Here is a 71606-nt window from a genome sequence, read left to right as displayed (position 1 = left end):
TTCTTTTCTGCCAGTGACGGGTCCACACCCTGGATGCATAAATCCTTTATTTTATTTTTATTATTATTACAGCTCAGGGTCTAGCATGGGCCATAAACGGATTTAAGAGGCTGCTAGAGTATAGAATTTAATATAGTTAGCATCATTAAATAGTGGCACAGCAAATCCACTTGGGGAAGTCTGGACCCCACTATCCCTCTCCTCATCTCCTCTCACCTCCCTCCTGAGTCTTCAAATTCTCCTGGCAAACATTGCCTGGAGGGCAGTCCCTCTCTCACAAAGGCAAAGGGTAGGGAAATTAAACAGAGAGGCAAGAAGGCCAAGGAGGGTGGGCTGAGCCACATTTCCCTGGGTGCCTGCAGCCCTGGCGGAGAGGGCACTGGGCACATGATCAGTTACGCACACAGAATGGGATAGAGCTTCCTAGATAAGCATGGGTTTTATCAACCTATAAAAAATGCCACTTTCACTTCTCTGCTGGCTCCTTCTCCAGGCTCCTGGAAAGAGATGGAAAGGTAGGCAAAAGAGAGACCCACGGGACAGGAGAGGGATAATCGGAGATGGGGCCACTTGGGGCAGAAGAAGTGGAAGTTTCTCAGGGAAGCAAGGCTCAGAAAGCCAAAAATCATCAACTGATGTGCAGGAAGGGGGGCTGGTATTTTCCTCTGCATACTTACCGCCATTCAGAATTATCTTCTTATTTTTATTGCCCAGAGGGAGGAGAGCTCACTGGTCCTGTGCACTTTATTGATACCTTATGCCAATGGTTCCTGACTTATAATGGTTCGATTTACAATTTTTCAGCTTCAGAAAGGGTTTATCTGGGTATTAAGTGCGTTTTTGACTTAACAATGTTTTCATCTATGATGAACTTACCGGAATGTGACCCAAGCATAAGTTGGGGAGCATCTGTATATGTTTTGCATATGTCTCCCTGGGTTCAAGTCCATCTGTTATGACACCATTATGTATTTTAACACATGTTTAACTAGTGTCTGTTACGTGAAAGGCATAATCCTGGATGCTTGGGATGTGGTGTTGAATGAGACAGCCATGACCTCTGTTTTTAGCAGCTTAGACTCTGAGGTGGAAACATAATAACTAAACACATAACAGAAAATGACAGCTAATTCAGTGTGCTTATTAGACACCAAGTGTCTTCTAAAGGTTTTACCTCTAGAAATTCACTTACGCTTCACAAAAACCCTAACAGAGGGGAGTACCACTGTTAGCCCCATTTTACAGATAAGAAATTAATACGTGAGCAAAACAATGTTTTAAAAAAATATTATTATTTTTTAAGTTCCGGGGTACTTGTGCAGGCTTGTTACATAAGGTGCATGTGAGCCACCGTGGTTTGCTGCACCTATCAACCCATCACCTAGCTAGGTATTAAGCCCAGCATGCATTAGCTCTTTTCTCTAATGCTATTCCCCACCACCGCCGCCCCCTCCAGACAGGCCCCAGTGTGTATTATTCCCCTTTCTGTGTCCATGTGTTGTTCTCATTGTTCAGCTCCCACTTGTGAGAACCCCTGTTTTTAGCAGGGTTTTTTTTTGTTCCTGCATTAGTTTGCTAAGGATAATGGTAAAATAACTTCTGATAGTGGTCAGTGCTATGAAAGAAATAAATCAGAGTAATGGGATGGACAGAGGGAATTTCAATGGTCAGTGGTCAGGACTGACCTCATGGAGGGTTTGGCCACAGAGGAGGCAGCTGTGAGGGGAGCTGGATGTAAAGGGAATGGCACGTGCCAAGGCCCTGGGGTAGGAGCAAAGGCTGATGCCAATGAGGATCTGAGAAGAAGCTGGGTAGAATAGAGAGGCAGAAAGAGGGGGAGGATGAGGTAGGAGGGCAGGCAGGGGCCAGCTCCTACAAGGCTTTCATGATATGGGAAAGAGTTGGGATTTTATTCTAAGACTTTTTGTTTGTTTTAAGACAGGGTCTCATCTGCCACCCGGGCTTGAGTGGTGCAGTGGTGCAATTCCAGCTCCTTGCAGCTTTGAGCTCCTGGCCTCAAGTAATCTTCCCACCTCAATCTCCCAAAGCATTGAGATTTCAGGCATGAGCCATGGTGCCTGACCTTTGGAGGGTGGTAAGCAGGATCAGGACATGAGCTGGGGCTTCATTTTTGCTCAATGGCAGGTAGCTCAGGCATTCTTGGGGGCTAGATGGGACCACTAGGTGGAAGGATGGGGATGGCAGTGGTGGTGCTGTGGGGAGAGGGGGTTAATGGGGTCCAGGAATCTGTTAGAGTCACTGTAGTGTGGTTTGCAGCAGAAGACAAGAGTCCCACTCTCAGCTTGCTTCGAACTCCTGAAGAACTTTAGCAATTCCCTTCACTCTCTGCACCTCTCAACCTCAGTTTCCCCATATATAAAATTACAGAGTTGGACTAGTTATTGCTAAGGGACTATTTAGGTCTCACCCTCAGGGATGGGGCTGTGTCGAAGCCATGAGACCTGAAGTGGGGTGGGGGCTGAGGATTGAGGATGAAGCTACAGATGGGCTTTTCCTTTGTCTGCTCCAAACCCACATGTCTTCTTTCCTCCTGAATTGGTGGTTTCTAGTCAGAGTGGGACCTGTGGAATCAAGGGGTTCTCTCCAGGCTAACCTCACCGTGCCGGTGGGAAACAATCTCTAATCATGACCACACAATTCCTTCTGCCAGGCTGGGCAGGGGCAGCCTGCCTCCAAGTGTACCCATGTGTGTGGCCACATTAAAGGATACATGAGGGTCTGAGGTTGATGTGTGTGGGACCCTGGGATGACGCAGTAACTGTGAATCCTGAATGAATGGATCTGAATGTGACTGTCAGGGTGTGCGTGCATCCATGTGTAGGCATGAACTAATGTCTGTGACTCAGGGGGAAGACTTGTAATTGTGAATGTGACTGGTTTGGAACTGAGTATGTGGAAGCGTGTGACTGCACATGCATAGCTGTGTACACAGCGATGAGCGCAGGTGAGCTGTTGCGTGTATGAGCAATTTCATGTGTGTGTATGCCTGGCCTTGGTTGTGATATGTGTGCCTGACACTGAAGGGTGAGATATATTGGAGGTGGGGGGAAGTGTGTGGTTGTGTGTGAGGGTGGACAACTGGGAGTGTAAGTGTGACTGTGAGTGTGTAACTGAACTGATGTGCATTTATGCACAGCTGTGAGCCTGTGGATGGTTGTAGGTGAGCAGGATTGTGTGTCTGAATTGGTGTGAGTCTGTGGGTATGTGCCTTTGCATGAGGATGTGTGTGAGAGTATGTGTATGTGACCAAAGAGTTGTATGTTTGTGGGTTTGCCTATTGTGTGAGGCCGAGTGTGAGAGTATATATGTGTGTTTATGCATGTGAAAGATGCAGTGTGTTTCTGTGACGTGTTGTTGAACATGCCCATGAGAGCGGCAATGGGTTTGTGATCAGACTATGTGTGTATGTGGGTGTGTACACGTGTGACTGTGTATGGCTTTGAATACTGGAATGTGCATGTGACTGTCTATGTATGTATGAATTCATATATTAATATATACATGTATTTGTATATATATGTATAGTATATACATTTATATGAATGTGTGATGAATATGGTGGCAGCTATGTGTGACAAAATTGCTGAACCTAGACACGTGGTGGGTGGCTGCCTGACATGCTTGTGTGTGTGTGTGTGTGTGTGTGTGTGTGTGTGTGTGTGTGAGATAGAAATGCTGCACCTGTATATGAAGTGGGTGGCTGTGCATGGCTGTGTGTACTCTAAGTGACTCCCAAGTGGCTGGGTCTGGGGCATCTCACTGCTTGACCTCTTGGGGACAGAGGGTTGAGGCGGTGGTGTCAGCAAGGGGCTGGGCCACCTGAACAGGTGAACCAGCTTCCTCCCAGCCCCCCAGTGTTATAGGTGGCTGAGGCCAGATCATTGCTGCTGCTTTCAGCATATGGCTGGCAGCTGGCAGACGGATGGGCTCAGCAGTCCATGTCTTTACCTAGCCCAGGAAAGATTTGCTGCAAGCAGCTGTCTCTAATCGTGCCAGCCCTGGAGCTGTCACCCTGGTATCTATAGAGCAGCCGAAGCAAACCCTCCCTAAAGTCCACCAGATCTTCAAACCCTGGGGGACAAGGTCAAAGACTGCCTTGGGCAAGGGACTTGTGGCAGCCGGACTGGTTCATCTGATCTCCTGTAACCAACTTCCAACAAGTACACATGATTAGGATTTAGAGTCAACTCCCCTGTCCCTCTGGATTGGGGTGGGGGGGCTGGGAGGTGTGTGCAGGGGGAGCATGTGCACAACTGGGATACGGGTGCTCTGAGGGTCAGTAGGTGGGTTGTGCTTGTATATCACCTACTCACACCCTTCACCTATAGAGGAAGTAACTGTGCCTCCAATACTGCAAAGGGGTGCGCTTCTGCCTGCGTTCATGCCCCAGCATCGATCTTGCACCTGATATTTCCAACCTGCTAAGGGTGTAGGAGCTTCCCCTGAGTGCTTGGGGACAGGGGTGAAGTTTCACTGACAACACCGTCCTCTCCAATTCCCAGGCACCTTTTTCCCAGTTCCCAGGAAGTGGCTGTGGAATTTGCTTCCAAATATAGACTCTGGGTGGCCCAGGCTGCTGCAGACAGATCCTTTGGCCTCCCAGGCTGAATGGCAGAACAGTGACTTTCTTCTAGGAGGCCCAGGCCCACAGGCCTCTGCTTGGAGCTGCCGGTAAAAATAATAATCATAAAAATAGCCAATAAAAAGCAGGGGGGCACTGAGCATTAGGTTATGAGCCCAGAAAACCATCTGACCTGAAGTGATATTTGAATGGTGGTTTTCCCACCCTCCACACACACACACACACACACACACACACACACACACACACACACCCTTCCACAATGACACATGGACTCACAAAAGCTCACACCACACACATGCACAGGACCCCATGTACCACGGGCTCACAGGTGTTTTCACATAAGGAGGTCCACAGAAAAAGTGCATAGGTAACTATTTTTGAAATGCCCCCTCTCAAGGAAGCACATATAAGGGCACAGGCACACACAACTAACACAACAGCAGAGAGACACACAGAGCTGCCCCTCAAATGACACCATCCTTTAGAAAGACTCTAGGACAATGCCATATTCAGCCACATAGAAAACAGACACACAGCCCACCTCTGCAGCTGGGCAGCCTACAACCTCTAGTTCTGTTAGCAGATGGAGATTGGGCGCAGGGCAGGAATGCCATGGGACTGGCCCTTGTCTATAAGATTCAGTCTCCTGGGTCCTGGGCACTCACCAATACTCACCCTTGGGGCCCAGGAACCAGGACGTCGGGCTCCTGTGGGAGCTGTTGCTATAGAGCAGGGCAGGCTGAGAAATCTGGGAGGAACCGCAAACCCTGAGCCTGGTGTCTGCTAGCACGACGGTGGCCCGGATTTGGGGGTAGCCGAGGATCCTGGAGATGCGGCAGGATCACCTGAGGGTGCCTCAGAGGGGATGCATTCTGCGTGGAGGTGGAAAGACTCGGGCACTAGAAGAATGACTCCCGGAGCAGGGACGACACCGGTGGAGGAGGGTGAGGGAATCGAAGGGAGGGAAGTGACAGAGTGGGGATCCCTTGCACCTCCCTTTGAGGCGCTACTCAAGGTCTTTGAATCTCAGAGCCCCTCACCTTCTAAAGAAGTGATTTTCTTCCTAACTTGCACTGGTGGCAGCCAGCGCTGCGCCCAGAGCAAATAGGCGGTGGGAAGAGCCTGAAACAGCGGGAAGCGAAGGGAGCGCCTGGGGAAGCTGCAGGAGCGGCGCCAGCGGCAAGTCCCTTCGGGTCCCGAGTCTGGAGCCCCTATGAGGTCTGGGACTTTCCTGTCACCACTGGGGCCTTGAGGCGGCGGGACTCCACTGACCCCTGGGAGCGCAGCAGAGCAAAGATAGGTGAAGGGCAGCTCCTGGCGCACGCTGTCCCGGCCCGAGAACGCAGTGCCTGGGAGGGGAAGGCCTGGAACCGGGAGGCCGGGCGGCCCTGTCGGAGTCGGACTGCGAACTCCACGCTGCACCGGGGCGCCCTCCCCAGGCTGAGGCCGCAGCCGCTGGGGCAAGCCGGGGCGCAGCCTCCACGTGCACTCGGGAACTGCTGGGAATCCTTTAAACGCTCCATCTGAAGGCGCGGAAGAGTAGGGAAAGGGAAGGAGCTAAGTGCAATTCCCGAAGAGGCTGTATGACTTCGGGCAAGTCCTCACCCTCTCAGAGCCTAATTATTTGTTTTAAAAAAAAAAAAAAATAGAGCAGGGCACATCTTCTCTCCTTGGCTCCATCCCACCCATCTTCCTCTCTCAAAGCCAGGGGACAGTGTGTACTGGCTTTGAGGCTATGTCGAATGTGGGCCAGGATTTGGAAACAGAATAGTGAGATTTGGAAAGGAGAATATCAGCATCTTTCTGTCCTCCCTCCCATCCTGCTTAATGCCAGTGAATCTGGGCTGTTTGCCCCCAGGCTCTTTTCTGGGGCCTCTGCTTCTTCGTGGGAGTGGGGAGAAAAGACTGGGACATCAGAAATGATCTGAGCCTTCACTCCCCAACACAAGGAGCAGTTGCCCCCGGTCTCCAACTAAACGTGCTTTTTGATGCTGAAAAAGTGCCCTTTGCACTCCCCCAATCCAGTCCGGTTCTCCTTCCTGCCTTGATAGAGAATCTCTGTCTCATAAAAGCCTGGACTCCGGCGTCAGATGACCCACCAGAGTGAACCCACCAGAGTGGGGCGGTGGGTTCAAAAGCAGATTTGAACCCACCAGAGCGGGGTGGTGGCCAGAGCTCCAGAAACTCTTCTGTAAGGTTGAGGAGAATCAAGCTGATTTCTCAGAGCAATTCAGAGCTAAATGTGTGATCAAAAACCAGGTTACGATGGCTCTTTCCTGGCCTGCCATAAAGGTTAGCTATTATTGCACCTCAAATTCGAACAGATTTATAAGCCTAAAATACCCACATTGCTCTCTTGGTGACTATGTAGACACAAGTAGGGCTCTACTGAAAATATTAATGCAAAATGCTGAGGAGGGAAGGAAACAGGAGGCCTTGGGTTAGGAACAGGAACCTCTGTAGGCTGCCTGGGCTCTCAGAAGGGAAAGCAATGGGTGGAGGCACTACAGAGCCAGCCAGCGGCTTTGAGGGACATTAGCTGTCCCATTGGAAATAGGGGAGAGAAGCTGAATTTTTGTCTTTCCTGAGAAGTTGGGAGGAAGATGGGGTTGGCAGCAGAATGGAACAAAACTGAGAGGGGACCCAGAGAGGTGCTCACATCCCATTGCCAAAGACCTCTGTTGGCACCCGGGGTCTGGACCCTTTCTCTCTGTCACCCTTTCTCTCCTTACCACCTGCATTGCTGCCAGACCCTACAGGCTCAGTGCCTCCAAAGGAAACCAGCCCGGTATTGTCCACTGTCCACCCCCAAATAAGAAGATCCACTCTCCCCTCCCCTCGATACAGATTCAAGAAGAAAGCAGTGCAACCAGAAATATTATTTTAATGTTATTTCAATTACATCTGCAATTGTAATTTTTTTTCTAAAAGAAAAGGAGAATGAATTATTCTTTTCACTCCATTAGCCCTTGCAGACATTAATGCCACAATTTTGAATGCTCAGACTTTTCTCCTTCTGATTAGGATAAATGACCCCGGGTAGAAAAAAAAGCGCTGCCTGGACTGCTGCAGGGAGCCTCCTATGCAGATAGGGGTGGTTAACAGATGTGAAGAGATTAGTCCACACCTAAAGTCCCAGGTTTCTGGCTGAGATGTTTGGGCTGCGGGGTTTCGATTCAGATACACCATAGGCTCTACATGCTTGGCTCTGGGGTCAGAATTCTGAATTCAAAGACAGGGCTTTTGCTCAAGACCTGAACCCACCTGGTACTAAACCTCCATTTTCTCCCCTGTTTAAAAAGGGGGGCAGGTTTAAAATCCATGCTCTCTTGAAGCCACTAAGGAGGCTCCAGAAAGTCAAGAACGACAGGCAGAAATGCTTTTCAGGCCTCAGACTGCGAATCGAATTGCGCAAATATCCTCAGGGCACCCCCTTCTCGAGGGCATTCAGTGGGACTCCCAGGTTGCCATGGTGACCAGGAAATTCAGGGTCCTTGCAGAAACAATCGTCAGGAATTTTCCCACCGGGAACTTAGGCCAGTCACTCGCCACGGAGAGCCTCTGTCAGATGTGTCACCCCAGTCTGTTTTGGGTGTGATTTGGGTGAGGGAGCAGGGTGTCTGGGGTCCCTGCTTCCAGACCCTACTGTTAAGATGTCACCAAAGGCCAGAAACTCAGGACCAGGGAGCCACAGGAGACTGGCTGGAGAGGAAGAAAAATTAGAGGTCTCGACCAAGCAATTGTTTCGGTGACAGATCCTTCCAGATTGGGGTTTAGCCGCCCTCATCACCCCCACCCCCACCCACCTCCCTTCACCTCCTCAAGGTCATTACTAGAGTTTTCACTCACAGTTCCAGGCAGGGTGGCCGCCTCCACTCCCTCCCATGTATGCCAGAGCTCTGCAACTGGGACCCGTAGTGTCCTCTCTCAAGAAAGTGTCTCCCCGAAGGAAAGCCAGGGAGGATATAGAGATCAGCTGTGCTGATTAAACTGGCTATTTCAGAGTCAACACAACAGCATTTCAGCTTCTCTTGACCCAGCTAGGCCCAGGTCCGAAAGCCTGATCAGACCTTAGAAATTTTGTAAATCAATGACCTGGAAGATTTTGGCCATTGCTTGAAAGTTGCCTGAATTATTGGGTTGATTTGGAAGACATCAAGATGAGTTTTCATAAAGAGTTTAATTATCATCACCATTGCTGTCTCCTTTGTTTTCTTTGTCGCTACAAATTCTGAATCTCTGCAGCATAGACTTGGAGACAGACCCACACCGCTTCTCCTTAAATAAAGCGCTTTACGAAACATCAGATCGAATTCTCTCCAGTGGGGACGCCTTGCTCTGTGAGGCCTGGCTGGCTGGAAAGAGGCCCTCAGGCAGCCAGAACTGGAGTTGAAGTTGCATCTCTGGTTTTGACTCTGGCCCTTTGAGCAAGCTTAACACGTGTGGATTTAATTTCCCTTTCTTTCTTGCTTCCTTTTCTTTCCCCCCACCCCCACCTTGTGAGGGAACAAGAAAAATAGTCTGCTCTGTCGACAGCGCGACACCGTTCCGTTTGCCAAAGAAAATTTGTCTTTCCAGAGTCCCAGAGAGCAGTGGGATCCCAGGTTTCCAATGAACCCTTCAATTGAGGGAAGAGGTATCCAGACAGGCCCCCCACCTTCACCCCAGACCTAGAGATATTAGTCCGAGTCTCTCTTACAAGGTTACAGACTTGGAATGTTGTAGGTTTCTTTCCCCTACCCCAAACATTTTGGGAGGCCTATCTGTGGGTTTGACCTATGGAGATGGTTGGAGTTCTCAGGTTCAGTGTGACCCAGGGGGGTTTCAAGTTCTCCTGGCTTCGAACCTCGCCTTTCTAGGCTGGGCACTTCCCAAATTGGAGGAGATGACAATAGTGGCATCCTTGTGTCTGAGCACCTCTCGCTTCCACCTTTCTGCTCTTTGAAGTGCGTAAATTTCTAGCATTGGGATCCTTCTCAGCTGGGCCTTGAAATGATGCCCCCTCTTTCAGTTCTCATTTCATTACCCTGAACAGGAAAACAAAAACAAAAAAACCCCACCACCACCACCACCAAAAAACCTCACCCTCCAAACTTGGAAAGTAAAGAGGACGAGTATCATCTAAGTACGTGAAGCAACACTACCATGAATGAGCAGAGCAGCAACAATCATTTTTGGTGGGAATATTGGAGGAGAATATTGGATACTCAATAATAATAATGGCAGCCAGTGTTCTTCCCACATACTTCCGGTCAAAAGGAGGGAAACTAGAAACCGAATAAAACATTGAGAAGAGACATACTGTGGTCCTGGAAAAAATATAACAGAGCCAGATCTAACTGGGTGAGAGGGGAAGTGACCCCTTTGAGAAACCAGGGAATGTCCCACTCTCAGACCGACGCTTTATTTTGCAAATTGAGTTGGTCAAAGTTTCGTTTGTCATCATTTCTATTGTTTTAATTCGTATTCATTTTCCCAGCCCCATCCGGGCTTCTATTTTTCATCACCCCCACTATCCCAAGTCGCCACCGGGTCTGTTGGGGACTTATCGGGAAAGAAATAGAAGAGGATGCATTTTAAAGCGAGTTCTCTTTTGAGAGGAAAACAATGGGTAGTTCTGGATGTGTCTTAAAAACGGAAGGAGAAAGTGAAGAAAAAAAATTAACAGCCATCGTCCCCTTTGGTTTGGGGTTTGGCTTTTTAAACAGGAACCTCTGCTATCCTGTTGCGGTATTAAAATCTGGGTAGGAATTTTGCAAAATGAGAAAAATACACTCCGGGAGAAAACCCAGCTGGGAGCGCGTTCCGGAAAGCGACATTTCTTCGAAGGGAGGAAGAGAGGATGCGCGCTGTAGCCGGCTCCGGAGCTTTTTGACCAGACGATTAGGGAAAAGAACCAGGATTCTCAAATCTAGTTGCGGTCGCTCGTCTCTCCTTTATTCTGCTCGTGGTGCGGGCTCCGGAGCGTCTGGAAAAGCCAGTCTGTGAAGCTGGATTTGTAGAATCCTTTGAATGCCGGTCCAGGTGGCCGCAGGGCCCGCGGTCCGGGATGTCAGAGAAAGCAACCACACGGAAAAGAACTCGCTACGCTCGGAGTTTCGCCTTTCCCTTCCAGCCCCGGCGGGGCCTAGGCCTCGGTTTCCGGCCCACCTCGGTTCAGAGGTCAAGTAGGAACTCATCTCATCCCACGAGGGTTTGGGAGAAGGATTTCGGGTTGCGTTCTTGGCATCTGGGAGCAAACGCTGCAGCGAACGAGCCTCGGCTTTGGGGAAAGATCGTTATTAACAGCTTGGGAAACGAAAGCGAAGCTCAGGGCAGCCACTCCAGCCTGGCGGAGAGGAAGGACGCGGGTGGTGCTCTCTGGAAGCAACGGGGTCTGCGGTCCAGCTGGCCTGGAAGCTCGTGGCCGGCGCTGGAAGCTGCCCGCTCTCCCCGCGGGCCTGACCTTGGCTCCCGCACCAGCTCTGCCGGCCGGCTGCCTCCCTGCGCATTCTGCTGCAGTTCCAGTCCGGAGCGGACCGGGCCTGGAGCCAGGCCATGCTTCGGAAAGCCCTGGGGGCTGGGGACGCACAAAATCCAGGGTCGAACTCCGAAGCTAGGGGCAAGTCCAGATTCAGACGTCCAGCTCCCTCGGGACCCCTTAGCGGGGAACTTACCCTTCTGGAAGTCCCGACGCTCTCCGGTTCCGTGCTAGGCAGGCCTAGCTCTTCTCTCCGCGCCGCCAGGGGCGTCTACGCGGTACGTTTGCAACTGAAGCTAGTGGGTTTCCAGCGGTGCGCAGAAGCTTGCGCGTATCCACCACTGGGCTGCTTAGAAATTACGCCCATTGATCAGATTAAAAATAATAGTCGTCGTTATTACAAAACAAAATAGAGTACTTCGGCGAGCCCTGTGCTATAATTATTCTCTGCTGAAATCACCCCTCTCCACTCCCACCCCTACTCCACCACCCACTCGCACCCCGCCTGCCGGGCCACTCTGGGACGAATTGCATTCTTGGACCTTTCTCTCAGCAAGGCATGTTACGGAGAACTCTGTCTCATTTCCCCTCCACGATAACCCAGTAATTATTTCTACGCAAATCGGCAAGAGGGCACTAAGTTATCGCGTCCCAAAGCTAACCAGCTAGAGCGGCGCCTCAATATTCGTTTGCCAAGAGCTCCTCCGCGGGGAATTTTTTTTTTTTTTTTTTTTTTTTTTTTAAATAATAAGGATCTTCAGTCCCCGGAACAACTCGATTTCCTTCTAATAGAGGTCTGAGGTGTACTCCCACCTCGCTTCGTGAAGAGTGCCCTCCTCTCCCCCTTGCTAAGAAAGTCGATCTTGGCTCTCTTTACGTCTTATGTTCACCACCCTCATTTCTCCGGAGAAAGCTGGGTTAGTTTATGTCTTTATTTATTCCCGAAGCGGAGAGGTCCGGGACTTGTGGCTGCGCAGACCCGGCACTGATAGGCAAAGACGGTGAGAAATTAACCTCCCGCCGCTGCCCCCCAGCCAAGTGTGACAGTGCGCTGCCCGGTTGCGTGACTGGTGACGTCTCCAAGTCCTATAGGTGCAGCGGCTGGTGAGATAGTCGCTATCGCCTGGTTGCCTCTTTATTTTATTGGGGTATGCCTAGTAATAAACAGTAATATTTAATTTGTCCGAGACCACAAACCAACTTCAAGCTGGGAGGTAGGTGCTCTACTTGACAGACGTTGGAAGAAGATCTGACCTAAAGAGGTCTCGTTGGGGGGTCCTTTTCAAAGTCTTCACCTGAACGTTCCTCTCCGGCGAGGCGCACTCCTGGCTTTTGCGCTAGAAAGAAGAGGTGGGATATTTGGAGGTGAGTTTTGCCCTGGAAGACTAAGGGGGGAAAAAGGTTTCTCTTTGCACTTGGCCTGTCCCCGCTCTTTGGTTTTCACTTCGTCTTGGTCTTGCTGAATCTTCCCTCACTGTGCGGCTACTTTTCATGACCAAAATAAGAATGTCTTCGTGTGTCACCTGGCAAGAATGGATTCTCTCTAGGAGTTTAAAAATCCCGATTTTGCTTAGTCGCCCAGACCATCTGTGCTCAATGAACTAAGCAAATCTGGCTGGGCTATTACCTGGGAGAGTCCAGATTTTTCCTCTCTGGAGGGGCCTGAAGATTATTTATGGGAATTAATTTTATCCCCAAATCTCTGAGAACTTAAAGGGATTGGGGGAGGTCTTTCTGGATTTCCCTTCCCCTCTACCAGAGATGTAGCGGTTCAGGTTCAGCCTCATCCCGATGCTATGTTTGGTTTTTTTGTCTTCGACCTAGGGTCGCCTTGTTAGCAAGCCCAAAGGCCTCCCAGCTGACCTGCACGGTGAGGGTGTTTTCACAAATAAATAAATCGCCTTGGCAAAGATCTGTTTGCAAACCAACCTGGAAGGTGGAGTGAGCACTGTAGCAGAGGAGAGTTGGTGTTCTCCCTGGTTGCCCCACATTTAGAGTTGGACATTCTGCTTTGGCATTTTGCAGCGATAGCCTGGCCTGGGAGTTTAGCAGAGCAGCCACAGAGAGTTACAGGGCTGCTGATCTCAGGGAATTCTCCTCCCTCCATCCCTTTCTCCAGACCTTGGCTTGCACGGCCAAGTCTCTTATCAGAACCCTAGAAAAATCAGGATGATGGGGATACAGCAAGGATGGGAAACAGAACAGGACTCCTGACATTTTCTACAAGTACCAATATTTGGTGTCCCAATCTGAGTCTGCTCAGACTGAGACCTACTGACTGTGTTTATGCTTTTATTGACCTCTTCAACTCACTCTCAAAAAAGTACATTTCAGAGAGGGGAAGGGGCAAGGAGAGGAGACCAGTGGAGATGAAAACCCCCGCCAGTCCCCAATCACTGTTTGATTATTTTAATAAAACTGGGCACTGCCTTGTGTACACCTGGAGCAGGGGAGGTCTGGTGGACCCACTGGTTAGGAAGTGGGAGCCCACAGCGATTCCTTGGCATCTTTGATCTCAGCCCCCATTCCAATGCACCTTCACCCTGCCTTCACCCCAGAGTCGCTGAGAGTAGGGGTGGTGAGTAGGGGGTGGAGGGGAGATGTCAGGAAGGCGAGCGCCGGCCAGGCGGGGTCAGGCAGCGCTCCTTCTCGAGGTCAGCATTGGAGAGAATGTATGCAAGGCTGCGGAGGCCCGCAGGGTGTGTGTGTGTGTGTGTGTGTGTGTGTGTGTGTGTGTGTGTGTACTCGCGCAAGCACGTCCAGACTCGGTTCTCTGCACCGCCAGCGTCACGGAGATTACTTCCCGGTTAGAAGCCGACCGCATTTGAAATGATTTGTGCAGGAGTTTTTGCAGCCACCGCTTGCTCAGAGAAGCAGAGATGGATGGAGGTTGAGAAAGGGGTAGAGAGGAGGGAGTTATTGCAGGTCTGGGTTTGAGAGTCGTATTGTGATTTGAGTGTTCGGGAAATCGAGTGGAAAAATTTGGGGGGGAAGGGAGGACGGAAGGGTGGGAGGGAGAGAGAAGGGGGAGGGAGGCAGAGTGCAGTGGGAGCTAGTTGGATACAGGATTTCAGTATTTGTGAGCATCGAGGCAACCCAACGTCACTGTGCTCAGCTGAGTTGGCTTGTATTTCAGAGAGAGAGAGAGAGAGAGAGAGAGAGAGAGAGAGAGAGAGAGAGAGAGAGAGAGAGAGAGAGAGAGAGAGAGAGAGAGAGAGAGAGAGAGAGAGAGAGAGAGAGAGAGAGAGAGAGAGAGAGACTCTTACCTCGAATTCGGGAACTTTAATCTTGAAAGCTGTGCTCAGAAAGGACTTCGACCATTCGCCGGGCTCCCAACTTACCCTCCCTGGGGGTGTAAGGGAGGAGAGGGGTACTGAGATTACCTGGTTACGGGTGCTCTTAGAGGCTATTTTGTGTTCTTTGGCGCCTGCCAACTTGGACGTATTTAGGGAGAGCAGGCGCACAGCGGAGGAGGTGTGTGTTGGAGGTGGGCAGTCGCCGCGGAGGCTCTAGCGTGGGTGCGCCCTAGTAGGCAGTAGCAGCCGCTATTCTGGGCAAGCAGTAAACCCCGCATGAAGCCCGGAACCACCATGCCTGCGCCCCCGCCTTGCCGCGGGCTTCCCTGCTAGGAGCAGCAGAGGATGTGGTGAATGCACCGGCTTCACCGAGCGAGGTAACCCACCCAGCAGATGGCCCGGGAGGCTCAGGAGGGAGCTCGTCGGCCGAGTCGGCTGGGGCTGCGGGAATGGCGGATTCCAGTCTGGCTGTGCATTCATACAGCGCGGCTCGCAGAAATTTTGCGCAGCTCGGAGCTCCCCAGCGAATGGAGTCCGGGAGGCTGCCGCAGCTTGCGGAGCGGCTTTGAGGTTTGCGGAAAGCTGGGCCTGGTTTTGTCATACCTCACGCTTTTCTCCTCCGCCAGCCTGGAGCTCCCCCATCCCTGGCGAGGGCTCAGGGTAAAATTCTCCCTGCGGCTGACCGCCTTGAATGGGAGCGCATGTGGGGGAGCCAGCCCTGCTTTCTTTTGTTGTGAGTAGGCTGCGGGGCTCCCATCACCGCCTCCCTGAAGCCCCGAGGACGAGGTGAAGAAAACTGCTTGCGAGTCGGGCCTCCGAAGCTGTTCTCCTCCGCCCCGTTTCTAGATTGCTAACCACTGCAGATCAGGATGGGATCTGGCCCCTTCCCGAAGCAGCTGCTAAGGTTTTGGGGAGCCATCGCTTGTGCCCGCTTCCCAAAGTCTTCCCGTTTGGGGGAGGGGGGTGATTCCTATTTGAGTATAGAGGAGAGTGGAAGGAGATCAGAGAGCAGGAGACAGGCTCGTCGGGCTTGAACAGCTCTGCGGCTGTTATTGTGTATGTTCTAACCTCATACGCCTGCAAACCCGGGCGGTTCTATGCATTGTGGGGACCCGGGCCGCCGATTCAATGCCTCGGGCCTGAGACTTATCCAAGAATGATTTTGTCCTCGCCAGTCCTGAGTCTAGGCTTGCAGTTTTAGCAAGCCAGGCCTGGCTGAAGTTCAGAGAACCCCTCCTTCAGCCTGGTCACTCCACAAAATGCCCGCCATCCCCGGCCCGGCAGTAGAGCGCTGGTGGCGGGCACGCAGTGACGCGCCTCCCTCGGAACTGCTGTACGGTGGCCTTCTTCATCTAGTCTTCTGTTTGGCTACTTTTTAATCTTTTAACGAATCTTACTTAAGGTTGGGGTAAAGAAAAGGACTTTTAATTGTAAAGGACAATTGTTTTAATTGTTAAGGCCTGTGACTGATAGAAGATGTATATGAATTCTCTTTTTAACCTAGTCTCAATATGCACAACCTTCTCCTCTGTATTTTTGTTTTTGCAAGAGGCGGGTTATTTCAGACAGTTTTGCCTGCTGCAGAAAACAGTTCCTCTTGTGAGGTTTAATTCCGACGGCATCTTGTAATTTGATGAAGAAAGAAATTCTCTGAAGGACACTGGGTTTTGTTTTGTTTTTGGTTCCTACCCAATGGCTTCCAAAAATACCCACGCCTTATCTTTATTGGCTCTTCCAGAAGTCCAGACAAATTTGACGGGCAGCTTGCTTATCACGGGGAGCCTGCGCAGGGGAGATGCAGGCCTCGCCTCCTCCGGGTCTGACGCGGGTCTTTTGCAAGAGGTTGTGCCTGGTCATAAAGTGATAGTTATAACGCTAGGAATATTAGCAATAGTAATAATTCTAGGGCCTTCTGCAGTCTCCTTCAGCTGGGAACTGAGGTGCTGGTAGCTGGAAACGGGGACCAAACTGCTCCCTCCTGTCGCTAGAACTGTGCTCTTCAACCTTTCACTTTTTCTCTCTCTCCTTCCCACCCCCATCTCCTCCTGCTTCTCTTCCTCAGAGCAGAACCTTGCGTGGGCACAGGGCCCCGGGCGCACCATGGCCGACGCAGACGAGGGCTTTGGCCTGGCGCACACGCCTCTGGAGCCTGATGCAAAAGACCTGCCCTGCGATTCGAAACCCGAGAGCGCGCTCGGGGCCCCCAGCAAGTCCCCGTCGTCCCCGCAGGCCGCCTTCACACAGCAGGTAAGGAGACCTCGCCCTTCAGGTCCCTTTCCTGGCTTCCCTGCTCAGCGCCTCTAGAGAGGGGAGAACAAAAACAAACAAAAAACATCAAGAAACAAAACGAACCCACGGGCCATTATCATCCCTTTTCCTCTTTATTTCCACTCCATTCCACCTTTCTCTTCCCCGTCTCCCCAGATGCTCACATATTGCCACCCACTTTATTGTGAATGCTACCTTTATGGCCAAAGGATTTTAAAAATCTATTTAAATTGTTTGAGAAACCTCAATTACCCGGCTGTTTGGGGTCAGCTCACAATGGCCTAGATAATTCCTTTCCCGCTGCACTACTTGTAGAATCGGTCCTCAGCATCTTAATTAGGGCCGGGTCAGCAGCCGCTTCAGGCCCGCATGAGCAATGGCTTGACCCCTCTTCAGATCTTCTGTAGCCTTCGCCTCCTCCTGCCTCCTCCGCGCCGCCGCCTAGACCCGCGCACCGCACCATTTGTCTTGAGGTCGGGGCCCGGCGGGCTGGCGCGCCCTCACCCGCAGCTGGGAGCGCGCAGGGCTTTGCCGGGAGGGCACCAGGAGTCTCGGGTTCCCCAGGCTACAGCCTGGGCCCGGGCAGAGGGAGGAGCCTCACCTTGCGCTCTGCGCCCTAAACCAGGGACCCACTGGGTGCTCAAGTCAGCCCCTCCATAGATCCCGATTTTTAAGTAGGGTGGGGTGACTTGACCAGAAAAGTCACTTGCACTTGGGATTTCGATGAACTTCCTGGCTTTTCCTGGAATCTCTCTTTGGCCTTTAAGTTTCAGGAAAACGTGTGTATATTTCTAGAGAAGCAGAGCGCGTGAATGAGAGCGTGAACACAGTTTAGGAAATTTACAGATTTTCTTTTTTCTTTGAAGGAAAAGCCCACTTTTTAGCCTGTTGCAAATTGTTGCAAAAAGAAGAGATTGTGTGTGTCTGTGTGTGTGCATATATGTGTATATATATTCATGTTTGCATCAGTTCTGTAAATTTAGTTTTAGCTGAAAGCCAAAATGTTAAATGACATCAGGCATGACCTATAATCAAAATAGCTGGACCTGAATGGAGCTACTTGTAGCGAGAGCCTGGAAAGTTTGTTAATGTAGACATTAAGGATTAATTTTCATTCTAGACTGTGAGGACATATGATAACACAAACAGTTTTTTAGTTAAAAAATTCATGTGTTCATATTGGCACCCACCATGGCCGAGAATAAGCAAGCATGTGTACATCTGTATCTTTGGTGTGTGGGCATCTGTGTGTCCACATAACATTCTGTGTGGGTTTCTAGATTTGGTTATAGTTTTTCTAGATTCGTTTTTTTTTTTTAACTTGTATCTCAGCTGAAGTGGATTGAAATAGCTCTGTTTTGTTTTTGTTTGTTTTCTGCTTATGCCAGTCCTCCTAAGTGACATTCTGGAGCACCCTGATGGTGGGTGATCCTTCCACACCCTTGTGCTGGTGGCATTAGAAAGAGACAGCACAGCACTGTGGCTTCAAGAGGTCGTTGCAAACATCTGGGACTGAGCCTAAAGAGGGATCCCTGAGCGGAGCTGTTGGGTGCTCCAGATAATTCTGCAATGGGCTGAGGCCACTTTTTACCCTGTGAGACCACAGGCTCCAGTGGAAAGGACGAGCAGTCTCTGTGTTTTGGGGGAGTGTGGGGAAGAAATGCCCACTACCGCCAGGACTTGTCAGCATGACGTTTTTTCTCCTTCCTGCAGGGCATGGAGGGAATCAAAGTGTTTCTCCATGAAAGAGAACTGTGGCTGAAATTCCACGAAGTGGGCACGGAAATGATCATAACCAAGGCTGGAAGGTGAGCTGGCTAGTTGTGTAGAGGGAAGAAAAGAAATTGTGGGAGAGGTGAGGAAGAAACGGTGGCTTGGAAGAGAAGGGAGACGAAAGGGGTGGGGGAAGGAGAGTCGACACTTTACAGAAGAAAATAGAGTAAAGAGAGACAGAGAGAGAGAGAGAGAGAGAGAGAGAGAGAGAGAGGGAGGGAGGGAGGGAGGAAGGTTCTGGTTAAAGGGGCACAGGGAGATTCCTCCATTGATCTCTCCTAGGATGGAGGAAATACTCCAAAAGTTCGAGTCCGGAAACCCGGCATTTCTCCCACCTCACTTATGAAAAGAATAAAGAGCTTGAGAGGCCATGCTATCTGGATTCATAATGAGGCAAAGAGAGAGGAGGAAGAGGGAAAGGCAAAAACAGAAAACAGAGACCCAGAGAAGACAGAGTCTAGAAGGTCTTTGGGTTTCAGGGGTCTTAGACTTTATTCTTTCCTCCCACCCTCATCCCCACCCTCCCTGACCTTGGAGTGGCTCCAGGGTCCCACCCGATTGCCAAACTCTGAATTGCTGAATGTATTCGCTACCTCTTTCATTGTTTATAGAAAGCAGGCGAAGGCTTTGAAACTGAACCGGGGCTCGGCCGGGCTCTATATACAGACACGGATAAACAAGGCAGCTTCGCCAAGACACTCGCCCCGGAGTTCCCCTTGAAAGCTCGCAGAGTTTTAGCTAGAAACGCTAGCCTTCTGGGGGAGGAGGAGGGACGGTGGTGCAGCTCTGTATGTCAGTGTGAGTGTGTGAGGGTTTTTGAGTGCGTGTGTGTCTGTACGCATGCGCGCGCCCAGGCCTGGGGACGTCCTGGCCACATCCCTACCCGTGCTGGACTGGCCTTCTGCGTCCTGCAAGGCAAAAAGCTAGAGGATGCCCCAAGCAGGCGTGTGAAGCAGGCGGCCGGTAGGCCCAAGCCACCGAGTGTGAGAAGGAGGAGGGTGGAGCCGCCTCTCCAGATGCCCCCGTTCTCCAGCCGAAGCCTCCCTCAATAAACTGACAACAGTGACATTTATTATTATTTAAAATTAAACAAAGTCTGCTTCCCGCTCGGCCCAAGGCCTGAGTGAACTAGGAGGCGCGTTCTGTTTATATCAACGAACTTCAGTCCTCTTCCTATTCCCCCAGGAAGGAAAGACACGGCCGAGTCCCCCTTCCCCCCCCTCCCCCCCCAGCATCAGCCGAGAGGATTTAACTATAAAAGGCCTGCGAAGTCTTCTGCGCCTCGACTGCCGGCGCACTTGCTCAGGCTGATAAACACCGCGAGGCTTCGGCTCCTGGGCTCGGAGGGAGAGGCCTCCATTCGACCCTTCCCCCCTTCTCAGAGGGAGCGGAGATAGGCCAACGTGTCTTCTCCCCCAGACACCAGCCTTGAGAATCTTTGCTTTCTGGGGCGTGCTCCTCAGAAGGTGGAGGGGAATTCGGAGTGCGCTAGGCGCAGAAAGGTAGCAGAGACCGCACGGTTCCGGGCCATCCGATCGCCAACGACTCCATCCTGGTTCAGGCCTCAACTCTTTCTGAAACCAAATCTGGGAGAGTTTGCAATTTCTTCACTGAGGGCCAAGGAATTTCAACTCTCCAAGGAAGAGTGCCAGGCGCCTTGGAGAAATTGTGCGGCACTCAGGAATAACTCTTGTTAGAGATCCGTGTCAGAGGTCACCCACCGAGTGATACTGGGGACCGCGGCCTCCCCCGTCCTCCCGGGGCAGAGGACCGAAGCCAGGCCGGGAAGGCTGTGCGCACCCACACGTGTGCGGCTCTGGGGCGCACACACCTTGGCGTACACGCGACTCCTTAGTGCTGTGAGGATCGGCGGAAGCACCTGGCTAGACTGATCCTCTAGGATCGGCGCCTACCTTTGTACCTAATAAGCCTCCTCTCCCCACAAATATTCATAGCAAGGGTCTGATTCTAAAAAGGGCAGTTAGCAAGAGTTGAAATGGAGGTCCCTTTGAAGCATCTTCAAAACCAGTTCTCTAGAAGCGCCCGAGTCCGAGAGTGTTTTCCGGTAAAGATACCTACAGTTGCCCGCCTGCTGTTTTCTCCTCCCTGCTCCTTTCTCCTCCTTATAACTTCAAGGGAAACCCGGGCTGGATCCTGAGGAGAGCGGAACGGGGCCATTTTCCGCTTCCACGTTTCTCCAGGAATCGCTTCTTCCCTTAAAATGGATGGAGGCTGTCTTCAAAATATTGGCATTAATTCCCGTCCCCCGCCCCTGTCCCTCTCTCTTAGGCGGATGTTTCCCAGTTACAAAGTGAAGGTGACCGGCCTTAATCCCAAAACCAAGTACATTCTTCTCATGGACATTGTACCTGCCGACGATCACAGATACAAGTTCGCAGATAATAAATGGTAGGCACTGGGGTGGCAGGTGGAATGGGGAGGGAGGAAAGTGGAACCTTCTCCCGAGAATTTGAATCGGTGAACATTGTTTATTTTTTTAGTTCCTACTGTGCGCTAAAGGCTCCTGTGTGCCTATCCATTTGCTTTTTAATAATCATTCTCAGACGAGGAAAGTGCAACCATTAGCTCCCGTTTTCCAGATGAGAAAACGGAAGCTGAGAGGAAATGAGGTGCCCATGTCTATCGCTGTACCCACAGGGTTGTGGAGTTTTACAAAGGGTATTGTTACCAAGCGCTGGAGGTATTTCTGGGGGCATAAAACCATTTACAGTTATTTTTTATGAGTTACCTACTTTGAACATGCACTTTTATGAAATTGCAAAATCGGCTCTTGGTATTGGAGTTAAACAGTTAAGAGAGGAGAGGCCTACTTCTTGGGTAGATTGTGCCCATGGCTGCCAGCAGTGCAGAGGCCTCACAGTGAAGTCCTGGTTGAAAGCCCTCAAGGAGTTTTCAAGGCTTTTTGCACACCCTGACCTCCAGAACCTGCCATTTGTTTATGGGATGCAATAGGCTATAAGAAGAAAGAGCTGGGCCAGGGGCCTGCCTGGACCCAGGCACCAAGTACGCTGGGGCATCTGGGATTGCAGATGCCTAAGGGAAGCGGGAGAGCCTTTGGCTTATGTCTAGCTACTACTCAGCAACCCTCACCTGGTGCATGAACTGAAGCATGCTCCAGTGAAGTTTGTGACCTCCGGACTCTGAGCCAGGCCCCTGGTCATACCTCTCCTTGGTCTAGGTCTGTGACAGGCAAAGCTGAGCCCGCCATGCCCGGCCGCCTCTACGTGCACCCGGACTCACCCGCCACTGGGGCTCATTGGATGAGGCAGCTCGTCTCCTTCCAGAAACTCAAGCTCACCAACAACCACCTGGACCCATTTGGGCATGTGAGTACTGTGCCCTGTATTCCACTCCTTCTCTCCCTCTTGTCCTCTCTTTCTTCTTCTCACTGGGTTGCTCTCTTCTTGGTTCTGCATGCCCACACTTCTCCTTTTCTTTGCTCCATTTTCCCCCACTTTGGGCATTCTATTTCTGCCTCCTTGATCTGGACTTCCTTTTGCTTCCTTTTTCCCCTCCATCTCATTTCTTCCCTCATTCCTTTCTCTTATTTCTTTCACCGCATTTGGCTTTCCCTTTGCTTTCTTTTTCTTCCTATGACTTCATTCTCTGTCTCCACTTCTCTCTTATGCAGATATCTGCCCCTTTGCAGTCCTCCCTGTGATCCTCACTCCCAAGCTCTGTGTCTGTCGTTCCTTGGTGGCTGGAGATATGGCCTGCCAGTTCACCTGGGCTGGGGCTGCATCCTTGCTGCTAGCACCCCGACCCCTCTGCCTTTGCCTAGGGATGGAGGAATAACTGAAACTGCTCATCCCAGGCCTGGAGAGTCTGTGAATTCGACCTGTGGTTATTAGTGGAGGGCTGTGTTTCAGTCTTGCAGAAAACATGGACCCTCTAGCCCAGTGGGTACCCAGCATAGACTGCACAGAGGCTGGACCACAGTGAAAGCCATATCCGTTCCCTCCCCACTTCCCAATCCTGCCCTATTATTGGGATGTTCCAGGGATAGAGGGAAAGCCCAGCTCACCTGCCCCCTCTTTTACAGATGGGAAAATGAATTAATAAGAGGCCAGCTATGGTGCCAGTGCCGCTTTTTAGCTTGATACTCCTGGGGAGATCTGTTTTACTTTTCAACATCCAGCTTTCTCCCTTTCCACACTGTGCCCAGAGCAGGCGAACATAAACTAGGGTCCTAAACTTGGAGTCTGGATTGGACCCAAGAGAAAGACCTGGTGAATTTCCTGAAACTGAACGCAGGGTATTGAATGTGCAGCCTGCTCACCACCCAAAAGAATGTGTAGACGTTGGTGGATTCTTAGTATAGGCATCACTTCTCTTCCCCAAAGAAAAACAAAACACAAAACACTGATTGTTGAAAAAATGTCCCTAAATCTCATCGTAGGAGATAATCACTAGAACAGAATACAGATTCTGAATTCACCTTTAGAACCCTTAGCTGGACGATTCTGCAATACAAGTGGGTTCATTCATCTTAGAGCATTTGATCCTCATGGCAGCCTAAGGGGAGGACCCAGAGGCATAGCTTTTGCAGGAGAGAGTCCAGGGGACTGGGGATGACTTGACAAGGTCCTGCAGCTTGTACTTGGGAGCAGAGATTTGAGGCTAGGTTTCTCTAATTGCAAAAGGGGTTCCCTGTCCTGGAAGGTTGTAGCTTCAAAGAGGAGCAACAGACAGGCCCACGGTTGCCAATTTCAGGGAAAGGAGGGGGCTGGGCAGGAATGAATTTGGCCAAGGTGGGGAGGACTGTTTATGAAGGTCCAAATGAAAAATCTGCTCCTTCGAGGCCTTGGGGCTGAAGTTCTGAAGCCCCTAGGATCTGGAGTGGGAAGAGGATCTCAGGGACCCCCACTGATGGATGAATGCAGCTCTCAGCACGTGAGTGGGGAGGAGATTGAGTAGCTTGCTGGAGAGGAGAAAGAACCGTTCCCTTTCGGTGTAGCCTGCTGGGAGGGCCGGGCATTCCCAGGCAAATGCAGAGCCTCTGTTAAACCTGGGTGTTTGGCCCACAAGTCCTTCTTGCTGGGCTTCCCAGGAGATGCTCTGTGCGTCCAGCTTGTGTGGGCATTGGCTGACTCGCCCTGGCTATGTATCTGCCAGTACCCAACAAATACTTTACCAGCACCAAGGAAAACCGGGGCCGTTTCTAAAGGTCCCACATGCATCTCTGGGCTGGCTCCTTCTGGAGAGTGGGACCTCTGTGTGGTCTCAAAGTGAGACCGTTCCCGTTTCAGCTCCTAGCTTTTTCTCTGCTCCTCTAGAGTGCATTGGAGTCTTTCTGGGGCGGATGCCTGTGGAAGGTGCACAAACCCCACCACAAAATTCCTGGCATCCCTGCCAGCTTCAGGACCTTCCCAGTTGGGGAGAGGGGCTCGGCACTGTTCAGAACTGCCCAGAAGCCAGGCATTTCCACCCTGAACTCCGGACTTTCGTTCACAGCCGCCCTAATGAAATTAGGAGCCATTAGATCGCCCTCACGCTGATGTCTCCACACTGTCCCCAGCCGTCAAAGCAATTTGGCTAAGCCGGGGCGATGGCCGCGCCGGCCCGGGACTGTGGCGGCCAGCGGGGCCCCGCTGCGTCTCTCTGTCGCCACGCCGCCCCGGTCGGCGTCGCTATCGGCCGGGGAGGCGGCCGGGCCACGGCGGCCGGAGATTAGAGCCGCGCGGCCCGGGGTCGGGCAGCCTCAGGGCCCGCGAGCTCCTCGTCCCTCCCCCGCCCGGGCCGCAGCTCCCCTCCCCCAACTAACTCCACTTGCTCGGGGGCCTGGCTCCGGGGTTGGTCCAAGAAGCCTGCCCCAGGGTCATCAATGCAAATAATCAAAGTCACTGAGACAACCTCCTCAGCTCCCGAGGAAAAAGCAGGCCAGATTTTCAGGCTGTTAAACGCGGTAATCCGCGCGGTCGGTGGCGATGTATGAGAACATTTTGGTAAATATTAGCGTTAACAGCCTCCTGGGAGCATCAAAACCCAGGCGTCATCAGAACAACAAACCCAGTTTTATTGGTAAGGATGCTCATCTGCGACCAGCCCTGGCTCCAGCAAGAACGCGCAGCCTGGAAGTCCTCCTCCTCCTCCTCCTCCTCCTCCTCTTCCTAATGATAATGGGGTTGTAAAAATAACAGCACAACTACAGCAGTGAAGACCCCTCTGGTCCCTGGGAGCACCCCTAAAAATGGGAAGATAGGAAGGATGTAAAAAGAGAATATTCCCGACAAAGCAGATGTAGCCGTTCTGTCTGAGGCCAAGTATGCAGATAATTCTGGTTGTGGATCCTGAAATGTGATCAGGTTGGAGAAAGGGAGTTTCCAAGACAACCAGCCCCTTTTTTGAGGGGCGTGAGGGGTGCCTCCTCCCCACACCTTTTGACCCGACGTCCCTGGAGGCCAGATCACCTGCGCCCCCCCAAATATATTCTCTTTTCACTAACTCTACTTTGCTTGTTCTCCAAACAAAGGCCCCACCCAGATTTGAGGTTTAATCATCCACTCTGAGCCTCAGAAAAAGGCTGTGCAGCGAACTGGTGACTTCTGTTGTTGTTGTTAAATTCCAGTTTTTCAAACACTTGGTCTCTTCTCTTGCATCCCTCAGAGATTTGGGAGTGGGGGTTATTTGTATGATTGTTTATTTGTTTGTCCCCTTGCCCCCACACCACCTGTCAATCCGAATGTGCTGTTCAGGCTTCCCTCCAGACTGGGATTCCTCGATCCAGACTTGCTCAGCTCCCTTTAGGGGTGGGAAGTGCCCTATGCAGGGAGTTAATTTATTAAGCAAACTTTATTACAAATTCTGATTTACTGCTCTGTGTGCCTTGGGTAGATTCCTGGAATATTACCCTGGCGTTTTCAGTTGGAAATTGTTATTTTTGAAATGTTTCTTTTTAATGAAATCCCTGGCCCCTTTTCAAAACAGCAGAAAAATATCTATTTTTCGAGAGCTGGTATAACAAGGCAAATTTAGAGGGCAGGGAGCAGGGTTTTTATCTGGAGACAAAGGGAGTTTTGATTTTCTTACAATCTCATTTTCTTTATTATTTTTAGATTATTCTAAATTCCATGCACAAATACCAGCCCAGATTACACATCGTGAAAGCGGATGAAAATAATGGATTTGGCTCAAAAAATACAGCATTCTGCACCCATGTCTTTCCTGAGACGGCGTTTATAGCAGTGACTTCCTACCAGAACCACAAGGTAAGCCCGAAGCCCAGGAACCAGTGCCTGGGGCCATCTGCTCTTTCTTTTGCAGGAATCTGTGAGGGTTTCCTGCTGGAATTTTGCTCCTCTGAATGGCAGCAGTCACCAACTTTGACCCCAGGGTGCTGGGATGGGGACAAAGCTGCAACCTAAGAGTTTCAGCTGTTTGTACTATGTCCGTGGGCTTGGCATAATGGTTACAACCACACATATGCACCCACACCAGTTAGAAACAAACCTGTCAAACCATATGGGCCATACACTCAAATGCCACAAGAAGGCATCCCATTGACTTTATGAAATGCCTAGTTGGAAAAAAGGTTGCTTATTGCACAGCTCTGGTGCCAATATCTCATTTCTGGGGCCACCTTTTCTGCTAGGATCAGTTTTCTCCTCTCTGGCTTTTTAATGTTTTTTTTTTTTCCCTCTGAGAGAGGGTCTCACTCGGTCACCTAGGCTGGAGTGCAGTGGCACAGTCATGGCTCACTGCAGCCCTGACCTCCCAGGCTCAAATGATCCTCCTGCCTCAGCTTCCAGAATAGCTGTGACTATGGGCACACAGCATCATTATGCCTGGCTAATTTTTAACTTTGGTTTTTTGTAGAGATAGTGTCTTGCTATGTCGTCAGGACTGGTCTTGAACTCCTGGCCTCAAGCAAGCCTCCTACATTGGTCTCCCAAAGTGTCGGAATTACAGGCATGAGCCACTGCACTCACTCTGCCTTTTAGATGCATCTCAACTGGCAACAGGGCAGGTAGCAAAGTTGCCAGGAACCTTAGGACAGGACTTTCCTGATGCTTCCCTAATTGTTTCAGCAATCACTGACTCCAGACCACATTCATGTGCAAAGTTTGCCTTGTTAAAATGACAACAGAACAACCTGTGCTGCCAGCAGCTTGGAATAACACTCCCAGGACTTAGACAAGAGCCTGCAGAACCACAGCTTGGTCAGGGGAGTCACACCATGCATTCAGCCTATGCATTGCTTGCGAGAAGGTGGCTGCAGTTTGGTGTAGGGGTGGGATACTGCCAGGTGGATTTCGTGAGAGTCAGACCCCACGAGGTTCAAAATCCAGGCTGGTTTTGGCATTTCAAAACTCAACAATGACTTTGGAGCAGGCTGCCTATAAGAGCACGTTGGAGGGTGGGGGGAGTATCCTCCCTTTTTCCTTAAGAGAAAGGTTGTTTTGACTTGTCAGGATTTACCTCTGTTCCTTAGATTCCTGAGTGCAAGTGGATTCGTTTTATTGTAGGGGGACAGAAGGGATTTAATGTTTCCTAAGCCTTGTTATGAAAAGATCTGGAATCTGGAGAGGCAAGAAATAGGTGCTGGGGGAGGAGCCCCTGCCCTCCTGGGGTTGTAGACTGTTAGGAGTATTAAGCAGTGATTTGGGCTTAGAAGGCTGTGGGAGGGCAAGGTGGGAGGGGATCCATATGGGATCTGTGAGGGTAGATCACTAGATGGATGTGGGGATGGTGCACTCCTCCTTCTTCATAGCTCTTGTCCCCACAGCAAGGCTGGGGTGGAAGGGGTACTGCAGGAGCAGGGGGAGGGGGGCCAGAGAAGGGTGAGGGGCAGGCTTAGCACCCCAGATCCTCCTGTCACCCCTCGAAGGTCATTCCAGTGCAGGCTGGCTTGACAGAGAATGCCCCAACTGAAGCCGGGTCTGTTCCAAAATGCTGTGGGTAATCTCTAAATCCAGATTGTCTGTGAACAGGCCAAGCTGTGATAGATGGTTCCTTCCAGGCCACAAGGTCTGTCTGGGAACCCAGGTCAAGAGAGCTTCCTGCCCTTAGAAAGAAAACTCATTCCCCTTAAAACACCATTTCTTTTTAAAGGGGAAGGAGGATTTTTCTGAGTATCCCCACATTTGTTGAACTAATGAGAGCAAAACTGAGGGTTGACTGCCCTGAAAGGTACAAAACTATTTCAGGCCAATTTGAGTCTGACTCCTTGAAACCTGTTTCCCTCAATGGTTGCTGTAAACCTGTGTTTAGCTTTGTGGTGATGGTCACAGCAAGAAAAAAAAAAAAGAAAAAAACAGCAATATGGAAGCTCAATTTTTCCTATATATGTATATACTTACAGGCTCCTAGACCTGACAGGAGTCCAAAAATATATCAGATATTTCCCTCCTCTACCCCGAGAAAGCCCAGGTTCATGTAGGAGGACAGGAAGGATAGACATATAAAAGTGACCTGCTTAAAAAACCATCTGAGTGCTCAGGTCCTTTGTAAGAAATACCCTAAATTCTGTGTAGTTATGGTCTTCAGATTCATCGGGTGTGGATAGATGTGGGAAAACTCTCTCTCTCTCCTTCTCTCTGTTGATAGCCTTATTGAAGAATAATTGTCATCCAGTAAACAGTCACATGTGAAATAGACAATTTGTCAAGTTTCACGTGTACACACACACACACACACACACGAACGCACACACACCCCTGTGAAACAGTTGCTGAAACTATTTGTGAATATGCCCAACAACCTTTACATTTCTATTTAAAAAATTACTTCCCCAATGCACATATTTAGTGATTGATGTGCATGAATGATTGCCTGCCCAACAGGGTGTGTATGTGTGATTTTTTTTTTTTTTTAGCACAATCTAGGGAATTGTGTGTCTGAATGCTCACAGGTCTAAGAATGTGTTTCTCCAAATATGCATTTGGACATATGTGTATTTGATGGCCATACTAAGGGTTCACACACAAGAATTGCTTTTTTTTTTTTCTTTATTGATTGAATCACCTGTGCATAAAGTTCTGTTTAGTCAGCCTGACAGATTCCTTGACATCTGGGATTGGAATCTCAGGGGGGACAACTTTCCATTACCCTCCCCCACTTCTTACTCTAGAGCACCAAAGGCACCTATTTTCTTTTCAGGAGTAAATCCAAAACTGCTCTTTCCCAGTCAAGTGCAGGGCCCCTGCAAACCTTTCCCACATGGATATATGATGTGTGATTTAAATAAGTGGGCCAGGGTTGCATATGATTTGTGGACTCAGTCTTGCTACTTTATTGTCTCACCTGGACTGGGTGTTGAGAATTCTGACTTCATGGGTGGAAGCCAGCTGAGCTTACCATTGCATAGGGTTAAGGTGGAGGACGGTGGAGGCAGACTGCTTGGATTCAAATCTGTTTGACTCTGGGCAAATGACTTAACTCCATTCCCCCATCTGTAAAATGGGGATAATAAGAGAACTCACCTCATAGGGTTGTTGTGAGAATTCAGTGAGATAATTCCTGGCAAGCGTGTCATGCGAGACCTGGCAGAGAGCTAGCACAGAGCGTTAGTAATGATTGATAAGACCATTGATTGACGACTTAACTGATCAGTTCAGTAACAGGTTGACTCCATCCAAAACGCAGACTTCTGAAAATTCTTGGCTTACTCATTCTAACTTCCTGGCTAGTTTAGAATCTGAAAGAGTGGGATTTTAAGTAAGTTCTGATTCCTGTGGTTGAAAAACAACTGCAAATGTTAGTCCTTGTGGTTTAGTTGGCTCATTCCCTGATCATGTCATCAATTCAGTGACTATTTGTCTAGCATTTTGCCTTGGATAAATGAGCAGAGAAAGAAAAGCAATGCATGTGATTAACTTGCCAAGACAATTTGGAAAAATAAGGGCCACCATTTTTATGATCCAAGAGCGCAGTGCCTTCAGAATGATCTTTCTGTGCTTGGATGTAGGTACCAGGTGGAGGCAGGTATGTGGCAGGGCCGATTTCTTAGGTTGCAATCACATACCTATATACCACAGGGCCTCTAATGACGAGACGCATTTCCTCAGCCCAGCTGTGATCTCAGGCTGGATTTGGGACTTATTTCCCCAGATGGTTGACAGCTTGAAAAAGATATTTAAAAACTCAAATCTTCCCCAGCGACGTTCATTCTGTGAAACACGTTTTTGTAAAGTTTTCACTGCAGTTGTCAGCAGCTCCCAGAGCAATCCCTAGAAATATTTAGGTGTTAAAAAAAGGTCACGTGGGCATTTCATTTCCCTGTTCTTGCAACAATGGCTGTGTATGCAAGCAATGTCTATCCCCAGATATTAACCTAACTTTGCCATTAAAAGGCATTTTCCTCCTGTTTAAATCATTGTGTAGGGAGTCTATATTTATGAGGTATGAGCTTTCTGGTTGGGACCAGGAAATGAACCCTTAATAGAGAGACATAATTAAGATTTTTGGCCCTCACGAGGGTTTTTAAAAATTTTTTTCAAAAGCAAGAATTCACAACAATTATTCTCATTAATTTTTACAACCTCTGTCTCAGTTGGAGCTGGTATTTATATTTGTTTTTCCCCCACTCCCAACTCTCCCCCGGATATCCGGTTTTATGTTGATTTCGAAGGGAGTACATTTGCGTGGCAAATAGAAGTCAGTTTCAGTGAAGCCTTTTGGAAGAACTGAGAAATCCAGGTGTATAAGTTTGTGTGCCCACGATCTAACACACAGCGTATTAGTAAGGGACTTTTATCAACACTGTTATAGTATGTGAGGGGACAGATATTTTAACCTGCAGATGAGCTAGTATGTTGACATTTCTCAAGGGTAATTCTTATGTCATATGAGTATCTATAATCAGTTTCCAAAAGAATTTACATGTAAAGATCAACATACGTAAGTGTACATGTAAGAAATTGTGCTGATCTTGTGCAATCGTATTTTTGCAAGCTATGATGGTAAGCACAAGATTAGATAACAGCCAATCCATTTGAGGTGCAAGGAATGGATTTGAGCACAAGTTTTTGTTGATAACATAAAAGTCACCCTTTTCTTCTTTCCTTGGGGCAATTTTTTGTCCGGAGTTCTTGGTGGAGCAGTGGCATCATGGACTGAGCACTAATTCTGATACTCAGATCCTCACTGAATGCTGGTGTCACAGCCTCACCGTCTTTGACATTTGCTTCTGAGACTGGGGTGGGGTGGAGTGGGGGGGGTGAGGAGAAAAGATGTGTTTCATCTGCTTTTAAATGGTCTATTTTTCCTTAAGTTTTTCTGAGCCCATTAAAAAACAGTTTATGGTCAACTGGGTGAAATTTTATTTTGACAAAACCTGAATGATAAAGAAAAATCCTATTAGGTGTTGGGTTTTTAGACTCCTAAAATACAAGTGAATACAGGAGTACACATCTTAAGATGACTTTCCAAAAGGATTTTATAGATTTTTCTATTCATTCAGAATAGACAAGAAAAAGTCTGAGGCTGGGCATTGTGGCTCATGCCTATAATCCCAGCACTTTGGGAGGCCAAGGCGGGTGGATCGTTTGAGGCCAAGAGTTTGAGACCAGCCTGGCCAACATGGTGTAGTTTAGTCTCTACTAAACTACAAAAATTAGCTGGATGTGGTGGTGGGCACCAGTAATCTCAGTTACTCAGGAGGCCGAGTGAGGCAGGAGAATTGCTTGAACCCAGGAGGAGGAGGCTGCAGTGAGCCAAGATCACACTGCTGCACTCCAGCTTGGGCAACAGAGTGAGACTCTGTCTCAAAAAATAAAAATAAAAAAATGAAAAAAAAATCTAAAAGCTATAGGAATAGACACAGTTAAACAAAAATGGGCTGGGTGTAGTGGCTCACACTTGTAATGGTAACACTTTAGGAGGCTGAGGCAGGCAGATTGCTTGAGCCCAGGAGTTCAAGACCAGCCTGGGCAACATAGTGAGACTCTGTCTCTCCAAAAACCTAAAAAAAGAAAAAAAAAAAAGGTGGGTGAGGGAGAATGTGTAGACACACCCACACACAGATATTTAGAAAATATTTTAAAATAGACAAAATAGACTTTAGGGTAGGCAAAGTGGTTCATACTTATAATCTCAGCACTTTGGAAGGCCAAGGTGGGTGGATCACTGAGCTCAGGAGGTCAATGCTGTAGTGAGCTATGATCACTCCAGTGCACTCTAGCCTGGGCAGAACAGTAAGACCCTGTCTTAAAAAAAATTAAAAAATTAAAAAATTTAAAAAGTACTTGCCTCAACTGGGCACGGTGGCTCACGCCTGTAATCCCAACAGTTTGGGAGGCTGAGGTGGGTGGGTGGACTGAGGTCAGTAGTTTGAGACCAGCCTGGCCAAGATGGTAGGAGAAACCTCATCTCTGCTAAAAATACAAAAATTAGTGGGTGTGGTGGCAGGCACCTGTCATCCCAACTACTCAGGAGGCTAAGACAAGAGACTTGCTTGAACCCTGGAGGCAGAGGTTGCAGTGAGCCGAAATTGTGCCACTGCACTCCAGTCTGGCTGACAGAGTGAGACTCTATTTCAAAAAAACAAAACAATGACAACAACAAAAAAGCAGCTTGACTGGGCACAGGGGCTCAGCCAGTCATCCCTGTACTTTGGGAGGCCAAGGCAGGAGGACTGCTTGAGCTCAGGAGTTCCAGACCAGCCTTGACAACATGGTGAAACCTCATCTTAACTAGAACTAAAACTAAAAAATTAGCCCAGCTTGGTGGTGCATGCCTGGGGTCCCAGCTGCTTGGGATGCTGAGGTAGGAGGATCGTGTGAGCCCAGGAGTTTGAGGCTGCAGTGAGTTACGTTCGAACTACTTCACTCCAGCCCAGGTGATAGATCAAGACTCCATATCCAAACGAAACAAAAAAAGAGCAGTTTTAGGTTCACAGCAAAGCTGAGCAGAACATACCAAGATTTCCCCTATACCTTCTCCCCACCACATGCACAGCCTCCCCCACCATGGACATCCTGCCACAGAAGGGAACATTTGTTACGGTTGATGAGCCTGCATTGACACATCATCATCAGCCAGAGTCCGTAGTTCACATTAGGGCTCACTCTTGGTGGTGTACATTCCATGGGTTTGGACAAACGCATAATGATGTGTATCCCCCTTTATAGTATCATAGGGAGGAGTTTCACAATCCTAAAAGTCCTCTGGGCTCTGCCTGTTTATCCCTCCCTCTTCCTAACCTCTGGCAACCACTGACTTTTTTTTTTTTTTTGAGATGGGAGTTTTGCTTCTTTACTCCCAGGCTGGAGTGTAGTGGCACAATCTCGGCTCACTGCAACCTCTGCCTCCAGGGTTCAAGCAATTCTCCTGCCTCAGCTTCCTGAATAGCTGAGATTACAGGCGCCCACCACCATACCCGGCTAATTTTTTGTATTTTTAGTAGAGACCAGGTTTCGCCATGTTGGCCCGGATGGTCTTGAACTCCTGACCTCAAGTGATCCACGAGTCTCAGCCTCCCAAAGTGCAGGGATTACAGGGGTAAACCACTACACCTGGCCAGCCACTGACCTTTTAACTGACTCCATAGTTTTGCCATTTCTAGAATGTTGTACAGTTGGAATCATGTATCTTAAAATGTTAATTATATGTACATTTTTATGGTAAATATACATAGGTACACATACAAATAATAATTTTATTTTCAACATAGAGTCTTGGAGTTAGAGGTAAACCTCATAGGTCATCTCTTCCAGAAAGCAGAACAGACAAGAATTCCTCTCTTCAAATGAAAAAAATTAGAGGGTACATTCATTTATCAGGTAGTTTCTCAAATCTGTAACTATACTACTGGGATATATGAGATGATTTTTAGGAATATTCGAATATGATGAAATCACAGAGAAAGTTGTTTTCTTTGCTTTTTCTTTTTGAGATGGAGTTTTGCTCTGTTGCCCAGGCTAGAGTGCAGTGGTGTGATCTCTGCTCACTCTAACCTCCTCCTGAGTTCAAGCGATTCACCTGCCCCAGCCTCTGGAGTAGCTGGAATTACAGGAGCCTGCCACCATGCCTGGCAAATTTTTTTGTTGTTGTTATATTTTTTGTAGAGATGAGATTTCACCATGTTGGCCAGGCTGGTCTTAAACTTCTGACCTCAAGCTATCTGCCCACTTTGGTTTCCCAAAGTGCTGGAATTACAGGCGTGAGCTACCATGCCTGGCTGAAAGTTGTTCTTTTTAAAATTATCTTTCTCGTCTTCTGTTAGAGAGGGAGTACTGGTTTGGGTTAACTCCTTCTCTAAAACTGTCTAATTCCCACTTGCAACAAAAAGAAGGCAAGCTTTGGATATGACTAGAGACAATTTCATATATTCATTTACTTCTTATTCAGTAGCAAGTGATTCTAGTTTGTCATACAAAGAAGTGATATGATATTTGTGTGAAACAAATGTAAATAAAAAATGTTTTGATTTAAATAAAAATATTAAGCCAGTGTACAGGTGCTATATAGATATGGCAATGATAGTGAGAGAAAACTTTGAATAACTGATATTTGAGTCATGCTGCTTTCTGATTATAACATGATTCTCTATGAAAATTCAGTTCACATGCGAGTTTTAGGAAATACTTCTAGCAAACTCCATATGGATGCATTCTGTCACCTGAGCCTACTACTGTACATTCACACTAATATAATGTGTTGATGGATTAAATTAAAGTTCTGGGCCTGGAACCAAAATGTGCAAGAAGACCCTCTTCTGTAACTATGCTTTGTATGTTGCAACGCAGATTTCTAAGATAGAACTCTCTTTTCTTTGCTTAGGACGTTAAAGAGGTTTGGTGCTGTTCAATAGCTATCATACATGTTATCATTATGTATGTTGGTGTTTGTTTCATTAGGCACGATTTTCCACCAGAACTAGCAAACGCTATCTGCGAAACTATGAAATGAACATGAAATGAGGCATAATAGAATTTTTGCAGGCAATAATCAAGACATGTTTTCTGCAGAAACACAAGACGGGGGCCAGCCCTTCCAAATGGAGCTCACCCCGCTGCCGGATGTGGAACAAGCATGTCAACATGCACAGCTTTCCGAAGGGGAGGGGGTACTGAGTGTGGAGGCCTAGATGGTGTTTCAAACATTCAAACATAAAATGCAAGATTGGAAAAAAAAAATATAAAAGAACGAGGCTGGAATGATGCAGAGTATGAATCCAATTAATGAGCAAACCAAATCCAGGTGTTTTTCCCCTTTTAAAAGCCGTCTGATGGAGGACGTGTTTCAAAGCCTCCACTTGAATGAAGTCGTGGATCCCGTTGATGGGACTGGCTTAATTTGCTTCTTTTGGTTGCCAGAGGCTGCGTTTCCAGGACATTTATTATTAGCTCATGTCCCGAGGTGGTCTTGTAGCAATGAACCAGCTTGCTCTCTTTCCCTCTTTCCTTCAGATCACGCAACTAAAGATTGAGAATAATCCCTTTGCCAAAGGATTTCGGGGCAGTGATGACATGGAGCTGCACAGAATGTCAAGAATGCAAAGGTAGGAAAGTGGATTCTTCAACTTTCTCTTCCACAAATAACCCTCTAATAATCCAGGTAAGCCAGCAGCAACCCAGCACCTCCCTCTACCAGCCTTCCTGCCCATAGAATGCCAGGCACAGAGAAATGGGGAGAATGAGCCCCTCTGTCCCATTTTTTGATAAACCTCACATGTGGGGTTGACACCATTGGGCAACCTGGAGAATAAATTTGCTAGTGGAGAGAAGGTACAAAAAGTTTGGCGTTCTCCGTTCGCTCAGGGAACAAAAGGCACAGCTTTCTCTTCTTTCTCTGTTGTCTGTCTCCCTGTAGGGAAACCCTTTCTCCTTTTCTTCCCATAAGTCACAGCCGATGAATGCTTTTCTTTTTGGCAACAGCTCTTTGTAAATGAAAGAGAAGTTAATGACTTGATTTCCTGAGGGTGAAATACAGACAAATTTGACACCATGTGGTGTCCAGGGCACTGGAGGATTGGGAGCTGGTGCTAAAAATTGCTTGGTATTTTTACATATCCTGTGGTCATAGTTGCTGATATGATGAATCGAATGGGCTGTAGCAAATGTACAGAGTGGGAATTTGGTCTGATTTGAAAGGACTGTACAAGCATTGCCAATTTTGTGGAACATTCTCTCTACCTCTTGATGTGCTTCCAAAATAACTTACCATATGGCAAGCAAATTAGAAATACATCTTGATCCCTCTGACCAAGAAGGTTTGTGTGTGTGTGTGTGTGTGTGTGTGTGTGTGTGTGGTGTGTTTCTGTTTGGTGGGTTTAGTGTTTCAAAATAAAATGAGATCATTTTGGATGTTTTCTTATCCTTTCTGGAAGACATGAAAAGGGAGAGTCAGGCAGATAGACAAATTCATTCTGAGAAAGATAAGAGACCTAAGAACAGAAAGGGAGGAAGGCCTTAGATCTGTGGTTTTAATATTACGTTTAGAAATACATGCAGCAGGAACATTGTTTTTAGATAATGGGCTTATCAGGTCTAATTGTGCATGCTCTTTAAAAAATAATGCTGGCCCAGGTGGCATGTGCCTATAGCCCCAGCTACTCAGAAGGCTGAGGCAGGAGGATCTCTCGAGCCCAGGAGTTTGAGGCTGCAGTGAGCTATGATCACACTACTGTACTGCAGCCAGGACAGCATAGCAAGACTCTGTCTCCAAATATTAAAAAGCAGAACAATGACCCTGTCTCCAAACATTAAAAAACGAGGAATGTGGTACATGTGTACACACGTTCCTGTTTTCATAAATTGGTTTCCTTCAAGATTGTGGACTCATAAGTTACTTTTTGTGGCTAAAATAGGCAAGTTCTCAATTTATTATTTTAATTTATTTTTATTTTTATTTTTAAGCATCTACATTTTGAAATTGGAGTCTGATTAGGTCATAGAGTCCGTAGGAAAGATGACAGCAAGTATCATGTTTTAGCTGAGGTTCAATTATTTATGGCCCTAAGGTCAGAGCACCAACTTTCTGTTCCTATCCCTTCTGATGGTGATTTGCCATTAAGGTGGCTTAGTCATTGCCAGACAAAGTCTCCTACCAGCACAGTGCCTGCGGTGCAGGGGAGCTGAAGGAAAATCGCCCATTCGTGCCTGCGGTGCAGGGGAGCTGAAGGCAAATCGCCCATTCCAGCCTGCAGTTGCAGGGGTTCATCATCTCTCACCTCTTCCTTTTTACAAGGTCAAGAGCAGGGGGTGAATAATAGATTTAAAGTGTCTTGAGTCATCCCCTCAAACTTTACCAGTTACCGATCCTACTGATTTTACCTTCTAACATAACTCAGAACTCAGCCCCCTTCCACTAGGCTGCTGGTTCTAGCCACCACCAGAATTCTAGCCACCACCAATCATCCTAACTTATTGAGACCTTGAATTCAGTTCTGGTCTCCTCCAGGGACTTTCTTTAGGTAGTCACTAAAGAGATCTTTGTAGAACACAAATCAGACAAGGTCTGTTTGCAGCGGAGAACAAACATATCGGAGTCCCCTGTTGCCCTCGATATACTATGCAGACTCTTTTGCCTGGTTGGCCACGCCCTTCCCATCTGACCTGGCCACCCTCCTCGATTTGTTCTAGCATGTGTCAATCATGCGAAAGGAGAGGCTTCAAACCTGTGTTCTTTCCTTTATTTTTGGCCCTTTGAACACGCATTTGGTCTTCATCAAACTCCTTCCCCTCCTTCTCACCAGACCATCACCCAACCATCAGTGGGTCTCCTTGTAGTTTTTTTCTTCCTCCAAGAAGCTTTCCCTGGCCACAGACTATGTGGTCAGTGCATGTCTCTTCCCAGAACCCCTCCTGGGAACCAGCTCCTAAAACTTACCCAGTTACCCTCCAAGCTTTTCTATGTCAGACCCAGGCCCTGCACTTTGGAAGCTGATTGGACAGATGACAGCCATGAAAAGAGAGATAGGTAGGCATGTGCAGGTGTGTGAGAGCTCAGATGGCAGTGATTAAGGATCAAGGGAGTCTTGCCTAAAATTCTTCATTTATTTTTTTTGAGACAGGATCTCACTCTGTCCCTCAGGCTGGAGTGCAGTAGCGCAATCTCAGCTCACTGCAGCCCTGACCTCCACAGGCTCAGGTGATCCTCCCATCTCAACTCCAGAGTACCTGGGACTATAGGCATGTGCTGCCACACCTGGCTAAATTTGTATATTTTTATTTTTATTTTACTATTATTATTGTTTTGAGTTGGAGTCTTGCTCTGTCACCCACACTGGAGTGCAGTGGCACAATCTCAGCTCACTGCAACCTCTATCTCCCAGGTTCAAGTGATTCTAGGCACCCACCACCACGCCTGTCTAATTTTTATATTTTAGTAGGCGCAGGGTCTCACCATGTTGGCCAGGCTGGTCTCGAACTCCTGACCTCATGATCCGCCTGCCTCGGCCTCCCAAAGTGCTGGGATTACAGGCATGAGCCACTGTGCTCAGCCTAAATTTGTATTTTTTTGTAGAGACAGAGTTTCACCATGTTGCCCAAGCTGGTCTAGAACCCCTGCACGCAAGTGATCTTCCTGCCTCAGCCTCCCAAAGTGTTGGGATTACAGACCTTAGCCACAGCACCTGGCCAACTCTCCTAAAGTTCTAAACACATATTCATTTGTTTGTTTGTTTATGTGTATGTTTATTGAGACTGGGCCTTGCTCTGTCACCCAGGCTGGAGGGCAGTGGTGTGATCACTGCTCACTGCAGCCTCAACCTCCCAGGCTCAAGTGATTCTCTGATTTCAGCCTCCCGAGGAGCTGGGTCTCCAGGTGCATGCCACTACAACCATCTAATTTTTGTATTTTTTGTAGGGTTAGGATCTCCCCAGGTTTCCCAGGCTGGTCACACAGGTGTTTAGGTATTTAGGCAGATGACTCTTCTTTGGTCTGAACTGGCTGTCCTAACTATCCCTCAAGGTGTCGCAGATTGCTTGAGGTCTGGATTGGTGTCCTTAATGGGTAGGAGCTTTGCAAATGGAACAGAGGAAAGGTGTGGCTAATGGTCGGTAGACAGCCGGTAATTGACCTGTTGAATCAAATCTCTAGCCTAAGAGTCATGTGTGTCTTTGTGGCCACGTTAGGAATTGCCCTGGAAACCAGAGGGCTGAACTAGCTACCAATGAGGTTGGGGGAGTAGATGGGGGTCACTGGCCAAGGTCTGTGGACATGTCCTTGGGGAAGGAGAAAGAGTGAAGAAGGGTGGTTCCAACAGAAGGCTTTGGAGTCAGACAAACCTGGGGTCAATTCTTGCTCTGCATTTATCAGTAGGTGCCCTGGGGTAAGTGATTTAACTTCATGGAACCTCAGTATTCTCACGTGCAGAAGGGGCACAGATAACTATAGCATCTACCGCCTATAAAAATTACATGAGCAAATGCCTGCAGAGTGCTTTATTCCTAGTCTATGTATTCAGTAAAATTTAACTGATTTGGGGACCACTACTCCCAATTTTGACCTTATTCAGAGTTTATTTTGGGCCATTCTCCCAACCCCCAGGTTGTAGTCGGTAGTGACAAGTGGGGACTGTGGCTCTCCAGAGTCAGCCTTGATAACAGCCAGGCAGGAACGGCAGGCTCACTGCTAATCTTGTAATCCTGTTTCCTGTCCCCCACACACCCGGTGACAGCTGGCTCTGAAAGAAAAGCAGGAGGAATGAAATTTCCTCTAATTCCAACAGTTGGAAGAAGGGAGTGAGGTAGGGCTACAGAGAGTTAGGCATTACCTTGCAGTTATTCCACAGAAATAACTTTTGGATTCACTTGGCAAATGTCTGGCTGTTCTCCCCTGTAGCTCTTGGCCCAACTCCCTGTGTTTGGAAAATGCAGATGATGCCTTCGTTATTTTCCAACATTTATTTATGGTTTCTCGTTACAGGAGCAATCACTGCTTATTATAAAAATTTGGGAGTGATGGTAAAGCACAAAGTATAAAGTCATTTAAACAGCCTGTCTCTAGCAGACTAATTAAAAGGTGTGCCAAAGTTATTTAGAAAGGTTAATCTGTGGCTTAAAAAAATCTAATCCTAAAAACTAATATTTCCCCAAATTACAGTAGCCTTAGATTGGTGACAAAGGAGATTAAAAAAAAAAACTATTTATTTATTTAGGACAGGGTCTTTCCCTGTCACCCAGGCTGGTATGCAGTGGCACAATCAGCTCACCACAGCCTCAAACTCCTGAGCTCCACTAATCCTCCTGCCTTAGCCTCTGAAGTAGCTAGACTACAGGTGCATACCACCATGCCCAGTTAATTTTTTGTAGTGATGGGGCCTCACTATGTTGCCCAGGCTGGTTTCAAACTCCTGGTCTCAAGCAATCCTTATGTCTTGGCCTTCTAAAGCACAGGAATTACAGGTTTTAGGTGATGCACAGATTCATGGACATACCAGGTCTGTGATTTTATAGATGTTATTGCTCAGAATGAGTTTGAGTTGTAGGAAAACAAGGAAAGAAGGAAGCAGGGAAGGGAGCGGAGTTACGGCTGATTAAAGAGGAAATATTAACGCAATAGCAGAATGGCTGGTATCAAGGTTTGGGGAACGTTGTCAAGATAATATGCGAGCCACAGAAATTTCTAAGAAAAGTTTGAGAGTGCCATTGCTGTTTGAAACCTTCTAGACCCTGATTTTTCATAGAACAAGTCTTTATTTGGACTTTACTTCAGTCTTCAAGATGTATTCAAACAAGTTCTGAACTTCCTAGGAGCCAAAGGGGCTGGAGCTGGGACTGGGGCAGAGCAGGCTTTATGGAGAGGGTGGAAGTAGACCTCGTAGAGAGAATGGAACCTGAATCTGTTGGAAAGAAGGGTTTTCTGGGTTGGAGCAAGGAAGAAGTGGGCAGGGGTCTAGAGGTCTAGGAGGCTGGAGTTGGAGTCAGATTCTGAAGATCTCTGAAAGCCAGCTGGAGTGGCGCTATTACAGGTTTGGGGAGAGCTGCTCCGAGAAGAAGCTAGGGATTGTAGAGATAAAAGGGACTCTAGGAGACAGCATCTGATCCATCTGCCCCCTTTTACAGAACAGGAAACTAAGCCCAGAGACTCATTTACTTACTCAGTTTTTGATCTGTCGATTTGTTTATGCGACTAAAACATGTGTTAAGTGTTTGCTGTATGCCAAGCACTAGGCACACAAGGATGAATCAACACACAGAGGACCAGAGGCCACAGATGGAAGCAAGCTTAGGAGCTGGGGTGAGGCCGCTGCCCTGACAGCTCCAGGACTTTTCTACTCCACCAGGTGTCTTTTTCCTCATCTGTAAAAAGGAAGTCATTACGGGATCCTACCCCCAGGGTCGTTGCAAGGATGACAGGAGGTCATGCGTGTGTGTTCATTGTAATTGCTGCATAACAAACGACTCCCAAGCTTAGGTTGGGCTGGCTGGAAAGCTCTGGCTTCCACAGCATCCCGTCTGTTCTCTGTATGTCATGCTAAATTGAGGCCAGCCAAAGTGGCTCACAAGGACAAGTTTCCCCCACAATGCACTGGGAGTCTTCTAACTGAGGAAGGAACTATGGGCAACCACAGTCCTTCCACAAAGAGCTCCCAGAGCATCAAAGTCCCCAAGTTTCCTCCAGTTGCAATCTTTAGCCCCCATTAATATTCCGTAAATGCCGCTTATGATGAAAAGTCCAGGCTTTAATGGTTGCCACTGCGTGCATGGGGAAGTAGGAAGCACCAGGGAGGCACTTGTATTTTGTCTGTGATTTGTGGGTCAGACTATTTGGAAGGACTCAGCTATGTAGTTCTCGTGCCATCAGGTGATGGCTGGGCTGCAGGTATTGAAAGGCAGGTCAGGCAGGACATCCAGTTTGGCACACTCCTGCCACCCACAGTTGATGCTGCTTTTACTTGGGATCTCAGCTACTGTCCACTGAGAAATCGGAATGCAGCCTCACTAGCATGGTAGACTCAGGGTGTTCAGACTTTTTCATGGAAGTGGAAGCCACATGGTCCTTGTTGACCACACCTTGGAGGTCAGGTAGTGTTCTGTTGCATTCTGTTGGTTGAATGTGATTCACTAAGGTGGGTTCAGATTTAAGGAATTTGAGACCAGCCTCGCCAACATGGTGAAACCCTGTCTCTACTAAAAATACAAAAAATTAGCTGGGCATGGTGGTGCATACCTGCAATCCCAGATACTCAGAAGGCTGAGGTGGGAGGATCTATTGAACCCAGGAGGTGGAGGTTGCAGTGAGCCCAGACCGCGCCATTGCACTCCAGCCTGGGCAACAAGAGTGAAACTCCGTCTCAAAAACCAAAGCAAATCAACCAACCAAACGAACAAAAAACCAGATTCAAGGATGGAGGATAAGATCTCTCCTCTACCTAGAAGGAGTGTCAAGGAATGTGTTGACACATTTTAAAACTGCCCCAGTTGGTTGGGTGTGGTGGTTCATGCCTCTAATCCCAGAACGTTGGGAGGCCAAGATGGGCAGAACACAAGGTCAAGAGTTCGAGATCATCCTGGCCAACATGGTGAAACCCCATCTCTGACTAAAAATACAAAAATTAGCCAGGCATGGTGGTGCATGCTTGTAGTCTCAGCTACTCAAGAGGCTGAGGCAGGAGAATCACTTGAGCCCGGGAGGAGGAGGTTGCAGTGAGCAGAGATTGTGCCTCTGTACTCCAGCCTGGGCAACAGAGCAAAACCCCATCTCAAACAAGCAAGCAAGCCATCAAACAAACAAACCTGCCCCAGCAGGGGTGCAAGCCTAGCATGGCATCTGGCCCAGAGGGACAGCTCGATCGCTGGTAGGTGTTAAGACACAGTACATGTTCAGGTGAAGCCAGATGCCAGGTTGACTTGCCCAAGGTCACACAGTTAGTTTGGATGCAGGGGTCTTCCTGCTTACCAGCTTGGTTTCTTCAGGGTGGAGAGAACCCCCTTCCCACTAAACTGGCTGCAGCTCTTCTTCTTGTAACCATAAACCCCAGACTATGAACAAGCGACAGCAAAATCCTTTATCTCGGTATTTCTTACCTCACCTCACAGAGAATGATCATGAGCAATGATTATTTTTTTCCCCATAAGAAGTATTTATGGAGCGTTATCAAGGGGTTAGTAGATGATGGTTTGGGGGACTTGGTTGACCTCGGAGTTCCTCAAGGAAGAAATAAAGCTCCCGGGCCGGGCGCGGTGGCTCAAGCCTGTAATCCCAGCACTTTGGGAGGCCGAGGCGGGTGGATCACGAGATCAACAGATCGAGACCATCCTGGTCAACATGGTGAAACCCCGTCTCTACTAAAAATACAAAAAATTAGCTGGGCATGGTGGCACGTGCCTGTAATCCCAGCTACTCAGGAGGCTGAGACAGGAGAATTGCCTGAACCCAGGAGGCGGAGGTTGTGGTGAGCCGAGATTGCGCCATTGCACTCCAGCCTGGGTAACAAGCGAAACTCTGTCTCAAAAAAAAAAAGAAAAAAGAAAAAAGAAAAAAGAAATAAAGCTCCCTTAACTTCCTTTCTCTTAGTGTGTTGCCAATGCATCAGGGGATGTGGCTTCTGGGCCTAAGAGACACCTTGAGGCTCTGCTTAGGGTGACTGAGATTCTGAGCCACTCAACCAGAGAGTGGATGGGAAAGTTTGGAGTTCAGGGTGTGTCAGCCAGACTGAAGCCCACCCATTACTCAGTTCCATTTTGATTATTGAAAGAACTCTACACAGCCACATTGGGAACTGACCAACCTCTCCCGTCTCTGTGGGTGCTTATTTTCAGGCTCTATACCTTGTTTATCTAGGATAGGGCTTCTGAATCTGGGTGCAAGACCCCTTTTGAAAATCCAATTAAAGCAAGAGACCCTCTGAAAAATTTACAGTTTATGAATAGAGGAAAACATTCAGGCTAGGTATGGTGGCTCATGTGTGTAATCTCAGCACTTTGGGAAGCTGAGACAGAAAGAGGATTGCTTGAGATCAGGAGTTTGAGACCAGCCTGAGCAACATAGCAAGATCCTGTCTATAAAAAAAAAAAAAGGAAAAAAAAAAAGATTAGCTGGATGTGACAGCATGTGTCTGTAGTTTCAGTTACTCTGGAGGCTGAGGCAGGAGGATTGCTTGAGCCCAGGAGTTTGAAGCTGCAGTGAGCTCTGATTATGCCATTGCGTTCCAGCCTGAGCAGAGCAAGACGTCTCAATTAAAAAAAAAATTCAAACAATTTCAAGGGATTTATGGGGCCTAGGTCTCCTAAAAGGTTAAAATTCTTCTATTTGAACCTTCCCTCTTCTATTCCTTCCTGATTTTAAATTAATTTTCAGCTATTAACCTCAAATGATCATTTTTTAAACTGAAGGCTTAGCACTCTTGTGTTCTCATGCTTGTGGTTAAAGGTAATCTGAATGCCTAGTTAGTGAGAAGTGGTTTTTGAGAAAACGTTAGGCAATATTCTGGAGATGGCATTAACTCCTCTCAGGGCTATAATTAGCCTAGCCACCTGGCTTCCTCCAGGGACGCACGCATTTATGTAAAACGAGAGAGGGGTTGTGTCTGGGGAGCTGAGTCAGCCTAAGTGAAGTTGTAAAACTGAGATTTTTCTGAAAAGATCTCATCTTGGATCATGGTTATCTGTCAAAGGTATGGATGCTCAGAACTCTCCTGCCCCCACTTCCCACTCAGGTACCCCCGTTCAGCCCCCGTTCAACCCATCCCCAACATATCTGCTACTCAGGAACGGCGCTGGGAGCAACCCACTCACTCATCCATGTTTTTCTTCATCTTTAATGAGGTTTAATTGACAAAAGTGTATGTATTTAGGGTATACAACTTAATGTTTTAATATACATAAATGTTAAACAATTACCATGATCAAGCTAATTAACATATATAGCACCTCACATAGTTACCATTTTATTTTCTTGTGTGTGTGTGTGTGTGTGTCTGTGTATGTGTGTCTGTGTGTATATATATATAATATATATATAGGAGAGAACATTTAACGTGTGTGTGTGTGTGTGTGTGTGTGTGTGTGTATGAGAACATTTAAGATGTACCCTCTTAGTAAATTTGAAGTATACAATACTGTGCTGTTAACTGTATTCACATTGCTGTACATTAGCTCTCCAGGAATTATGCCTCTTGCATAACTGAAACTTTGCACCCTCTGACCGACATCTCCCCATTTCCCCTCTCCCCGGCTCCTGGCAACCACCATTCGACTCTCCACTGCTATGGGTCTGACTATTTTAGATTATACATATAAGTGAGTCATGTCATGTTGATCTTTCTGTGTCTGGCTTGTTTCACTTAACATAATGTCCTCCAGGGTCATTCATTTTGTCTCAAAGGAGAGGATTTCCTTCTTTATTTTTAAGGCTGAATAGTATTCTAGTATGTGTGTGTGTGTGTGTGTGTGTGTGTGTATACACACACATCACATTTTCTTTACGCATTCATCCACTGATGGATACTCAGGCTGATTCCATATCTTGGCTCTTTTGAATTATGCTGCGATGATCATGGGAGTGCAGATATCTCTTTGAGATACTGATTTCATTTCCTTTGGGTGTATATCTAGAAAAGAGTTTCTGGGTCATATGATAGTTCTGGTTTTTGGTTATTTATTGTTTTGTTTTGACCAAGGTCTTACTCTGTCGCTTAGGCTGGAGTACAGTGGTATGATCAGGGCTCACTGAAGCTTCTACTTCCTGAGCTCAAGCAACTCTCCCACCTCAGCCCTCCTAGTATCTGGGACTACAGGCATGTTTTGAATTTTAGTAGAGACAAGAGCTTGCTATGTTGCCCAGGCTGGTCTTGAACTCCTGAGCTCAAGTGATCCTTCTGCCTTGGCCTCCCAAAATGCTGGGATGACAGACATGGACCACTGTGCCTGGCTGATAGTTCTAATTTTAATTGTGGGGGAACCTCTATACTGTGTTCCATAGTGGCTGCACCAATTTACATTCCCACCAGGAGTGTACAAGGATTCCTTTTTCTCCGTACCCTTGCCAACATTTGTTATCTTTTGTCTTTTTGATAATAGCCATCCTAACAGGTATAAGGTGATATATCTCATGTGGCTTTGATTTGCATTTCCTCAATGAGTAATGAAGTTGCCCCTTTTTTAATGGGATTCCCCCCCCCCCTGCCGCTATTGAGTTGTATGTTTCATTCATCCACAATTGAGCAGTGTTTCTCAAACTTTTGGTAGACATCACAACTACCTGGGGGGCTTGTTAAAAAACATTTCTAGGTCTCACCCTCAGAGGTTCGAGTCAGCAGCTCTGGGGATGGAGCAGTTTTTTAACAGGCTTCTCCAGTGGCTCTGGTGGTGGTGTCCCCTGGCCACACTTGAGTAATCCCTTGGTTCTAGAGAATGAGTGAGCAGTGGAGAATGTAGATGCCCACGTGATTGTATTTCTGCAAATAGAGCCCATGTATGGGCTGTTTTACAGAAAAGACAACCCCTTTCTCTACTTAGTGCTCAACTTACACTGAACATTAGAATTACCTGTAGTGCTCCCCTCAGTGTTCTATTATGAAAAATCAAAGGTGTGTGGGAAACATGGTAGAATTATATGATGAGTGCCCATATGCTCACTGCTTAAAGTGTGCAATTAAAATGTTGCTGTATATTTGCCCCACCACATATCCCTCCATCCATCTCTCCATCCATCCATCTTTCCATCCATCCATCTCTCCATCCATCCATTCTTCCCTCCTTCCATCCATCTATCCATCCATCCATTCTTTCCTCCTTCCATCCATCTCTCCATTCATCCATTCTTCCCTCCTTCCATCCATCTATCCATCCATCCATTCTTCCCTCCTTCCATCCATCTCTCCATCCATGCATTCTTCCCTCCTTCCATCCATCTCTCCATCCATCCATTCTTCCCTCCTTCTATCCATCTCTCCATCCATCCATTCTTCCCTCCTTCCATCCATCTCTCCATCCATCCATTCTTCCCTCCTTCAATCTATCTCTCCATCCATCCATTCTTCCCTCCTTCCATCCTTCTTTTTATTGATGCATTTCAAGCTAAATTGCAGCTATGAGGACATTTACCCCTAAACACTTCAGTGTGCACATCATTAACTAGGACTCAATTTTTGTTCACACTCCTTTATTTTAGGTGAAATCTATATAGGGTGAAATGCACAAATCTTAAGTATACCTCTCACTTTTTGACACATGCACATACCTGTGAAACCCAAGCCCCTATCAAACTATAGAACATTCCCATCATCCCAGAAAATTATTTCATTTCCAGTCTCCTTAGTCACCCTCTGCCTCCTTCTCTTCACCAGAGGCAATCAATGTCCTGACTATTTTTCACTGTAGGTTAGTTTTGTCTGTTATAGAATTTCATATAAATAGGATCATCTGGTGTGTACTCTTTTGTGGAAGACTTCCTTCTCTGGGGAATCTTTTAAAAACTCCCAATGCTCATGCTGTTCACCAGAACAATAATATCAAATGCCCTGGGGGTGGCCAGGCATGGTGCCTCACACCTATAATCCCAGCATTTTGGGAGGCCGAGGTGGGCAGATCACGAGGTCAGGAGATCAAGACCGTCCTGGCCAACATGCCAAAATCCTGTCTATAGTAAAATACAAAATAATAATAATAATATAATAATAATAATTAGCTAGGCTTGTACCTGTAATCCCAGCTACTCAGGAGGCTGAGGCAGGGGAATCACTTGGACATGGGAGGCAGAGGTTGCAGTGAGCTGAGATCCCGCGACTGTACTCCAGCCTGGCAACAGAGCAAGACTTCATCTCATTAAAAAAAAAATACTAAACCTAAGTCATAGTTAAACTGGCTTAAATGATTAGTGTTATGAGACTGAACTAAAATATTGAGCTATTCAATTCAGTACTAAATATCTGGCAAAACTATTTGATGAATTATTACCATAAATTCATTAAAAGTTTAGCTTGAATTGTCCTTTTATGTCTGTTTTATATCTAGCTTTTGCCCACAGGATTCACACCTATCCTGTGAGATGGGCCTTTTATTCTCCATTATGCAAACAGGGAAACTGAGACAAAGGGTAATGTCGTGAATTGCCTGGGGCTTTCCCTCAGGACTTCTGAACCATCTCTCTAGTTTTGGTCAAACCCATTTTTTGAATCACAGACCCTTTTTGAGCAGACAATGCAAATGTGTACCTCTTCCTAGGAAAAGTGACCAGCTTTAACTATTTGATATTTTGGGGTATTCGTACCCATTTGAAGCATTGCATCGCCAGTATATATATATGCTATGCCTTTCTACGCATCATTTCATTTGATAAACCCAAAGAGGTAGCTGTTTTATTATGCCCATTTTACAGATAGAAGACTGGGGCTTAGGAAAAGGAAAGAACCTAGCCAGCGAAGTAGTGGTCAAGTTCATGGCTGGATGCTGAAGGAAGGCACCTTCACCTGGCTTGACTTCAGAGCCTGAGCTTGATGCTACCACTCTGATCCTATATTATCTACGGATTTAACGAGGGGGACCCAAGGCCCGAAACCAAAATTTTTACAAGTGTCGAGTGCTTAAGGGAAGAGATAGGGGTGCCTTTGAGTTTCTCGGCACCCCTCAAATCATATATCCCTGATTGAGTCAACAGTGGAAAATTTAGGCCCAGTGAGGTTGCTCACGCCTGTGATCCCAGTGCTTTGGGAGGCAGATGGGAGGATCACTTGAGGCCAGATCAAAACTAACCTGGGCAATATAGCAAGGCCCTATCTCTAAAAAAAAAAAAAAATACGACTATTGGCTGGGCATAGTGGCATATGCCTATAGTTCCAGCTACTTGGGAGGCTGAAGCAAGAGGATCCCCTGAGCCAAGGAGCTTGAAGGCACAGTGAGCTATATTCATGCCACTGCAGTCCAGTCTTAAAGGCACAGTGAGCTATATTCATGCCACTGCAGTCCAGTCTTAAAGGCACAGTGAGCTATATTCATGCCACTGCAGTCCAGCCTGGGCAACAGAGTGAGAGCTTGTTTTTTTTTTTTAAATAAAACAAACAAACAAAAAAACAATGGGCAAGTTTTATAAGGTCTTTGTGCCCTCATCCCCATTCTTATTTTTTAATTTGTATAAATTTGGAGAGTACACGTGTGGTTTTGATACATGGAGCTATTGCATAGTGGTGAAGGCTGGGCTTTTAGTGTAACTATCACTTTAATAGTGTACATTGCATCCATTAAGTAATTTCTCATCCCTCAACTGCCTCCCACCCTCCCACCCTTCTGAGTCTCCAGTGTCTGTTATTCCACACTCTGTGCCCACATTGAGCACCTTCTTTAGCTCCACTTATAAGTAAGAGCATCGTGCCCCCTTATTCTCATCAGCAACATGGTACCCAGCGCTCTTCTCCAGCTTGCTGGTGTGGTGTAAACTGAGTAAGCTCTTTGCAGACTTGAAGAAGTCAGGGATTATTTACTATCTGCAGGAGCCTAAATCCCACAGTCACTGCTGTGTCCACGCATTTAGATCAGAATAAACTTCCCTAAGTGTATCAGAATGTTACATCAAGGAAGCTCTCAAGGGGTTATGTGGCCCCCTTTTAAATTTTAATCGCAGATTAAAATACTATGGAGGAGAGGAATTTGCTCCAAGAGAAGAGGGATTTTACAGTCCCTCACCTTGCCCCAGGGCACTGCTTTCGTTGTTTGCAAAAGGCTGCCAGAAATTGGGTAAAGATCACCAGGGAAAAACAAACCAACACAAACACCCCAACATGCCAGCGCCCCTGCCACCTGCTCCCGTGAAAAGCCAATTCAGTCAGCTGTGGTGGAAAACGTTCTCCGGGGTGTTCATTAGCTGGAGGGAGGCTGAGGATGCAGTTTGGCCGTGGATTGCAGTATTCCCTTGTAACGTTTTACAACCCAGACCCGACGACAATGGCGTCATTCATTGCACTCGCTCACGTGGAACAGACTGTGAGAGAAGGGCAGAGCTGGGGAGAAGCTGGTCTGCGACGCTGACACCCAAGGCCAGCCGAGGTACTCAGGACCCCCAGCTTGTGTCTGGAGGGAAGTGGGGCAGACTCTGGTCAGAGCTTGTCCACGGGATGCAGGTGTAGCTGCTTGATACAGCAGAAAGCAGTGAGATTTGACGGCTGCAAACTCAAGTTTCTGCAAACAGAATGATTTATCAGTAGATCTTGACATGGCCTGGGTGGAGCCGATATCCAATGTCCAGATATCTCTCATTACCAGCGTGCTTTATAAAGTGGGATGATTGTATTTGCCCAGTAGTTGGTATGGAGGTAACAATCGCTTATTATTAAGTATTAGTTAGGTGGCTGATATAATGGACTTGTGGGGACTTTTATCACTCACCCCCCTCCCTTCATTCCCCTTGGTATAGGGACTTGGAGGGAAGGGTGGGAGGGGAATGAGGTTTAAAAGACTACACATTGGGTACAGTGTACACTGTTCGGGTGATGGGTGCATCAAAATCTCAGAAATTACCACTAAATAACTAACCCATGTAACCCAACACTACTTGTTCCCCCCAAAACAAATTCTTTAAAAATGTTATGTGAAAATAATAAACATGATAACTGATAGGAAAATAAAAAGGTTAAGTGAGGTCGTACTGTGGGGCTTTAATCTCACAGGACGGTGACCTTACAAAGAAGAGGAAGAGAGACAGAGAGAGAGAGAGAGAGAGAGAGAGAGAGAGAGATCGCTCTTCCCCCACTCTAACCCTCTCTAACCCTCCCTGCCTGGCATGTGAGGGCACGGCATCACCAGAAACTGACCATGCTGGCACCCACATCTCCAGAACTATGAGAAAATACATTTCTCTGTGTGTGTTTTTAAAAAGTGTTAGGTAACATGAGCTTTGGAATAGGATTGCCCCTAGGTGAGACTCAGCTTTGCCTCTTAGCTGTGTGGTCTGGGGTAAGCCATTTGACCTCTCTGTGCCAGCATTTTCTCTTTTCTTTTCTTTCTTTTCGTTTTTTGAGACAGAGTTTCACTCTTGTTGCCCAGGCCGGAGTGTAATGGCACGATCGCAGTTCACTACAACCTCCACCTGCTGGGTTCAAGCGATTCTCCTGCCTCAGCCTCCCAAGTATCTGGGATTACAGGTGCCCACGGCCACACCCAGCTAATTGTTATATTTTCAGTAGAGACAGGATTTCGCCATAATGGCCAAGCTGGTCTTGAACTCCTGACCTCAAGTGATCTGACCGCCTTGGCCTCCCAAAGTGCTGGGATTACAGACCTGAGCCACTGTGCCGGGCTCATCTGCGTTTTTGTATCTCTAATGTAAATCTAACTGTACCTGTGGAATGAGGTTCTTGCCAGGATCAAATCAGGATAAGCATATAAGTCAACCAGTATGGTGGCTGGAACATTAGGAGGCACTTGAAGAACAATGTGGATGAGAATGATGATGATGATGATTAAAAACAGAGCAGGCTCCTTTTGCTGCCTGTATTTCCAGAGACACAGGGCTTTTCAACTTTCACTAATTCTCTCGTGTCCTTGCGTCTTCATGGATGTTCTTAAACTGTAGAAGAAAATAGTTTTATCTTTTCATCTTGAGGACTTTAGAGATTTCCACCGTATTGATACTAACCACGTTTCTTTGATTGATCGGTTCCTTTGATCCATGGATGAGCTCGAACTGCCCTGCTGCTGTTTGATTCTGACATTGTCTTTCCTTTGCCTGTGTCCTTCTGTAATGACTCAGAAGTCCCTTCCCCATTCCACCGCCGTATTTTGACACCTATCAGAGGGGCTTGGGGACATTGCATTTCAGGCATTAACAGAGATGTTCTTGATCGGTGATGGGGAAGCTGTTTCGGGCTCCTTAGAGGGAAATGAGCTGTGAGGGGCAAGTTGTTATTGGGATGATGTTGCTTTCCCCACTTCTGTGTTAGTAATCAAAAGCAGGACTTGGCCTTTCCAGAGAGCAGTTTTGCAATTTGGCAGTAATGGAACGGAGAATTCCATGGAGTCCATTGATACATTCTCTTGTAAATTCTCTCAGCCAACATTTTTTTGGGGGTTATTTTCTTTAATTAAAAAAACAAGATCCTATTAAAAATGTAAAACCAAAAGAGATTTTCCCCTTCCTCCTGGAGCTCTGACAGCAAAATATTGGAATAGATGTAAATAGAATTGCCAGTGAGCTTTGACAACTTTTATAATGTTTTATTGTTATTATACTTTTTCTTCTTCTTTTTTTTTTTTCCATTACGTAGCTTGAACCACAAAGCAAGAGCTATAAAGCTAATTCCATTCCCTTCAGCCTCCTGGCCCCAGGGAGAGATTCTGATGGCTGTGGCCACTCAGATGGCTCCGGCTTTGGTTCTGAGATGGCACATGCCACAGGGAAGCTGAGCTAGGAGACCCCTGGGTGTCCTGAGGGTGTCTGTAGCTTCATGGAAACTTGGCAGATGCTCTGTGTCCCTGCCTGGCCACTCTGATGTGCTTTCGCATGACAAACAAAGGCAGGGACAGAGGGTGGAGATGGTCACACAGTTGAGGGCATAGAAGTGGAAAGAGTCTTGTGTCCCCAAGCCCTGCTCTCCTAAACGCATATTATGTTATAAAAATTGAAAGAAGTCATTAGGACACAATACAAAAGTTATAAGGACATGTTGGGTTAGAATTCTAGTTGCGTCTCTTTCTAACTCTGTGATCTTAGACGAGTTGCTTCATCTTCCTGGGCCTCAATTCCCTAATCTGTAAAATGTGAACAAAAATAATACCTCCCACATAGAGTCACAGAAAAAATGAAATGGCTGAATTCAAGATTCTTCAAAATATGTTATGTGTAGCTCATTGCACGTAACATTATTTCAGATATACTCTTTAATTTTAATAGTTAAGCATTGATTGATTGATTGAGACAGGGTTTCACTCTGTCACCCAGGCTGGAGTGCAATGGTACAATCATAGCTTACTGCAGCCTCAAACTCCTGGGCTTAAGCAATCCTCTTGCCTCAGCCTCCTGAGTTGCAATGACTACAGGCATATAAACATTTGTTTTAATTGCATGAAAAGAAATATACTTAGTACCACAAGCCTGTAATTTCACAGATATGATTACTTATAGTGAAGCTTAACTTATTTGGATAGATGATGACTTTTTAAAATGTCATAAGTTAAAGAATACATGGTTCTAGGTCATGGTGAAAAATGTGTCTGACTAAAGTTTGCATTTTACTGACACATGCTCCTTCTAGGATAGGGGTTCTTAACCTATGCCATGGGCCTCTCTGGCAGTATGTTGAAGCCTGTGAATCACCTCTAAGAATAATATGATTAAATGCATGAAATAGAATACACAGGTTACAAAGGAAGCCAATTATATTTAAAATATAGTTACCCAACTATTTTTTAAATGGCTATATAGCAATATATGCAGCTTGTAAATGCCATGCCCAAAATTTCCTGTCTCCATCCTAAATGCTGGATGTGGGATGTTAGGGGTCAAGCTCTTCTTCTTCCTCATCCTTGGACATTTCTCTCTTTGTCCCTTTTATCTTTAAGCTGCTCCCCTTCTCTTTACTCCTCTGCAACCTCTCACATCCAATCCATCCCCCACCTATCTTATTTCCTTTGAGCCTTCTGGTGCTGCATAGCATGACTTTCCTTATTCCAGGAGAGGTTTCTACTGAGTCCTTCTAAGGAAAAAAATGGGAATACCTGGTATGAAATCTGAAGGTAAGGAAATGTGGAGGACCAATCGTAAGAGTGTGAGGGACCAGATTTTGAGCACATCGAAGGATGCTATACCTATGATGTCATGGAATTTTTATTATGCTCACTTTGCCTGCATGAGCCCTGAAGCTCAGGGGAGGGTTGTGTGTCAGATGAACACACAGCCTGCAAGGCATAGGGAGGATAGAGCCTGAATTTGGAGGTACGTAATCTTAGATCCCATGCTATTTTTTTTAAATCGCCTGTGTTCCTTTTCCTCCTTCTTTCTTGTTTTCTTTCTCTCTCCTTTTTCCCTCTCTTTATTCTCTCTGCCCAAAACAGTAACAGTGGTGATGATGGTTGCCATTTGTTGAGCGTTTACGGTGTGCTGTGTACCTTTCTAAGTCTTTTCACAGTTAACTTATTAACCCATTTCTTTTATCAACAGCCCTTTGAACCGGGGACATTCATTATCCCTACTTTACAGATGGGAAAGCCAAGATATGGAGAAGTTAAGTACATCAGAGGCCAAAAGGCCAGAAGCTCAGAAGGCAATTCTAAGACACAAGCAGCAATCTATCCAGATTCGAGTAACCTAGGATTATACCTGACCCTCATAGGCAGTCAGCTAACCGTTTTTACTAACTTTGGGCAATGACCTGAGCCCTTTAAAGAGGAACAACCACAGGTTAAGTCTAAATAAATACTTAGATTAACTAGCTTTCGAATTAGGGAATTCAAAGACATAGGTAGACTAAATCGACATATTTCAAAACACCCTGTGTGTTTATTGATTGTTAGAAGGGGTTCCTAACTGGGGGTGTTTATTTACTTTTCTGCTTCGGTATAGAACTGTTGGTAAATCTACTTGCCTAGTGTATAAGGCATGAAAAATTAGTACCCAAATATACATCTGTGAAATATGATGGACATGAATATAACTGGATCATTTCATTCATCAAAGACCCCCTTTTTCCTTATTCTGTGACTTTTCTGGTGGATTCCCTCATGCCTGGTTCAGCCACTCAGGAAATCTGTTTCAGGGCACTGATAAGTGTTATCTCCCATCTTTTCTCTTTCAGTAAAGAATATCCCGTGGTCCCCAGGAGCACCGTGAGGCAAAAAGTGGCCTCCAACCACAGTCCTTTCAGCAGTGAGTCTCGAGCTCTCTCCACCTCATCCAACCTGGGGTCCCAGTACCAGTGTGAGAATGGTGTCTCCGGCCCCTCCCAAGACCTCCTGCCCCCACCCAACCCATACCCACTGCCCCAGGAGCATAGCCAGATTTACCATTGCACCAAGAGGAAAGGTAAGTGTGATCACCCTGGTCAATTCACATTATTTCTTATCTTTTCCTTTCCTTGGGTTGGGGGGGTCGGTGAGGAGCATGCATTTATTTAAAAATATAAACAACACAAAAATACACGGGGATGATAAGAAATTCAAATTATACAGCCAAAACTAAAGGTTCCCTTCATATATTCCCATCCCCAGTTCTAGCCCCTTCTTTGAAGAAAGCTTATTTGAAACGTTCAGACCTATTGTATTCATTTATGCACACACGCACACGCACGTGCGTGCACACACGGAGAGTACAGAGAAAGAACTAGATTTTTACTTTTTTTTTTTTTTTTTGAGACAGAGTCTCACTCTGGCTGGAGTGCAGTGATGTAATCATGGCTCACTGCAACCTCAACCATATGGGCTTAAGTGATCCTTTCACATCAGCCTCCCTAGTTGGTGAGCCTACAGGTATGCCTCAACACAACCTACTAAATTTTTGTTGTTGTTGTAGAGATAGGGTCTTACCATGTTATCTAGATTAGTCTCAACCTCCTGGGCTCAAGTGATCCACCTGTCTTGGCTTCCCACAGTGCTGGGATTACAAGCATGAGCTATGGAACCCAACATTTTTTAATGAAACTTTTAATAAAGATAAAATCACACTGTATGTATTTTGCAACTTGCTTTTTTTTCTTTTAAACTTTAGAATGTATTTTGGATATCTTCTTATAAACCTAGACTGCCTCATTTTATTTTTAACTGCTAAGGAGGAAGAATTGACTGGAAAGGATAAAATGGAGTTTATTTGGCCACGCCCTCTGGTAGGCAGGGAGCTTGCTTCCAGTGGTCCCTGCTTGTATTACAAGCCATGATGTAGGCAAACTCCTTGTGACTGTGAATGCCTCTCTGGTGTATGTGCCAGTGTTTCTTCCAGGTGGATTTTGAACTCTTTTTTTTTTTTTTTTTTTTTGTTCTGATCTAAACCAATGCACAGGCACAAATCACAAGTAATTTTTTCCCTTTAACCCCCACCGTGTAAATCTACTAAGCTGAGGCATTCTGTGGTTTTCTTTGCCACTTGAGAAATGAAAGGCTTTTTTCTAAGTCATCCAACTCTAAAAAGGAGCTATATAAAGAAATAATTTTCTTGTGGGCCTTCTTGTGAACCAGAGTAGAAGTGGTTGTCACAGGTAGTGTATTGAGTTCAACCTGCTAGAACCATTGCTTGGAGTGGGCAGTGGTATGGCGGGGAGACTGAAGGCTTTGGGGACAGAGAGATGTGGGTTCAAATCTCATCTCTGCTCCCTGACTCTTGTGTCACCTCACCCAGGTGTTCTAGCCTCTCCTAGCCTCTGTTTCTCACTCTGTACATGATGATATTTCCTAAAGCATCTGATAGTTGGCAAGTACCCAGTAGGTGATAGCTATGATTGGGTATGTGGCAGATATCACTCCAGAAGGTGAGTCCCAGAAGGAAGCACAGAGAAGACTGCCTCTCTAGGCAAGAGCTTGAGAAGCCAGATACAGAGGGGATGGTGTAGCCTACAGCTTACATCTGTGGTCTGCAGAATCAATAAGGATGAAGTTCACCTTTGCAATTTAAAAATGTTTATAAATAGTGACAATTTACTTAACCTTTTCAAGGCTCATTTCAAAAAAGTCTGTAAATTTGGGCTCGGGGTATGATTTGTCTCATGGGCTTGGTGCAAAGATGTTAAAAAATCATACACGTCATGTGTTATCTCAGGATTGACTCAGAAAGTAGTAGCTGTTTTGCTCCAAAATACACCAGTTTTAATCTACAAAGTGGCGTGTTGAACCTCACAGACTCAGTAGTCAACACGAGCCATTGTGAATCCAGCACCCAGTGCCTAGACCTTTAGGAAAAAAACAGCTCGCTAACAACGAATGGGAATGGATGCTTTCGTGGCTTTTTCTGGAGCTAGGGTTACATGAGGAAAGAAACACTGTTTGACTATTTGACATTTACCAATCTTGTGTTTTAAAGGAGGGAAGGACTGTCATTGGTATTTACATGGGGCTGGGAGCTGACCTGGGTGAGGCCTGATTTCCAGACTTACCTAAAGTCAATCCAAATGCCTTGGATCTCAAAGGCCTGAACAATATCACTCCAACAGGCCCCCTGGCCCGACTCCCAGCAGTCTGCTGCTGGATGGACTGGAGACCAGATGCCTGCAAATATGTCTGCCTCTTTAGGCATGAGCAGGAGGTTAAGAATGTCCCATGGGACCCCTTCCCAAGTCCCAGACCACCAGCTTTTTTGACAACACTGTGGAGTAGGTGCTATTATTGACCCACTTTACCAATGGGGAAACCGAGGCTCAGAAAGGTTCCAAACAAAAAGTGCCAGTGGCTCTTGAACCCCAGCCTGGTCTGCAAATTCTACACCTGTGCATTTCACCAACACTCTATACTGTCTTTGCTCATGCAGTGCAATCTCAAAATTTCATTTTCCACTGAAGATCGGTCTTTGAGACTGGGTCAAACATGTTAAGAGCTCACCAGGTTTGAATTAGGGAGCTCTAATCGATTAAATTAATGCCAGACCAAAAGACGGGCAGGAAGAAGTCGAAAAGAATCATGGTGCTTTTTAGGTTCAATATTTACAGCAGCATCCTTATAAATGCATTCCTGAAGGATGCGGCGGGGAGGCTTTGAATGCAAGGTTCACAAACCTCTTAGGTTATGACTTGACTTTCATGGAGTGTTTGCAGGATTCTTGGATGAACTTAAGATCAACTTGGAGTGGCCACAGGGGGAGCTGGAGCTGGGGGCTGATCCATTGTAGAAATATTCCCAGTTGCTGACACTTTGCAGCTGTGTGCCCATGGGCGAATTGTTTCACGTTTCAGGGCCTCAACTATCTTTCTTGCAAAATGAGGATAGCAGTAGCATCTCCTTGATATGGTTGGGATGAGAGGAAATTAGATCATCCACAGGGGGCACCTAGAACAGTGCCTGGTACCTATGAGTGCTCAATGAACGTGTGCTTGCCACAGGCCTGCCCTTAGGAAGCTCGCGCTGTTGCAAGCAGGCCACATATTACACAAGTAATTATATAATGGCTTAATGAAAATTGTGAAGCCTGGCACATGGCTCACATCTGTAATCTCAGCATTTTGGGAGGCTGAGGCTGGAGGATTGCTTGAGCCTAGGAGTTGAGACTAATCTGGGCAACATAGTGAGACTCCATCTTTACAAAAAAAATTAAAAAACTGGACTGGCGTGTTGGCACACACCTGTGGTCGTACCTAACCCAGGAGGCTGAGGTGAGAGGATTGCTTCAGCCCAGGAGTTCGAGGCCGCAGTGAGCTGTGATTGCAGCACTGCACTCCAGCCTGGGTGAAAAAGAAAAAAGAAAATAAAATAAATGATTGAATGCTCTGAGGAGATATGGAAAGAGTTAAGGAATATCAAACTGGAGTATCAGTATAGGGTGGAAGATCAGGGAAGCACTGAGGCTGAGATCTGAGGAGAGTGAGTGTTGGATAGGGAAGGGGAGGTGTGAGGGTGTCCATGCATAGAAAAAAGCATGCATGAAGCCCCTTGGCTGAGGAAGAGCCTGCCCCTGGGAAGTGAACGGAAGGCTGAGATGCTGGCACTCAGGGCAAGGGCAAAGTTGGTGGGGATGAGGGCTAGAGAGAAAGGCAGGGATCCACGAGATGTAAGCCATTTTAATGAAGGACATCAGGATGTATCCTCCCACCAGTGCATGTCTATTGGTGGGATTTAAACTTGTGATTAAGTTCTCAGTTCTTCATTTGGAAGCTGTCACATTGCTGTAATAGCACAAGACAAGAGTTGGCACCAGAGACCCATTGAGAGGCCGTCGTAGGGTCTGAAACGGGAGATGGTGGCTCCGGTCAGGGTGTGAGGGGAAGCTGGAGATGTGGGTGGAATCAGGACTTAGTGGCTGGTTGGCGATAACAAGGTGAAGAATTACCCCTTCTTTGTGGATTTGGAATCCACCACTGGGAAACTTCCCCAAAGTCACGCAGCTCCTGAGTGGCCTGGCTGGAGATGCACACTGAGGTCTGTGGGTTCCAGGTGAATGGGGTGTGTGCACCCTCAAGAAATCCTTTCACCTTTCCAGAAACCTCTGCCCTTCTCACCTCCCTCCACCCCCAAAATGGAGCTCCCAGTGACAGAGAGCATTCCAGCCAAGGGTTCTCTGTCCTGCCTGGGAGACAACAAATAGTAATTCATCATCAGCCTCCACACTGTAAAGTGATAAGGAATCAGCGGAGGTTTCCTTCCAGTTGGGATTCTCGTTAAGTGATAACTCCATGGGTGGTTTTCCCCCTGGCCCCTGCCTGCCCCACTATCTGACTTCCCCTCATTGTCTGTCTCCTTTCCAGTGATCCCAGGAGTCAGGCCCAGTGAAACGTCAAAGGGCCAGGCAGGCCAGAGGGCTCCTTGTGTTTGGAATCGGCTGTCTCCAAACTATCTCTCCCAGTGGATTGAGCCAAAAAAGCTGGGAAGGTCTTTTATCAATGCCACTCAATCAAATCCAGGACCCCAGGGCCTGGGAGAGCACTTGTCTGTCTTTCTCCCTCCCACCCCTGACTGTCACTCCCATTAGAAACCAAAAGCGACCCAAGTAAAGATTTCAGCAAAGCCATGGACTGAATATTCAAAGGAAAGTTAGAGATTGAGAGGGGAAGGGGAATTAGATATGGAAAAGGGTGCATTTTCTCAGGGCTGTGTATTTTAAAAAGCAATTTTATATCCAGTCCTTTGCTGATTTCTCAGTTCCCTGCAGCAGTCTTTGAAATAGGGGAGATGACACCCACCCCTGCTTTGCAGGGGTCTAATGGAGGACCAAGGGACAGGGCTAGATTCTAAGCTTATGTGGCTGATGAATGGCAGATCTGGGTTGGATGCATCCGATTAGTCTTTATTTGTTGAGCTCTTAATCTATAATGGACATTGTGCTGGGTGCTTGGGATAAGTGGAGAACACGGTGGAAAGGCTCCTGCATACAAGAAAATTGTATTCTTACTGGATGAGACATATAATAAGCCAGTATGTAAATTTAGTGGTTTTAGGTAGTAACTAGGTGATATCGGAAACTGAGTCTTTTGATTTCTAGCTGAGAATCTTCCCACAATACCGTTCCAACCCTTCCTACTTTACACTAAGAGCTAAGAACATGGGGACACCAAAACAAAAACAAAAATAAAAACAAAACACCAAAAAAAAAAAAAACCCAGCCATCTACCTACTTATTCATTCATCCACTCATCTACCTACTATTCACTCATCCACCTACCCATCCATCTACTCATCCACCCACCCACCCATTCGTCTATTCACCCATCCATTCACTCATCTCTCCACTCATTCATTCATCCACCCATTCATCCACACCCTCATCCCCACCAATCCCCTCACCCCTTCACTCACTCACCCCTCCCCCTGCCCATCCATCAACCCATCCATCCACCCACCCCTCCACCCACTCATCCGTCCATCCACCCATTCATCAACCCATCCAGCCACCCACCCATGCATGCATCCATCCACCTACCCATCCATCTGCCCATCCATCCACCCACCCATCTACCCACTAATTTACCCATCCAACCACCCAACCATCTTCCCACTCATTCATCCATCTACTCATCCACGCACTCATCCTTAAGAGTCAAGGGTTGCTACCTTTTCATGTTGGCTGAGCATGTAGGGTTGCATGAAATGGAAAGCCTAGGGCCATCTGTCACATCTGTCAGAATGAGCACTGTTTTGTGAGTCAGAAGGCCTGAATTATAGCCACTTTTCTAACTTGCTGAAGGTCACTCAGCTAGAGAGATTACTACTCCGAGTTTCAGGGTCTCTATCTGGGAAGACGACAATGGTCGGTATTGTGGGAAGATTCTCAGCTAGAAATCAAAAGACTCAGTTTCCGATATCACCTAGTTACTACCTAAAACCACTAAATTTACATACTGGCTTATTATATGTCTCATCCAGTAAGAATACAATTTTCTTGTATGCAGGAGCCTTTCCACCGTGTTCTCCACTTATCCCAATGGTCCTTCAGCTGAATGAACTGAATTGGCAAGAGAAATGACCCATATGGGAATTGTGACAATATTTGCTCACTAGGATTAGTATTTAAAGAACTCTGTGAGCTTTCCAGCTCTGTAATCTATCCATATTCCCTTAAGTATGGGACACCTTTCAGAAAGCTATCTCTCCAGTCTTCCAAAAGAGAAAGAGGGAAAAGAGAGTAGACATAGGTCATTTGGACAGACAAGATTTGAACACTTTATGTGCAAGGAAGATAGAAACTCACCTGCACTTAGTATTACCACAATTAAATCTCATGCAAAGCTCAGGTATTATCTCCATTTGCAGTCAAGAACTGAGGTTGTAATGACCTGGTGATTCACCCACAGTCACATGGCCAGTGAGCATTGGAGCCATAACCCTGTGCCTTAGTATCTGTGCCCTGGATGCATTACTAAAGTCACTTTACCCAGAATCAAAAACATCTAGAAAAATCCAAAGGACTAGAGTTTTCTACAGTGCCATGCCGTAATGAGTGGTCAGCGTCAGGAAGAACTTTGCTGTTACCTGAGAGACTCATTTGGGTTTAGGATAGTTGCAATATAATTGACCAATCTTAATAAGGAACTTTCTGAAGCTGAGTTGTGGACTCACCTCATCAGAAGACTTGATACCTAACTACAGCCCCAACCCTGAAAGCTAATCATGACTTGGCTGGAGACACTTATTTACCGTTGAACAGTTATTGGGCTCTCAATATAGATAGATAGATAGATAGATAGATAGATAGATAGATAGATAGATAGATAGAGAAACCGTATAGATAGATAGATAGATAGATAGATAGATAGATAGATAGATAGATAGAGAAACCATATATATATATATATATAGAGAGAGAGAGAGAGAAACCGTATATATATATATAGAGAGAGAGAGAGAGAGAGAGAGACCGTATATATATATATATATAGAGAGAGAGAAACCGTATATATATATATATAGAGAGAGAGAAACCGTATATATATATATATATATATATAGAAAGAGAGAGAGAGAGAAACCGTATATATATATATATATAGAAAGAGAGAGAGAAACCATATATATATATATATATAGAGAGAGAGAGAGAGAGAGAAACCGTATATATATATATATATATATATAGAGAGAGAGAGAGTGAGAGAGAAACCATATATATATATATATATATATAGAGAGAGAGAGAGAGAGAGAGAAACCATATATATATATATAGAGAGAGAGAGAGAAACCGTATATATATATATATAGAGAGAGAGAAACCATATATATATATATATAGAGAGAGAGAGAGAGAGAGAGAAACCATATATATATATATATATAGAGAGAGAGAGAGAGAGAGAGAGAAACCATATATATATATATATATAGAGAGAGAGAGAGAGAGAGAAACCGTATATATATCTATATATATATATATAGAGAGAGAGAGAGAGAGAGAAACCATATATATATAGAGAGAGAGAGAGAGAGAGACCGTATATATTTATATATATATATATATAGAGAGAGAGACCGTATATATATATATATATATATATATAGAGAGAGAGAGAGAGAGAGAAACCATATATATATATATATAGAGAGAGAGAGAGAGAGAGAGAGAAACCATATATATATATAGAGAGAGAGAGAGAGAGAGAGAAACCATACATATATATATATATATATATATATATAGAGAGAGAGAGAGAGAGAGAAACCGTATATATATATATATATATAGAGAGAGAGAGAGAGAGAGAGAAACCATATATATATATATATATAGAGAGAGAGAGAGAGAGAGAAACCATATATATATATATATATATATATAGAGAGAGAGAGAGAGAGAGAGAGAGAGAAACTGTATATATATATATATATATAGAGAGAGAGAGAGAGAGAGAGAAACCATATATATATATAGAGAGAGAGAGAGAGAAACCATATATATATATAGAGAGAGAGAGAGAGAAACGTGTGTATATATATATATATATATATATATATATATATATATAGAGAGAGAGAGAGAGAGAGAGAGAGAGAGAGAGAAACCGAGCCATAACCAAAATAAACACAGAGATTATATCCAGAGCATTTATCACAATTTGGATCCTTGAGTTGGAATTTCTTTACAATGTGATGAGGCCTGAGAGGAATTTGAGAATGTTCAAGACCTGCTTTCATCAATAAGCCAAAATTGAGGTTTTCTTAGTGCTCTGCATTAGATCTTTGGGGTAGTAAAGACTGGAATGTATAATTTTACGATTTTCCAAAATGTGTTCTGGCCGTTTTCTTATTATTCTTCCTTTTTTACTTGTAACAAATCTGGAAGGGGATCAGAAACTTGGGAATGGTTAGTTTGCCTTGTTTTTTTTCCCTTGCCAAGGGTACCCTGCAGCTGTACTTTCTATTATTGAAAAGGGGAACACACTAGTTAAATGGAAAACCCAAAGGTTATGATTCCAGCAACAATGGAAACACTCAGGTTTATGAATCTAGGGAGTGGAAGGAAGAATGGAAGGGAAGGAATCAAGGGAGGAGGTGGTGAGGACAGAACCAAACTGAGTATATCAACGTCTTCAGGACTCATCTGGATGTTTTCAAACATCTGGATGGTTCACATGATATAGACAAAACACCTGGAAGAGTGTGTTTTTCACGTTTTTCCTTTGGTACAAGTTTTTTTGGGCATCCCATGGGTCCCAGATGTGGCCCAGAAAGAGTCTAGCTGAAAATAAATTTGCTTGCTGTTAAGTGGGCACAACCCCAACATAGATACGTTTTGTTTGTGGACACTTTTGGCTTACCTGTGGGTGTCACTTGGACAACGATACAAATGGAGGTGATGGGTGGAACCCAAACCCAAGCTACTCTACTTGGGCTGGCGAGCTGTTTTACCAAAGCCAAAGGATTTACTCTTTTTTTTTTTCCTAAGCAGAGTCTCACTCTGCCCCCCAGGCTGGCATGATCTCGGCTCACTGCAACCTCCCCCTCCCTGGTTCAAGTAATTGCCCTACCTCAGCCTCCTGAGTAGCTGGGATTACAAGCACATACCACCATACCTGGCTAACTCTTTTTTGTATTTTTAGTAGAGATGGGGTTTTACCATGTTGGCCAGGTGGGTCTCAAACTCCTGACCTCAGGCAATCCACCTGCTTTGGCCTCCCAAAGTGCTGGGATTACAGGGGTGAGCCACCATGCCTGGCCCGGATTTACTCTTGAGAGAATGGCTTACTTGAGGCTTTATATCTAAGGACACCCTCTGTCACAGAGTGTCAGCCTCCCTCACTTACTGCTCACAGTAGGATGGACTGGGATTGAGAACATGCACCAAAAACAGGGTCACATCTACCCTGTTCACCACCCTATCTCCCACACGTGGCACAATACCTGGCACTTGGGAGCAGCTCAGTAATGATCTGTTGTATGGTTACTTCAGTGGCACTGGGTAGTAGAAATCTAGAGAGTGGGAAGCAAAGTGTGTAGGCAAAGCCAATCCAATCTGGCTTGGATTCCAGCCTCTGTTCCTACTCAGCCACGTGACTTTGGGCAAGGCACTTCTCTGAGCTTTAGCTTCTGCCTCTGTGAGACATGCATGACAGCAGGCACCTTGAGGAAAATTACTGTGAGATAAAGAGTAAGGTCATCTAGTAGGTGCTCAATAAATAGTATCTCTGATCATTTCCTCTCATTATTTAGTTCAGCATTCTGTTTTCGTGGCCATCAGCCATCACAGTGAGTTGCACGGATGCCCCAGTGTTTCATTTTTCTTCACCCCCTCTACAGACAGACATAATTTCTTAACATTTACTGACTAGAAAGAGGTAGGAAGGTGAAGAAAGATAACTTTCAGTCTGGAAGGTAAAATTTCAGCTAAGAAATGAGTCTGGGTTGAGCTTTACACCTTGGTAGATATCCCCAAGTATTGCTTCCCCTGAAGGGAATAACTTGAAGGTATTACTGTGAATTATATCTACCATGAGATTGACTGGTAGTGTTACCCCTGCAAAAAAGAGCTGCTCCTGTTGATGGGTATCAGGAGATTTATATGCTCAATCTTACTTAATTCTTAGCTACCCATTGAGGTAAATATTACTCACTTTGATTCAGAGATGATGGTGAGTCTCTGAGCGTAGATGCTGGTGTCTACTGGTGTCACACAGACATTAAATAAAGGAGCCTGATTCAAATCCAGACATGTCTAGGCTTCTTAACCTGCGGTCTGGGTTTTAGGGAGTCTTTGAATTCCCTGAAATTGTATGCAAAGCCTTGTATGCACATGCAGTTTTCAACATGTTGTGTTTCAACATAGTTTTCTAGGAAAGAGCCAAGCACTTTTGCTTGTTTCCAAAGGGGCCAGGGACCCCAAAGTGGTGAAAGGAGACCCCCTTTCAGAGACAGAACTATCTCTACTGCCCTGCACTAAAAAAATAACTAGTGCATGGGGAGGAAGTGACTTGTTCAGCAGGAAACAGCAACACATTAACTTGTACCAACTTAACAAATATTAACTAGGCACCTGCTTACATGAGGCATCAGGAAAGGATTTGAGCATTCATTCAAGCTCCCTCCCACTCATCCATCCTCCATCCATCTTACAAATATTGATTGCATGTCTTCTCTATGTAGCAAGGAAGCAAAAAGCAAGGACTTTGTAGTCAGAGTACTTGGATTCTGATCCTGCTCTACTGCTTATCAGCCACGTAAAACTTTGGGCAAGTTTCTTAACCTCTGCGAGTCCTTTTTCTCTCATCTGTAAGACGAGGGTAATAGTAAAACCCACCTGGTAGGGTGGTTGTGAGGATTAAATGTGTCACTTTATGGAGAGTGCTTGGAATTGTGCTACACAGAGTACACACCATATGTGTTTGTTTTGACTTATTATTGATGCTACTGTTCTTATTAAGAGTAGGTGTTTACTAGGTTCTGGGAATATAGTGACGGAGATGGCAGACAATGTCTTGCCTTTATGAAATGTACATGCTGGAGAGGAGGAAAGATCATAATAATTGCTATTTATTTATTTATTTTTGAGATCGGGTGAGTGGGTCTCACTATGTTCCCCGACTGGTCTCAAACTCCTGGGCTCAAGCAACCCCCTGGCCTCGGCCTCCCAAGCAGCTGAAACTATAGGTGTGTATCACTGCACCTGGCTAGTTGCTATTTGTTGAATGTTTCTGGGCTCTGGACTAAGTGCTTCTTATATTTTCCCATTTAATTCCTCAACACTGCCCTCTGTAGGAAGGGCTATTATTATCCTTTCCATCTTACAGATGAAGAAACTGAATCCAGAAAGGTCAAACTTTGCATGGAACTCCATAGCCCAAGGTCTTCGCCATTACAGTCCACCCCACTTCCTTTTCATTTTCAGAATGGCGGTTAGGGCTAACCATCTCTCAGGCTTTGTGGCCACATAACTGTCTCCACTTTCAGCTGCCTGCTGCTCGCTCCTGGCCTCACTGCTGTCTCTCCTGTCTTCACAGAGGAAGAATGTTCCACCACAGACCATCCTTATAAGAAGCCCTACATGGAGACGTCACCCAGTGAAGAAGATTCCTTTTACCGCTCCAGCTACCCACAGCAGCAGGGCCTGGGTGGCTCCTACAGGACAGAGTCGGCACAGCGGCAGGCCTGCATGTACGCTAGCTCTGCACCCCCTAGTGAGCCTGTACCCAGCCTGGAGGACATCAGTTGCAACACGTGGCCAAGCATGCCTTCCTACAGCAGCTGCACCGTCACCACCGTGCAGCCCATGGACAGGCTACCCTACCAGCACTTCTCTGCTCACTTCACCTCGGGGCCGCTGGTGCCCCGGCTGGCTGGCATGGCCAACCATGGCTCCCCGCAGCTGGGAGAGGGAATGTTCCAGCACCAGACCTCCGTGGCCCACCAGCCTGTGGTCAGGCAGTGTGGGCCTCAGACTGGCCTGCAGTCCCCCGGCACCCTTCAGCCCCCCGAGTTCCTCTACTCTCATGGTGTGCCAAGGACTCTGTCCCCACATCAGTACCACTCTGTGCATGGAGTTGGCATGGTGCCAGAGTGGAGCGACAATAGCTAAAGTGAGGCCTGCTTCACAACAGACATTTCCTAGAGAGTGGAGAGAGAGAGAGAGGAGAAAGGGAAGGAGAGAGACAGTAGCCAAGAGAACCCCACGGACAAGATTTTTCATTTCACCCAATGTTCACATCTGCACTCAAGGTCGCTGGATGCTGATCTAATCAGTAGCTTGAAACCACAATTTAAGAAATGTGACTTTTTTGTTTTGTCTCAAAACTTAAAAAAAACCACACACACAGAAAAAGATGAGTCCCACCCCCACGACCGCCACACTCATTAACAAGCCACGTTTGTGCCACTCCCCAGATCTCTTCCCCCATTCCTTCTTTTGGGCTCTAGAAAGTCTTGCCTCATTGAGTGTTTTTCCCTAGTGCGTAGTTGGAGCCTTTCCCTGTCTTGGTGTTAATGTTGACATTGTTATATAATAAATAATAATATATTTTTTTCTTTCAATTTTCTTAATGGGACCCAGTCCCTTATTTGGGGGGAGGTCTGAGGCAAGTATATTTCAAAATATGTACTTGTGGGATTCCCTTCCAATAAACTGTCCCTGAAACCTAAATTCACCACGTTTCCCCTCGACTAAGAAAAGCACCTACCTCTGCCATGTGATGTTTCTGAAAAGCCTCCCTATGTCCCCATTTGCTTTGGTTTTGTCCTGCCTTCTCCAATATCACGGTGCTCAGTTTTGCCTCTACTCACCCAGGGAGTCAGGATAACGCTGACGCCCCCTGGCATCCTATCTTATTCAGCCCTACTGTCTTGCCAGCTCTGTCTTGCCAGCTGTCTGTTGCTAAAACATGGCCTATAGCTTCCCCTCCGGAAAGCTTGCTTTGAAAAACTTAAAAAGCCCTGGTTTACACACAGGCAGGACTGTGATAACAGCTCAAACTCTGTGCTGACAAGAATTGTGGACAAAAAGCCAAAATAAATATTCTTCCTGATTTTAAAAAAAAAAGTGAAAAAAACAAGGCCAGCCCCAACCTTCCAAACCTCCATCACCAACAACCCAAACTGGATGTCAAGCAGAATCCACAATTTCTACAGAAGAGGCAAGACGCACTCACCGATGATCTCTCCAAAGAAGTCACGCCCGCACCAGTGCCAACACAAAACTGTGTTTACCGAAAACAGAAAACAGTATTAAAGACAAAACGTGTGTAAGTAAAGTGTTATGGTAGGGTTCTTCAGATGTAATATTTTACTGGTACTATTTATTTATAAATAGGAATTCTAATTAAGTAATAACATGAAATGAAACCCAGCATACGAGCTGGCCAAGAGCTTTTAATTTTATTGATACTCAAAACCAAGTTTGTGATTTTTTTTTTTCCTCTTTCAAATGTGCTTTGCTTTTTTTGATTAAAAAGAAGTTTTTTTTCTTTCTTTTTTTTTTTTTTAAACAGACCCTAATAAAGAGAACAGGGTAAGATGTGAGACTGAGTGTGTTTAAGTACGTGAGAGTGTGAGTGTGTTTGTGAGTGTCCCTATGCAATTATGTCTCTGTATGTTGCTAAGGGGGGAGGGTGAGAATTAAGTACTCGTGCCTTATATTTGTGTGCCATTAATGCCTAATAAATACCATGTGCTTAAACAAGTACAAGGAACTTGAACACCCATTTTTTTCCTGTTCTTTTTACTGACTGAATGGAGGGGATAGGAAGTGAAGGAAACAGGAAAGGGTTGTCCTGCATGTGAATTTCTCACCCCATGTGCTTTCTCGTGCCCATCACAGGGGAATTTGGGATCCATTGTCCTTGAGCGTGATAAAGCCGACTATATGTATCCACTGGTTTATATCCCTGGAATGAGGTTTTTTTGTTTTAATGGAATTTGTGTAGGCATTAGAGAAGAAAAGCCTTTAGGAATTTCAACTATCTAAAAATGGTATCGGTCATACTATATGTAACACCTAATGTTTGGGTTTTTCAAGAATCTCTTTCTCTGAATTAATTGTTGGAACCTGGCATTTTGGTGATTCCATTGCAAATGACTTTATGAACCATCAGTGAATCAGATATTTATTTAAAATCCATGGATTTGGGATTTGTGAAGTTGACCTCTAGAACACATATGGGACAGAAAGAGCAGCAAATTGGTGAGTACATTAGTGCTGCAGCTTTGTTCTGTTTTTGTAATTTTGATGCCCACACCCCTCAGATTATCAAGAGCTATCAAATATGCCACATTCCCCTGAAAAAGAAACAATTGGTTTGTTGATTACAAATTATTCATTTAATCAGGTCCCCTAGGATCTTTCCCAGGCAAAGAACCCCTGAGAAGTGTGAATTAATTATAAAGAAATGGCAATTCAGCTTCTTTCAAGTGCAGTGGAGAAACTAGGTCAATGGCTTTCCTCTTCCCCCAAAGGACTGCATTAGTAAAGTTTCACTGAACAAATTCTGACTGTGCTCCAAATAGATATTTGTTCTGATAGGTTCAATTAATAAAAAAAAAGAGTTGCCTTTGAAGAAATTGCCTTTGAAACTACTTTTATCAGCTGTATACAACAGACAGTCTTATCCTTTCAGAAGAACATCATCCAAATTAGGGATCAGCACCCCCACCCCACCACTCAAACAGTTGCCACCCTTGGAAAATCATTAAAAACATGTTCACAGCAGCGTTCAGAAATCAGACAAGGGACACTGTCGTTTCATAACCAATACAGTTTAACCTCTTTGGGTTCTAAATGATTATCATGGATCTTTCCACTGAATCAGTAGGATTAGGATGCAGTGTTCAAGACTTAATGTAGTTTTGTCATCGTTAATAAAACCATACTGAGGCATGATGAACATTGTTATATTCCTATAATATGTTTAGTGGATGCTTGCTTTTGACTGGACATGTGGTAAGTACCAGGGACACAGCGATGAGCAAAGAGATAGGGGCTGTGCCCTTTGAAACTTAGATTTAGTTCTGTGAGAGACAGACCTCAGGAAATTATGTGTATCCTGAATGAACTGCAGTGGGAGAAATTACTAGAAAGGCAGAGTGCAAGTGCCATAGAGGGATAAGGCAAGGGGTCCTAACCCCATCTGGGGGGAGATGACTCTTGAGCACAGCCCTAATGATGAGTAGGAATTAATTAGGTATAATGTTGGGAGGAGAATTGCAGAGGGAACAGCATGTGCAAAGGTCCCGGGGCAGAGACTGTGATGGAGGAATGAGGTGTGGGTTTGTAAGTGGGTAGTCATCACCTAGTTCATATTCCTTTATTTATTCAGCAAACGTGTGAATGTCCCACAATGTGCAGCCAATATCCTTACTCATACTAATTGTGATAGGTTCTTTTCCAGGTAATTTCTAAAGTTGCAGAGGATAGACTCTGGATGTGTGAGATGGTAGGTTTTTTTTTTTTTGTTTTTTTTTTTTTGTACTCAGGAGAGGAGTATTACAGCATCCCCCTGGCTTCCTGGTCCTCTGTGGTTTAGGACTCAAGATTATAGGGCAGAAGAAACACAACAACTTTCAAGAGGGTCAGCTCATTAGTATTCTTGAGCTCAGAGAGGTTGAACATTCCCCTAGATTACACAGCTGGTGTTGGCAGGGGGTACCAGGAAACCTGTTAGCCCAAGCCCAAGTTTCCTTTTTTATTAAAAGGAGATAATTGGCCAGGTGTGGTGGCTTACACCTGTAATTTCAATACTTTGGAAGGCCAAGGATGAAGGATTGTTTGAGCCCCAGAGTAAGCCTGGGCAATATAGCAAGACCCCTGTCTCTACTACATACATACATAAATAAAATATTCTAGATGCTTCAAAGAACTGTTGTGAGTGTAAGTGAGATCATATCTGTGAACGTTTCCAGTAAAGTTTTTAACACAGTAGATGTTCAACAAATGCTTGAAAGGCTAATTAATGAAATGCAAGTTAAATATAATTTTTTTAAATCATTGACTTGGCAAATGTGTATTTAATAAAAACGTAATCTATTGCTAATGAGAAAGGAAATCCCATACACTAATGGCTGGGAATAAAAATTAAAACCTTTTGGGAATGGAGTTTGCAAAGTGTATCGAAAGTCTTAATCTGCAAATTATTTAATCTGATAATTCTGCTTTGAGAATTGGTGCAAAGGAAATAGAGATGTATATAAACATTTATTTTCTAGAAAGTCTATCATGATTTTTTAATATCATGCAAAATAGGAGACAGCCTTAATATCCTATAATATGGAGTTGGTTAAATAAATTATTGCATTATGAAATACCACATGGCCATTAAGAAACACATCTGTGGGTCGGGTGCGGTGGCTCATGCCTGTAATCCCATGTAATCCCAGCACTTTGGGAGGCTGAGACAAATGGATCACCTGCGGTCAGGAGTTCAAGACCAGCCTGGCCAACATGGTAAAACCCCATCACTACTAAAAACACAATAATTAGCTGGGCGTGGTGGCAGGTGCCTGTAATCCCAGCTACTCCAGAGGCTGATGCAGGAGAATTGCTTGAACCCAGAAGGCAGAAGTTACAGCAAGCCAAGATCTTGCCGCTATACTCTGGCTGGAGTGACGGAGCGAGACTCCATCTCAAAAACAAAAACAAAAGAAAAACCCACACATTTGTGGAGAAGATTTAAAGATGTTTAAGGTTCACTGCAAGCAAAAGAAGCAAGCTTCACGTAGTTTGCACAGCAGCTCCTCAATTCTATTAAACGCATCAGCATACATTCACACTTGAAAGGAAACAAAAGCACTCTGGGACATGTAACAGTAACAGTGACAGTGTTGGGGGCATTTAAATTTTCTTTGTTCTTTTGGGGATGTCACAGTTTTTCTTGTGATGAAAATGAATTACCTTTGTAACTTGAAGTAGAATTAGTAAGTAAAATCTAGCTTGTAGTTTGTTCATTGAAAGGAGTCTGTGAGTGTCCCTTGAGGGACACTCCTGTCTACCTTGAGGTGGAAGGGATAAAGCACCTGTAATGAGAGACGTTGTCCCCTCAGTGACAGAGCTGGGTACTGGTACCGATCAGCAGACTGCTCACCACGGAATGCTCCATATTCAACTCAAAAACAAGGTGATGCCTGGATACTTCTTTGTTTCCACTTCCTGAGGGTGCTACTGTCGTCTTGGCAGGTTAGGCTGTGGTCGTGGGATGAGCTATTATTCCCTTTTAATAAACACAGCTCATACGTGTTGAATCAGGCACTCACTTACCTCATCTTTGTTCTCTCACTGAACTAGGTTACAAAATCCACTCTGTCATTTACTGTCTTTGTGACCTTGGGCA

The 71606-nt window shown here is 46.1% G+C and overlaps 1 protein-coding gene across 2 annotated transcripts; it reads left to right on the top strand.

Annotated features, from left to right (window-relative positions):
• The first annotated feature begins 12232 nt into the window (after nt 1–12232).
• TBX5 (T-box transcription factor 5) lies at nt 12233–67988 on the top strand. 2 transcript variants are annotated; one of them, XM_003733855.7, is made up of 9 exons: nt 12233–12431; nt 16425–16609; nt 18344–18438; nt 20693–20812; nt 21603–21750; nt 25480–25632; nt 34774–34865; nt 54036–54262; nt 65796–67988. In XM_003733855.7, exons 2-9 carry the CDS (start codon nt 16463–16465, stop codon nt 66368–66370), a joined length of 1557 nt encoding a protein of 518 aa, XP_003733903.1. In that variant the 5' UTR covers nt 12233–12431; nt 16425–16462; the 3' UTR covers nt 66371–67988. The 2 variants fall into 2 exon arrangements, with proteins under 2 accessions (XP_003733903.1, XP_002753090.1); XM_002753044.6 differs by lacking the exon at nt 12233–12431 and adding an exon at nt 14560–14739.
• Nucleotides 67989–71606: the final 3618 nt, after the last annotated feature.

The sequence above is a fragment of the Callithrix jacchus genome, chromosome 9 (genome assembly GCF_049354715.1).
Source record: "Callithrix jacchus isolate 240 chromosome 9, calJac240_pri, whole genome shotgun sequence".
Taxonomy (NCBI): domain Eukaryota; kingdom Metazoa; phylum Chordata; class Mammalia; order Primates; family Cebidae; genus Callithrix; species Callithrix jacchus.
The sequence above is the reverse complement of the archived record's forward strand: the minus strand, read 5'-3'. Positions and strand labels throughout refer to the sequence as shown.

What these genes read in the sequence shown, in the direction of transcription:
- TBX5 (XM_003733855.7), top strand. Translation starts at nt 16,463, where the DNA reads ATGGCCGACGCAGACGAGGGCTTTGGCCTGGCGCACACGCCTCTGGAG. An exon ending in AGGCCGCCTTCACACAGCAG is followed by an intron (nt 16,610 to 18,343) that starts GTAAGGAGACCT and finishes TCCTTCCTGCAG; the next exon opens with GGCATGGAGGGAATCAAAGT. An exon ending in ACCTGGACCCATTTGGGCAT is followed by an intron (nt 21,751 to 25,479) that starts GTGAGTACTGTG and finishes TATTATTTTTAG; the next exon opens with ATTATTCTAAATTCCATGCA.